The 72,089-nt window shown below is 39.5% G+C and overlaps 2 protein-coding genes across 2 annotated transcripts; one reads left to right on the top strand and one right to left on the bottom strand.

Moving 5' to 3' along the window:
• The first annotated feature begins 33,744 nt into the window (after positions 1-33,744).
• LOC113893733 (olfactory receptor 6C2-like) lies at positions 33,745-34,683 on the top strand. Its single transcript, XM_027543602.1, has one exon. It carries the CDS (start codon positions 33,745-33,747, stop codon positions 34,681-34,683), a length of 939 nt encoding a protein of 312 aa, XP_027399403.1.
• An 18,801-nt stretch (positions 34,684-53,484) lies between these two features.
• On the bottom strand, positions 53,485-54,597 carry LOC113893732 (olfactory receptor 6C2-like). Its single transcript, XM_027543601.1, has one exon. It carries the CDS (start codon positions 54,595-54,597, stop codon positions 53,662-53,664), a length of 936 nt encoding a protein of 311 aa, XP_027399402.1. The 3' UTR covers positions 53,485-53,661.
• Between the last annotated feature and the right edge of the window lie 17,492 nt (positions 54,598-72,089).

Below are 72,089 nucleotides of genomic sequence, written 5' to 3'. Positions count from 1 at the left end.
CATCACTTTAAGTATGTCTTGCCATTCCCTCCTGGCCTGAAGAGTTTCTATTGAAAGATCAGCTGTTATCCTTATGGGAATTCCCTTGTGTGTTATTTTCTGTTTTTCCCTTGCTGCTTTTAATATTTGTTCTTTGTGTTTGATCTTTGTTAATTTGGTTAATATGTGTCTTGGGGTGTTTCACCTTGGGTTTATCCTGTTTGGGACTCTCTGGGTTTCTTGGACTTGGGTGATTATTTCCTTCCCCATTTTAGGGAAGTTTTCAACTATTATCTCCTCAAGTATTTTCTCATGGTCTTTCTTTTTGTCTTCTTCTGGGACTCCTACGATTTGAATGTTGGGGCATTTAATATTGTCCTGGAGGTGTCTGAGATTGTCCTCATTTCTTTTAATTCGTTTTTCTTTTTTCCTCTCTGATTCATTTATTTCTATCATTCTATCTTCTACTTCACTAATCCTGTCTTCTGCCTCTCTTATTCTACTATTTGTTGCCTCCAGAGTATTTTTGATCTCATTTATTGCATTATTTATTATATATTGACTCTTTTTTATTTCTTCTAGGCCCTTGTTAAACTTTTCTTGCATCTTCTCAATCCTTGTCTCCAGGCTATTTATCTGTGATTCCATTTTGATTTCAAGATTTTGGATCAATTTCACTATCATTATTCGGAATTCTTTATCAGGTACATTCCCCATCTCTTCCTCTTTTGTTTGGTTTGGTGGGCATTTATCCTGTTCCTTTACCTGCTGGGTATTCCTCTGTTTCTTCATCTTATTTATATTGCTGAGTTTGGGGTGTCCTTTCTGTATTCTGGCAGTTTGTGGAGTTCTTTTTATTGTGGAGTTTCCTTTCTGTGTGTGGGGTTGTACAGGTGGCTTGTCAAGTTTTCTTGATTAGGGAGGCTTGTGTCAGTGTTCTGGAGGGTGGAGCTGGATTTCTTCTCTCTGGAGTGCAATGAAGTGTCCAGTAATGAGTTATGAGATGTCAATGGTTTTGTAGTAACTTTGGGCAGCCTGTATATTGGAGCTCAAGGCTGTGTTCCTGTGTTGCTGGAGAATTTGCTTGGTATGTCTTGCTCTGGAACTTGTTGGCCGTTGTGTGGTGCTTGGTTTCAGTGTAGGTATGGAGGTGTTTCATGAGCTCCTGTAAATTAATGTTCCCTGGAGTCAGAAGTTCCCTGGAGTCAGGGTTTGGACTTAAGCCTCCTGCTTCCAGTTATTGGTCTTATTTTTACAGTAGTCTCAAAACTTCTCCTTCTATACAGCACCATTGATAAAACATCTAGGTTAAAGATGAAAAGTTTGTCCACCGTGAGGGTCACCCAGAAAGGTTCACAGTGTTACATGGAGAAGAGAAGAGGGAGGAGGGAGTTAGAGGTGACCCAATGAGATGAGGTGGAATCAATAGAGGAGAGAGCAAGCTAGCCAGTAATCACTTCCTTATGTGCACTCCACAACTGGACCACTCAGAGATGTTCACGGAGTTATACAGTGAAGAGAAGAGGGAGGAAGGATACAGAGGTGGCCAGGAGGTTAAAAGGGGGGAATGAAAAGAACAGAGACAGATCCAGCCAGTAATCAGTTCCCTAAGTGTTCTCCACCGTCTGGAACACACAGAAATTCACAGAATTGGGCAGAGTATAGAGGGGTTAGAGAGGAGACATAGGCGACCTGGTGGAGAAAAAGGAGAGTCCAAAGGGGGAGACAGCAGTCAAGCTAGTAATCTCACTCCCAAGTAAAAAGTGGGTGCTGAAGATTGGGTTCTAAAGGTACAAAATTGGTAACAAATACCTAAAAGCAAAAATTAAAAACCTAGAGTAGAGTTTGGAATTTCAAAAATACAATGTTAAAGAAAAGAAGAAGGAAAAGAGATAGAGAGATAGAGAGAGAGAGAAAAAAAAAGTCACAAAAATTATAAGGAAAATATAGGTACAAAATTGATAACAAATACCAAAAAGCAAAAGTTAAAAATCTAGAGTAGAGTTTGGAATTTCAAAAATACAATGTTGAAGAAAAAAAGAAGAAAAGCAAAGAGAAAAAGAACAAAAACAAAAACAAAGTCACAAAAATTATAAAGAAAATATAGGTACAATATTGATAACAAATACCAAAAAGAATAAATTAAAAATCTAGAGTAGCGTTTGGAATTTCAGAAATACAATGTTGAAGAAAAGAAGAAGAAAAAGAAAGAGAGAGAGAGAAAAAAAAGTCACAGAAATTATATAAAAAAAATAGGTACAAAATTGATAACAAATATGAAAAAGCTAAAATTAAAAATCTAGAGTAAAGTTTCGAATTTCAAAAATACAATGTTAAATAAAAGAAGAAAAAAAAGGAGAAAAAGAAAAAGAAAAAATAAAACAAGGTCACAAAAATTATAAAATATATATATATGAAGTTTGCTTTAAAAAATGTTTTTTTTTTTGCAAAGTAATAGTAGGTTATAAAAGTGAAAAATAAAGGAGTAATAGAGGTCTTAACATTTTTTTAAAAATTAAAAAAAAGAAAGAAAGAATGATCATAAAAATAGTAAAAATATATCTAGGACTTTCTCTGGTGTTATTGTGGGTATTGTGGGGTCAGTTCATTTTCGGCTAGTTCCTTGGTCCGGCTTATATTTCTCAAGATCTATAGGCCCCTTCCTATGTAGTCGGTACTAACGACATGGTTTTAATATATTGCTTGTTGCTTCCAAGGTGGTTCCCTCTGTTATAGCTTCTTCTGTTTGCTGGTCTCTTCAGTGTCTGATTTCCGCCCTGACACAAAGGGGGCGGTGGTGGACACTTTTTTTTTTTTTTTTTAGGCTCACTTGTTCAGTCGCGCTGTGGGGAGGGAGGGGCGCTGCAAACAAATAACACTGGCGTTTGCTCGAAGTGCCTCAGCCACACTGGGCCTGCCCCTGCTCACGGCGCGTATAGCCTTCCTGCCCACACTGCTCAGGCTCTAGGTTGCTCTGCCAGGAACCATCCGCAGCTGGCCCTGGGCTGCTTGCACCTCCCAGGTCTAAGCTGCTCAGGTTCAGGCACTCTGGTGGTTCTCAGAGGCACAGACTCGGTTGGGCCTGCGTTTTGTGCCCTTCCCAGGTCCAGGCAGTTCAGGTGATGAGGTGTTTGGCGATTGCAGCTGCTACGACTTATGGCCTCCCCACCGCTTGGTTTTCTGGGTGTACAACTGGCGCACCTTCTCAGGCGGATGTTGACCATCCAGAGTCCCAAGAAGTCTTAGTTAGCAAAGAATCCTGCTTACGGTTTTGTAGATAATGTCTCTGGGGCTGCGATTGCCCCCTTCCGGCTCTGGCTGTCTGTCACCGGAGGGGGATGGTCTGTAGCCGGCTATCTCTGTTCAGTCTTTTGTTCTGTGCCAGGCCTGGTGGTGTCTTAGGTTAGGGCTAGCTTTCTGCATGGTAGATATCCCACAGTCTGGTTTGCTAGCCCAAATTAGTTTGCTCAGATAGCGCTCGGGGCATTCAGGTCAGATCCTTACTCTCAGCGATGCAGCCCGCGCCTCCCTGCCCAGCCCCTGCTTGCTAGTGGCAGGTGCTGGCGTCTGCACTGCCTCTCCACTGGGGGAGTTACTGTTGGGCTCGTAATCTGTGGGTTTTAATTGTTTATTTATTTTTCCTCCCTGTTATGTTGCCCTCTGTGCTTCCAAGGCTTGGCACAGACTCGGCAGTGAGAGTGTTTCCTGGAGTTTGGAAACTTCTCTCTTTTTAAGACTCCCTTCCCGAGATGGAGCTCCATCCCTCCCTCTTTTGTCTCTATATTTGTCTTTTATATTTTTTCCTACCTCCTTTCGAAGAGTTGGGTTGCTTTTCTGGGTGCCTGATGTCCTCTGCCGGCATTCAGAAGTTGTTTTGTGGAATTTACTCGGCGTTTAAATGTTCTTTTGATGAATTTGTGGGGGAGAAAGAGGTCTCCCCGTCCTATTCCTCTGCCATCTTAGCTCCCTACTGATATAATATTTTTATGGCATTTTTATCTTTGCTATCTAAGTTGTAGCTATCAAAGTCTCTCCATTTTTAATATTATCTATATCCTCCTTATTATTTGTTTATCAATGTTACCAGAACATGAAAACCTTATTAGTTCTGTTTTTTGGGAGAGCACTTTATTAATTTCCCTCATGCTGTATCTTTGTTTTTCACTTCATTAATTTCTGATCCTGTCTTTATATCTGATGTTTATATTTTAATATATTTACTTAGAGTTTTAAAAAATTCCATTAAAGTTGAAAGTTTAACTTTGGTTATCTTATCCAAATATGTGCATTTAAGTTTAAAAACACCCCTCAAATCTGGCTGCTGATACAGGATCTCCAGTGACATTTCAAACAAACAGAAATATTAAAAAAAAAGCCTCAAGATAACACTTTAAGAGCATGACACATGCTTGAATATGTCATATTGGTATTCAGTTTTATGATAGATGTATTCAATATAAACTTATATTTTAAATTGTATGAATTATGAATGAACTTGCATGAATGATGAATATTAATAAAATGTAAATATAATGTTTTAATATTAATGAAATATAAATATATTTTATATAGTATATGTAAGTTCATTTTTCATGGACTATATTGTATAAGTTGTATTTGTATATAGTACTTTTATATATTTACATGATGAATACTCATATTCATTATATGAGTTTTTAAAGCTTTGTAACAGCAGAATGTATAAAAAGATATTCAGTTAAAGCTCATTTTCATCACCTTATCCTTATATGCTTGGTTACCTATGCATATATTTTCACTATTTTTCCATTGTTTTAATGAATTTTTAAGCATATGTATAATTAGATGATAAATTTTCATCTTTTTCTAAACAGAAAGGATGTATGCACTGTTTTGCATCTTTCTTACTTTAAATATATAGCATAATGGAAAATTTTCTATGTTAATACACAAAAAGCTAACTTTATTTTTTAAATAGATGTAAGGTAGTCTACAGAATGGAACTTCTGTTGAATAGATCAGTCTTCTATTGAAAAACATTGCACTTAATGCCTTATGCTATTACAAGCAATGCTGAAAAGAATGACTTTAAATGAATATTACTTCACAGATTTATTCACATACCACAAATTGGGAGAAAACATTTGATTTTCAAATATCAAATATTTGATAAAGGACTTGGATCAAAATATACAAAGAGTTCTTACAACTCAGTAAGAAGACAAGCAACCTGGAAGTTCCTTATCAGTCCAGTGGTTAAAACTTCTGGTTTCTCATGCAGGGGGCATGGGTTCAATATCTGGTGGGGGAACTAAGAACCATGCATGCCATGTGGTGCAATCAAAAATTAAAAAAAAAAAAAAAAAAAGACAAGCAACCCAATTAAAAATGGGCGAATTATTTGAATGGAAATTTCACCAAAGAAGATATACAAACATATGATAAACACAGGAAAAGATGCTCAATATCATTCATCATTAGAGAAATACCAATTAAACCCATAATCAGGTGCCATCACACACTCATGAGAATGGCCATAATAAAAAGAGTCAAAATTCAAGTGTTGGTGAATATGTCATGAAACTGGACCCTTTACACATTGCTGGTGGGACTAACATGTTACAGATTTAGAACACAGCTCTATAGGTACCATACAACTCAACAACTCCATTTTAGGTACAGAGAATGAAAACATATGTCTCACAATGACATGGAAACAACCCAAATGTTCAACTGGTGAAGGAAAAAATGAATGTAATATATCCATGTGATGGAATACTATTTGCTATAAAAAAGAGTAAGCTCCTAATAACTGTTACAACATGAATGAACCTCAAAAACATTATGCCCAATAAAAGAAGTTAGACACAAATACATATATGTTTCCATTTGTATGAAATGTCCAGAAAAAGCAAATTTATAGAGGAGGAAAAGAGATCAGTGTTCGTACTGGAGGTGAGGGGATGAAAGTGGTGACTGACCGCCGATGATCATCAGAAAAATATTTGGGGTGATGGAAATGTTCTAGAATGGATTATAGTGGCGATTGGACAGCTCTATTAACTTACTTGAGTGTATTCAATGGTACAATGAAAACTTGTGAATTTTATAATAGTTAAATTACCTCTCAATAAAACTGTTAAAATTATAGGAAGTTGTTTTACACTTTAATCTTTTAAGTTCACTAATCTTAGTTCTTTGAAATAGATGCAACCCTTTTAATCATATCTTTGAGAGCTTGTACCACTTGCTTGTTCCTCAAAGTATAAATGGAAGGATTCATTATGGGGGCAATTGAAGTTGTTAGCAATGACACAACCTTATTCATAGCAACTGCTTCTTTTGCATGTGGTTTGATGTAGATGAAAATGCAGCTTCCATAAGTGATAGAAACCACAATTATATGGGAAGAACATGTAGAAAAAGCCTTTTACCTTTGCTGGGCAGAAGGGAATCTGAGAATGGTCCTGATGATGTATGTATAGGACATGATTACACACACCAAGGTTGAAAATGAGTCTCAACACAGTCAGGACCAAGAAGAATCACTCTAGGAACTCTGTGTCTGAGCAAGTAATCTTCAGGATGGGAGCAGCATCACAGCCAAAGTGATATTGCTGCTGCTACTGCTAAGTCACTTCAGTCGTGTCCGACTCTGTGCGACCCCATAGACGGCAGCCCATCAGGCTCCACCGTCCCTGGGATTCTCCAGGCAAGAACACTGGAGTGGGTTGCCATTTCCCTCTCCAAGTATGAAAGTGAAAAGTGAAAGTGAAGTCGCTCAGTCTTGTCCGACTTAGCGACCCCACGGACTGCAGCCTACCAGGCTCCTCCGCCCATGGGATCTTCCAGGCAAGAGTACTGGAGTGGGGTGCCATTGTTGGGAGGGATTGGGGGCAGGAGGAGAAGGGGACGACAGAGGATGAGATGGCTGGATGGCATCACTGACTTGATGGACATGAGTCTCAGTGAACTCCGGGAGTTGGTGATGGACAGGGAGGCCTGGCGTGCTGCGATTCATGGGGTTGCAAAGAGTTGGACACGACTGAGTGACTGATCTGATCTGATCTGTTAAGTCTGTGATACAAGGACTCCCAGATTTTAGCCTTCTAGAGAATGAACCTCTTTCAGATGACATCAGTCATGTAGAAAAGGAAAACGTAAAGGCAAAAGCATTATTTATCATGGATGATATAAAGACCCCAGAGAGGCAGCACAACACATTGGCTTGGGGCATGGACTCTGGAGCCTAATTTTCTGGGCTCAAATTATCATTATTTACCACAAGACTTTAGGCAAACTATTAGTCTCTGTACATCATTTTCTTCATATGGGAGAATAATTCCATGGAGATTAACTGAATTTATTGCATAGTGTTGTTAAAGGAATAAATGAGTCAATATGTTTAAACCACTTAGAAAATTATCTGAAATATAATCAACACCATATATGGTTATGTTATTATTATTCTATACAAGACTTCAGAATGAATGCCAATAATCCTTCTGGTCATAAATACTGTGTATCTTCTTTCAGTGGAATGTAAACAGAGTTGACTATAATGAAAGGTGGGATGTTCCTAAAGCTTTTTCTATCACTCCCTGTCTTTTCTGAATTCCACAGCCAAACATGCTCATTTAACAGTTGCAAAGAAAAAAAGATTGCTTTTCAACTCTCTTTACTTTCAAAACTAGATAAAACAAAACGAGGCATCTTCTACATATTAACCAGAATGCTCTTTTAAGCTGATACATTGAACTATGTCATTTCCTGGTTTCAGTTTCTTCCCTGGTTTCCTTCTGAACTTGGAATTAAAGTGAAATTCTCACTTTGGCCTGAAAATTCCCATGTGACCTGGCTCCCTTATCTCTCTCCAACCTCAGTTTTTCTACTCTTTCTCTCACTTGGCAGGTCCCATTTAGTGTGCCCTTTTTTAGTTCGTCCAGCTTCAGAGAGGAGGTCCTATGCTCTCCTAAACAAACCTGTGAACTTGGGGTTTTCAGAACATCACTGTTTATCTTATGGCACACCTTTGCTATTTGCAATTATGTATTTTTCTTTTAAACTTCTTCTCTTTTTTCTCTTACCCCACTGCAAGACACACAAGAACACAGATCATGTTTGTTTTGCTCACTATTCTCAGTGGATTGCCTTGCAACATGCCTGGCACTCAGGAAGAGTTAAATAAATATTTTTCAAGTCAATAAGAAGGACCAAGCATTTTATACATGGAAATAAGTTGGCTGATTTCCCTTTAACTGAAACATCATTCATCTATTTCCATATAGTCTTAATTACCTCCCATAATGTCTTGAAACTTATTGAAGCTATTTTTGGCATCAAGGGTAAAGAGATCACTTTTACCTGAGTCCCTTCAACTGGCATGGGTGCATGCTTGCTCAGTCGCTAAGTCTTGTCTGACCCCCTGGATTGTAGCCCGCCAGGTTCCTCTGTCCACGGGATTTGTCAGGCAAGAATACTGGAGTGGGTTGCCATTTCCTCCCCCAAGGGATCTCCTCAACCCAGGGATTGAACCTCTCCCATGGCTCCTGCATTGGCAGATGGATTCTTTACCACTGAACCACCTGGGAAGCCCCTCTCCTCAACTGACACCAAGTGTCTTTGCCTTGGCCCAGGAGTAAATCAGACAAAAAATTGTACATTATTAAGATTAATGTGCAGAAATATTTTGTGGAAATGAGCTGCTATAGGACTGAATTCTGTTCCAGCCCTTGAGTCTACCCCCATTCCCAATTCTTCTCTAGGAGTTTGGTTGAGACTTCAGGAAAGGTAATTCCTGAATTGGCAGAGTTCAGTTACCTGGGTCATTTTGTAAATGGTGATGGTGAAGGACTGGGGTATTGGAATCAGTCAGATTATGGTAATGGTCTGGGTAATGAACCAAATAATGGATCTGCCGCCCTCTGCTTTCTTTATTTCATCACCCAAAAAGTGCAAATATTAATATCATGTGCCTCATTGAATTATGGTGAGAATTAAGTAAGATTAAACCCAAGGTTCTTAGCATAGTTTTAGGGACATTATTAATACTAAATAAAGGCTGAGTATTTTCACTCTTCTTTTTCCCTTAAAAAGGAGTTGTGTGTGCTAAGTGCTTTCTCTCTTTGGTTTTGTTTGTTTTTGGCTGCGCTGTGTCTTCACTGCAGGCTTCTCTTCTGCAGAACACGGGCTTTGGAATACACAGGCTCACTAGTTGATGGCTTTCAGGCCTTTCTAGTTGTGGCATGCAGGCTTAGTTACCCTGTGGCATGTGGGATCTTGGGCTTCTCTGGTGGGTCAGTGGTAAAGAATCCACCTGCCAGTGCAGGAGACCTGGGTTTGATCCCTGAATTGGGAAGATCCCCTGGAGAAGGAAATGGCAACTCACTCCAGTACAGTCTTCTTGCCTGGGAAGCCCAATGGATAGAGGAGCCTGGCGAGTTGCAAAAGAGTCAGACATGACTTAGCAACTAAACAACAACGACATAGGGGCTCTTTGTTCCCTTACCAGGGGTTGAACCTGCATTCCCTGCATTAGAAGGCAAATTCTCAACCACTGGACCACCAGGGAAGTCTCTTACTTTCCCTCTTTGGTTAAGTGAAGTTTGGTACCCTTTCCATTCTTTCCTTCACTGTGATCATAGTTCTATCCTCCTTAATTTATTTCCCAGACTTCCATAAACTTTTCTATCCACTTTTATTTTGAGGACTTCTGGAGTCTCACAAGTAGTGCCTCCTTGGAAAGTCTAATTATTAATAGAGCTCTTCATATATGTAGCACAGAGTATGATCTCTTCTTTCCAAGAGAGAAAGAAGTACTTGTCATTTACTGTTTGCAGTTTGTGGCATAACATGCTGACCATATTTCTTAATCCATTCACCTCTTTTTGAACTCACTCTACACATGCACATAACTTTAAGTTATCTTCTGGACTTGTCCTGGTACCCTGACCTTTCAAAACCGTCTGCCAAATCAGAAAACCTCATTCAGACTGTGCTGCAAACTTAGCTGTCTCTTCCACACTCTTATTTATTTCCTTTTATCTCTTTGTTTATTAAAAAAGCACTCAAACTTAATGACTACCAGTCCCCTTTATATAAAAATGTTATTTATAAATTATGAACAGATCGATACAATTTTAAATGCAGCTGATACTGTCAACCATTTTGTTCAGTCCTCTAATTTTGATGTTGAGAACAAATTGTTGGAAATATATGTATAACTGTCTCATAATTGGCAAAAAAATAAATTTGTCTCCTGAATCTTAATTATATATTTTCTTTCCTATAAAAGTGTGGGAAAAAAGTTTTAGGAATCTGTTTTGTGATATTCAGATTTTCTAACTCTAAAGTGTTCTCTAGCTTCCAACAATTACTAGTTTGCATATTTCGGTTTCTTGGTCTCTAAAATTCTCTGGAAAACTTAATAAGTGAATTACTTATTATGTGAAAGGTTAACCACTTAGTGAGGGTGTCTTCTTATTCAGAAAGCTTCTTTCTAATAGCTTTCTTGTTGTAAAGTCAGACATGGTTAATATTAAATTTTCAAAAGCTTCATTAAGTTTTTAAAAAACTCAAAATATTTTGAACTATTGATTCCAGAGATATTTTAATTGGAAAGTATATTTCTGATAATAAATTTCAACCATAGAAAAGATGCTTCTGGATAAGGAAGTCCATTTTTCTTCCTTCAAATTAACTTCCAAATTTTATTAGGCTAACAGCTAACATTTCGTAAACTAGGTGCCAGATGTAGTGTTAAACACATTACATAGTTTATCTCAACATACTAGACCACCTGACCTGCCTCTTGAGAAACCTGTATGCAGGTCAGGAAGCAACAGTTAGAACTGGACATGGAACAACAGACTGGTTCCAAATAGGAAAAGGAGTACGTCAAGGCTGTGTATTGTCACCCTGCTTATTTAACTTATATGCAGAGTACATCATGAGAAATGCTGGGCTGGAGGAAGAACAAGCTGGAATCAAGATTGCTGGGAGAAATATAAAAAACCTCAGATGTGCAGATGACACCACTCTTATGGCAGAAAGTGAAGAAGAGACTCTTGATGAAATTGAAAGAGGAGAGTGAAAAAGTTGGCTTAAAGCTCAACATTCAGAAAACTAAGACCATGGCATCCAGTCCCATCACTTCATGGGAAATAGATGGGGAAACAGTGGAAACAGTGTCAGACTTTATTTTTTTGGGCTCCAGAATCACTGCAGATGGTGACTGCAGCCATAAATTAAAAGACACTTACTCCTTGGAAGAAAAGTTATGACCAACCTAGACAGCATATTAAAAAGCAGAGATATTTTGCCAACAAAGGTCCATCTAGTCAAGGCTATGGTTTTTCCAGTGGTCATGTATGGATGTGAGAGTTGGACTGTGAAGAAGGCTGAGTGCTGAAGAATTGATTCTTTTGAACTGTGGTGTTGAAGAAGACTCTTGAGAGTCCCTTGGACTGCAAGGATATCCAACCAGTCCATCCTAAAGGTGACCAGTCCTGGGTGTTCATTGGTAGGACTGATATTGAAGCTGAAACTCCAATACTTTGGCCACCTGATGTGGAGAGCTGACTCATTGGAAAAGACCCTGATGCTGGGAAAGATTGAGGGCAGGAGGAGAAGGGGACGACAGAGGATAAGATGGTTGTATGACATCACCAACTCAATGGACATGGGTTAGGGTGGACTCCGGGAGTTGGTGATGGACAGGGAGGCCTGGCGTGCTGTGGTTCATGGGGTCACAAAGAATCGGACATGACTGAGCGACTGAACTGAACTGAATGTAGCAACTCTCTGCGGGCTGTAATATTGTAATTCACACTTTGAAGATGAGGAGTAAGTATTGTTGTTTAGTTGCTAAGTTGTATCCGACTCTTTGTGACCCCATGAACTGTAGTCTGCCAGGCTCCTCTGTCCATGGAATTTACCAGGCAACAATATTGGAGTGGGTTACCATTTCTTTCTCCAAGGGATCTTCCCATCCCAGGGATTGAACCTGTGTCTCTTGCATTGCAGGTGGATTCTTTACTGGTGAGCCTTGAATGAAGCTCCTCATAAGTATTAGGGAACCTAAATTATCCATCTAGATTACCAATCCATCAAAGGTATGGTAAAGTGGGGATATGAAGACAAATAATTTGATTCCAGAGATTCAGTTCTTAAACATTTAAGAATACTGCCCTTGAAACTTCCTTCCACTTTACCTGTGTTTAGCTTTTCATTATTGGGCAGATGGGAGGACATGGATAACTGACTTCTCCATGTTCTCATTTCCCCTGTTTTTTTTTGAGTCAAGAATCAATCTTTTATATGATGCCACCACTGCCTGTTTGACCAAAGTAAATGTCAGTTAACTAATTGACTCTGAATTAGGACCAGTAGTAGGGAGACAATTGCTCTTTAAAACCTATGATTAATCACACTCTAGCTATTCAAATGTTTCCCATCTGTACTCTGTCTCCAGGGCTCCTGATTTTTCCCTTTTAGAACAGGATCCTCCCAGTAAACACCAACTAGTTTTTTTGCAAGAATGGTTTTCACTTGGTTGTTGTAAAATATTTCCCACAAAGAGCCTTGAGGTGGGTTTCCCCTGAGTCTAAGGAAACATGGCTTTGCCCTCCACAGTGAGGGAATGGACTGTGTTCATTTGCAGAGTTTTCAGATGCACCTGATTTTCAGATGGTATTATGGGGACATGAAATGTTTTTTGTTATCTGCTAGCTGCTTCCATTCTAGGTAATACAGTCACTCAGGGACTGATCATAGGAGACTTCATGTGCAAGGTCAAATCTCTGACCTCCAACTGTCTTTCCATCTTATCTACCTGATTCTATCTCTTATTTTTGATTCTGGCTTCAGGTAGCCTCATATGATACCTTGCCCTGGACTATTCTTTGGTCCCTGAAAACTTTCTTATTTTTTCCCCTGTCAGTAGTTACTTTTTTGATATCTCAACTTCATCTGGGAAATAATTAATAAACTCCTGTGCAGTAGCATAGAAATGTCCTAACTTAATGTATTCATTGACCAATAGCCTAATGTGTTTACATACATGTGGACAAATGTGTTATAAAATATAAAGCTCATTAAAGAAGATTATATTCTCAGCTTGGAGATTTAGATTGTGTAGTGGAGAACAATGAGAGACAATGACGACAATCTGAGACATTGTCATCAGATTGAGAGGAAAGGGCTTTCTTGGAACTTTTCCTATTGACTGTATCCTCTATAAATCATATGTCTTGGTTCTTAACCCTTCTCCCTTTCATGAACATTATTCAAAGATCTTGTGCAAGATCATGTCACATCATAGGACAAGGCAATATCTCAGAACTATCTGTTGATTCTTCTTCTGAAATATTGTCAACGTTATTTAGTACCTAAATTTGAGTCCAGTAGTTTTGAGTGGTGAATATCTGTCAAAATCAACAAACTTACAGAACAAATTTTATTATACTTCACAGTTGTAAAGTTTAATTATTCAAAAACAAATATGTCAACAGAGGAGAGCAATGATACAGGATGAAGGAAACAGAATGCTGTGAAATAAGTTGAAGGAAACTTCATTTAAAATGGAGACAGAAGGCCAGAAGGAAGAACCTTCACAGACTACAACTTGACATCAATCACAGACCCTGACAGGAAGAATTTTCCTTTCCCAGCAACAGGTGCAAATGGAAACTACTGCACTATACTTATTTACTTATTATTTATTTATTTATTGAACTCCTTTCCTTACCAAGGACAGACTTGTGGTTGCTGAAGAGCAGTGGGTAAGGAAGGGAAGGAATGGGATTTGGGGTTACAGAGGCAAACTATTATATATAGGGTAGATAAACAATGGATCTATGGATAAACAAATGGACCAACTCTACAGCACAGAGAACTATACTAAATATCATTTGACAAATCATAATGGAAAAGAATATGTAAAAGAATATATACGTGTATAATGGAGTCACTTTACTGTACAGAAGAAACTACACAACATTGTAAATCAACTATACTTCAATAAAATAAAAAATAAACTCACTTTCCTTACAAGGAATTTCATATGAAACAACCCCTTCCAACTTCCACTCTTTTCTCTACAAAGTAATGTTTCTCTTATTTGCTTGTTAGACTTGCCGATAATTTTTGCTATAGCAGCTTGTCCCAAATTACAGTCTTCTGCTAAACTCATTATGCTGATAAAAATATCAGCTTGATTATACTCACCTCTTTGATGGTCCTTCATGGCTTCTGCGTGTACTTTAATCACAAAAGTCCTTCATGTGACTCAAAGCTAGACAAGAATGGATGACTGAAGGCAAGTAAGTGTAGACTTCACCACATTATTTGTGTGTAGCTCACATTAGTATTTCACAAAAATTCTGTGAGAATGTTCTCATCATAACCAATGCCTATTAATTTCTAGTCACCTCTCCTTTTAAGAAATTAAAAAAAAAATTCAGTTTTATGGTTCCACTCTATCAGTAGGAAAAAATGTTCATGTATTCTGAAAAGACTCTGATGCTGGGAAAGATTGAGGGCAGAAGGAGACGGGGACGACAGAGGATGATGGTCGGATGGCATCATTGACTCGATGCCCATGAGTTTGGGTGAACTCTGGGAATTGGTGATGGACAGGGAGGCCTGGTGTGCTACGGTTCATGGGGTTGCAGAGTCAGATACGACCGAGTGACTGCATTGAACTGAACTGAATTATGGTTAACTGAGGAGATGGAAAGACTGTGGAAACTGATTGCAACTCTCTCCAGTTTGAGAAATTGAGATTTTGGCCTTTTCAAACAGGGAGACAGGTTTCCTCTTAAAATTTACATTTATAAGAACAGGATTAGTTATATCTGCTGAGTCCACCACAGATGTGGAGGGAAAAACAGACTAAACAAACTCAAGGTTCCGTTTGGAGCCCAGGTTCAAAAGTCACTAATTAATCTACAGTGTATTGAATTTGAAGAAATTCTTTGAAATAGTTTTCTTTTTTCTTTTACCTTTATTTTTTTAATTTAATTTAATTTTTAAACTTTACATAATTGTATTAGTTTTGCCAAATATCAAAATGAATCCGCCACAGGTATACCTGTGTTCCCCATCCTGAACCCTCCTCCCTCCTCCCTCCCCATACCATCCCTCTGGGTCGTCCCAGTGCACTAGCCCCAAGCATCCAGTATCGTGCATCGAACCTGGACTGGCAACTCATTTCTTATATGATATTTTACATGTTTCAATGTCATTCTCCCAAATCTTCCCACCCTCTCCCTCTCCCAGAGAGTCCATAAGACTGTTCTATACATCAGTGTCTCTTTTGCTGTCTCGTACACTGGGTTATTGTTACCATCTTTCTAAATTCCATATATATGGGTTAGTATACTTTATTGGTGTTTTTCCTTCTGGCTTACTTCACTCTGTATAATAGTTTTCATCATACATCAGGGGGAGGTGTGTCTTTGGAGAAAGGAAGATGCAACAACAGGTCATCCGCAAAACAAAAAGAATCAGATGAAAAGTCAAAAGACGTGATTCTCTCCACATGGCCTAGAGATAGTTCAGATGAATTTAGGAGAGAAGCTGCTCAAAATTCCCTGAGGGAAGCCAGACTGATTTATTTATGGCTTCCCTCGTGACTCAGATGGTAAACAATCCACCTGTCACTGCAGTAGACACAGGAGACTCTGTGTTCGATCCTTGAGTTGGGAAGATCTCCTGGAGAAAGAAATGCAACCCAGTCTAGAATTCTTGCCTGGGAAAATCCATGGATGGAGGAGCCTGGTGGGCTATAGTCCCTGGGATTGCAAAGAGTCAGATAGGACTGAGTGACTAACACTTTCATAGTTGATTTACAATGTTGTGTTAGTTTCTGCTGTACAGCAAAGTGACTCAGTTATATACATACATATATCCACTCTTTTTTAGATTCTTTCCCCATATATGCCATTATAGAATTTTCAGTAGAGTTTCCTGTGTTATACAGTAGGTCCTTATTAGTTATCTACTTTATGTATATAGTAAGGTATATATGTCAATCACAATCTCCCAATTTAGCCCTACTCCTTTTTCACTCTGCTAGAGCCATAAGCTTGTTTTCTACTTCTGCGATATAGAGTACAAACTAGTGGCTACCAGTAAGGAGAGGGAAAGGAAAAGAAAGATTATTACAGGATTATATGAAAGCATATGTGTGGAATTTTTGAAAATTGTAAAGCATTATAGAATTTAAAGAATCTTTCAATTAAAAAAGGATGAATTTTATAGTTTGTGAATTATATATCAATAAAGCAGTTATTTTTTATTTATTAAAATTCTTTTTATTGAGGTATAGTTCATTTATAATTTTATGTTAGAAGCAATTATTTTTCAAAAATGGATGGATCTTCTAGACAGAAGAAACTGCATTGCAGAAATTCTGCTGCATGATCTCATGTTGACTGTACAGAAGGCCTGAAATATTAGAAGAGGACAGTGAAAAAGAATTTTTACACTGGATGTACTAAAGTCCTAGAGTCCTATCTTAAGATTTGACTAAAATCTGTCCTCAAGGAGGCACTGATGAATTTTTTTGAGGAATGTGAAAAGCTTAAATTCATTTATTGAAGATTATTCTGGAAAAAGTAGGAATGTGGATTTAAGAAGTAAGAATCTTAAAAGAAGATGGAAAGACCAATTTGGAGAAATGATCAAAAAGCACAATGCTGATTCTCCGTGTTTATTGCCTATTTGTGTCAAGAGCAGTATAATTCCAGTCATCCAGACTGAAACTCTGTAAGAAACTTATACTTTGCTTTCATCTAGTATTAATGCCAGCAAATATCATTAATTATTTCTAATTTTTATATTTGCATAAAACATTTTGCCCAGGTGGAACTATTAACCCAAAGAATTTTAAAAGACAGACTCTTATATTTGTTGATCCAGTTTTCTTAAAGAAATGCTCTCTGCTTACTTTTCCACTTTTCTCTGCTTACTTTTCCACTTTTCTAATCTTTTCTGAGTCTAAGGTGGGTTCTGTCCCCTTATTGGTCCTGCCAGAATAGAAAGTAGTATTGTGCTTCCATCATATGCACAGACTGTAGATCCAGACATGCATACTCAGTTGCTCAGTCATGTCTGACTCTTGCGATCCCATGAACTGTAGCCTGCCAGGCTCCTCTGTCTATGGGATTTCCCAGGCAAGAATACTGGAGTGGGTTGCCGTTTCCTGCTCCAGGGGAGCTTCCCATCCAGGAATCAAAGCCGCATCTCTTGTGTCTCCTGCATTGTCAAATGTGTTCTTTACCATTGCACTATCATTAACTTTTTAGAGGTTTTTAAACATCCAAAGTAACATATTTTTTTCTCTCTTCAGATCAGCCACATTGGGATGAATTATGCTGAGAAACAATACATTCCTTAGGGATCCTGGTTCTGAGGGACTAATAAAGACATTTTGTTGCCATCTCCAAGAACAAAGTTAAGTAGATGTTTAAGAGAAGTCATCCCAGAGAGATTGGTAAGAAAGTTGCAATGAGAGCATCAAATACAGGTCATCAGGAGACTAAGGAGAAGGATGAGAGACAGAACAATGGAGTTGGGAGGTATCTTTGCATTGAGTGGCCAGCAAAACACATCTTTATGTCTTCATTCAAATCCATCACTTAAGTAACCATGGATTTTTCTCAGCATGGAGAAATAGTTGCTATTTGACTTGAGGATTTATATTTATTTTTTAATAGATTTTATATTTTTATGAACTTTTTTAAAAAAAGAACATTTTAGATTTACAGAAAAATGGAGAAGGTAGTGGGCTTCCCAGGTGGCACTAGTCATAAAGAACCCACCTGCCAATGCAGGAGATGTAAGAAACATGGGTTCAATCCCTGGGTTGGGAAGATCCCCTGGAGAAGGATGTGGCAGCCAACTCCAGTATTCTTTCCTGGAGAATCCCATGGAGAGAGGAGCTTGGAGGGCTACAGTCCATAGGGTTACCAAGAGTCAGACATGACCGATCTCCCACAGAATAGATACTAAGGGTGATTCCTGTATACCATATACCCAAATTATCCTTTTAAAATCTTACATTAAGATGATGCATTTGTTACCATTAATGAACTAGTGAAAAAGTGAAAGTGAAAGTCTCTCAGTCGTGTCCAACTCTTTGTTATTCCCCATACTGTCCATGGAATTCTCCAGGCCAGAATACTGAAGTGGGCAGCCTTTCTTTTTTCCATGTGATCTTCCCAAACCAGGGATTGAACCCAGGTCTTCCACATTGCAGGCGGATTCTTTCTCAGCTGATCTACAAGGGAAGCCCAAGAATACTGGAGTGGGTAGCCTATCTCTTCTCCAGGAGATCTTCCCAACCCAGGGATCGAACTCAGCTCTCCTGCATTGCAGGTGGATTTTTTACCAGCTGAACCACAAGGGAAGCAGTTTAGGACTATAATGAATAAATTTACTATAATAAAAGTGATAGTCACTCAGTCGTGTCCAGCTCTTTGAGACCCCATGAACTGCAGCCTGCCAGACTCCTCTGTCCTTGGAATTCTTCAGGCAAGAATGGTGGTGTGGGAACCATTCCCTTCTTCAGGGGATATACCCAACTCAGGGATCAAACCTGGGTCTCCTACTTTGCAGGCGGATTCTTTACCAACACTATCAGGGAAGCCCAATGAACTAGTACTGATATATTATTATTAAATAAAGTCCACAGTTTATTTAGATTTCCTTAGCTTACATAGGGTTTTTTTTTTTTTTTTTATTCCATGACCTCATCTAGGACACTATGCTACATTTAGTCGTCAGATCTCCTTAGGCTCCTCTTACCTGTGACAGTTTCTCAGACTTTCTTATATTTGAAGACTTCGGCAGCTTTGAGGATTGCTGGTTAGATATTTTATTAATATAAGATGCTTCACTATTGGAAGTTGCCTGACAATATTGGGAAGAAGACCACAGAGGTAAAGTGGCATTTTTTTTTTTCACTTGCTGTCAAGGATACGTACTATCAACATGATTTATGATGTTGATCTGGATCATCTGACTGATGTAGTGTTTGTTAGTTTCTCCTCTATAAGAGGAGTATCTATGTAAATTATTTGGGATCCTTCTGCACAATATTTTCCCCTCCTTTGTTAATTTATTCCATCACTTATTTGTATCAGTATGGACTCTTGGTGTTTTAGAAACTTTAAATGGAAAAAGAAGAAAGGTCTTGGAGAATAGAGTCCTATTTTCCCTGAATATTTTTGAAGTATAGAAGAAGCTTGCACTCATGCTATGGCCACTATCATGTAAAGAACAATTAAAAATATGATCAAAATAAAAAGTACATTTGAGCAACGAGGTGATGGTTAATAAATATAGACAATATTGTGAAAGCACAAAATTTTATTTTCACAAGTGCAGAATTACAAAGACTATCATTACCATTTAATAGAAAGAATTTTATTCATTTGATCCAAGGTCCTTGTGTAACTGTTACCTGTTTTACTGCTTCTATCTTCTGTAAGTCTATCATTTTTTCACACTATACCTGGATTTTATCTTCAGTAGTCTAGGATAAGCAACAAAACACTCCTTAGAATATCCTTCCCAGGACCCACCTAAGATGACAGAGGAATAGGATGGGGAGACCACTTTCTCCCCCACAAATTCATCAAAAGAACATTTAAACACTGAGTAAATTCCACAAAACAACTTCTGAATGCCGGCAGAGGACATCAGGCACCCAGAAAAGCAGCCCATTGTCTTTGAAAGGAGGTAGGAAAAAATATAAAAGACAAAAAATAGAGACAAAAGAGGTAGGAATGGAGGTCCATCCTAGGAAGGGAGTCTTAAAAAGAGAGAAGTTTCCAAATACCAGGAAACATTTTCACTGCCGAGTCTGTGGCGAGCCTTGGAAGCACAGAGGGCAACATAACAGGGAGGAAAAGTAAATAAATAATTAAAACCCACAGATTATGAGCCCAATGGTAACTCCCCAAGTGGACAAGCAGCACAGACGCCTGCACCCAACACTGGCAAGCGAGGGCTGGGCAGGGAGGCATGGGTTGCATGGCTTAGAGTAAGGACCAGGCCTGAATGCCCCAAGGGCAATCTGAGGGAACTAACTTGGGATAGCAAACCAGACTGTGGGATAGCTACCACCACAAAGCCAGCCCTAACCTAAGACACCGCCAGGCCTGTGCACAGAACAAAGGACTGAACAGAGATAGCAGGCTGCAGACCATCCCCCTCTGGTGACAGGCAGCCAGAGCCAGAAGGGGGCAATCGCAGCCACAGAGAGACAATATTTATCAAACTGCAAGCAGGCTTCTTTGCTAACTAAGACTTCTTGGGGTTCTAGACGGTCAACATCAGCGTGAGAATGTGTGCCAGTTGTACACCCAGAAAACCAAGTGGCAGGGACTGGGGAGGTGATAAGTCACAGCGACTGTGCTCGCCAAACACCTTATCACCTGAGCTGCTCAGACATGGGAAGGGCACAAAATGCAGGCCCAACCGAGTCTGCGCCTCTGAGGACTACCCAAGTGCCTGAACCTGAGCGGCTTAGACCTGGGAGGTGCATGCAGCCCAGGGCCAGCCTCGGACGGTCCCTGGCAGAGCAACCTAGAGCCTGAGCAGGATGGACAGGGAGGGCACACGCACCGTGAGCAGGGGCAGGCCTAGTGTGGCTGAGTCACTGCGAGCACACGCCAGTGTTATTTGCTTGCAGTGTCCCTCCCTCCCCACAGCACGACTGAACAAGTGAGACTAAAAGAAAGTGTCCACCACCGCCCCCTTTGTGTCAGGATGGAAATCAGATACTGAAGAGACCAGCAAACAGAAGAAGCTAAAACAGAAGAAACTGCCTTGGAAGTGACAGGTGCAATAGATTAAAACCCTGTCATTATACCAACTACATGGGAAGGGGCCTATAGATCTTGAGAATATAAGCCAGACCAAGGAACTATACAAAAATGAACTAACCCCACAATACCCACAACAACACCAGAGAAAGTCCTAGATACATTTTTACAATCATTCTTTTATTTTTTTAATTAAAAAAAATTAGGTCCTCTATTACTCCTTTAATTTTCACTTTTATAACCTACTATTACTTTGCAAAAAAAAAAAAAAAAAAAGACCCTATTTCTTTAAAAGAAAACTTCATATATATATATATATATTATAATTTTTGTGACTCCATTAGTTTTTTTTTTCTCTCTCTCTCTCTTTTTTTCTTCCTTTCTTTAATATTATATTTTTGAAATTCCAAACTCTACTTTAGAGTTTTAATCTTTGCTTTTTGGTATTTGTTATCTGGGGAGGCCTTACAAATAGCTGTGAAAAGAAGAGAAGGGAAAAACAAAGGAGAAAAGGAAAGATATAAGCATCTGAATGCAGAGTTCCAAAGAATAGAAAGGAGAGATAAGAAAGCCTTCCTCAGCGATCAATGCAAAGAAATAGAGGAAACCAACAGAATGGGCAGGACTAGAGATCTCTTCAAGAAAATTGGAGATACCAAGGGGACATTTCATGCAAAGATGGGCTCGATAAAGGACAGAAATGGTATGGACCTAACAGAAGCAGAAGATATCAAGAAGAGGTGGCAAGAATACACAGAACTGTACAAAAAAGATCTTCACGACCCAGATAATCACGATGGTGTGATCACTGACCTAGAGCCAGACATCCTGGAATGTGAAGTCAAGTGGGCCTTAGAAAGCATTATTATGAATAAAGCTGGTCGAGGTGATGGAATTCCAGTTGAGCTATTTCAAATCCTGAAAGATGATGCTGTGAAAGTGCTGCACTCAATATGCCAGTAAATTTGGAAAACTCAGCAGTGACCACAGGACTGGAAAAGGTCAGTTTTCATTCCAATCCCAAAGAAAGGCAATGCCAAAGAATGTTCAAACTATCTCACAATTGCACTCATCTCACATGCTAGTAAAGTAATGCTCAAAATTCTCCAAGCCAGGCTTCAGCAATATGTGAACCATGAACTTCCTGATGTGCAAGCTGGTTTTAGAAAAGGCAGAGGAACCAGAGATTAAACTTCCAACATCCGCTGGATCACCGAAAAAGCAAGAGAGTTCCAGAAAAACATCTATTTCTGCATTATTGACTATGCCAAAGCCTTTGACTGTGTGGATCACAATAAACTGTGGGAAATTCTGGAAGAGATGGGAATACCAGACCACCTGACCTGCCTCTTGAGAAATTTGTATGCAGGTCAGGAAGCAACAGTTAGAACTGGACATGGAACAACAGACTGGTTCCAAATAGGAAAAGGAGTACGTCAAGGCTGTGTATTGTCACCCTGCTTATTTAACTTATATGCAGAGTACATCATGAGAAATGCTGGGCTGGAAGAAACACAAGCTGGAATCAAGATTGCCGGGAGAAATATCAATAACCGCAGATATGCAGATGACACCACCCTTATGGCAGAAAGTGAAGAGGAACTAAAAAGCCTCTTGATGAAAGTGAAAGTGGAGAGTGAAAAAGTTGGCTTAAAGCTCAACATTCAGAAAATGAAGATCATGGCATCTGGTCCCGTCACTTCATGGGAAATAGATGGGGAAACAGTGGAAACAGTGTCAGACTTTATTTTTCTGGGCTCCAAAATCACTGCAGATGCTGACTGCAGCCATGAAATTAAGACACTTACTCCTTGGAAGGAAAGTTATGACCAACCTAGATAGCATATTCAAAAGCAGAGACATTACTTTGCCAACAAAGTTTCATCTAGTCAAGGCTATGGTTTTTCCTGTGGTCATGTAGGGATGTGAGAGTTGGACTGTGAAGAAGGCTGAGTGCTGAAGAATTGATGCTTTTGAACTGTGGTGTTGGAGAAGCCTCTTGAGAGTCCCTTGGACTGCAAGGAAATCCAACCAGTCCATTCTTAAGGAGATCAGCCCTGGGATTTCTTTGGAAGGAATGATGCTAAAGCTGAAACTCCAGTACTTTGGTGACCTCATGCAAAGAGTTGACTCATTGGAAAAGACTCTGATGCTGGGAGGGATTGGGGGCAGGAGGAGAAGGGGACGACAGAGGATGAGATGGCTGGATGGCATCACTGACTTGATGGACGTGAGTCTGAGTGAACTCCGGGAGTTGGTGATGGACAGGGAGGCCAGGCATGCTGCAATTCATGGGGTCGCAAAGAATTGGACACGAATGAGCAACTGAACTGAATTTGTACCTTTAAGAACCCAATCTTCAGTACCCATTTTTATTTAGAGCGAGATTACTGGCTTGACTGCTTTCTCCCTCTTTGGACTCTCCTTTTTCTCCACCAGGTCGCGTCTGTCTTCTCCTTACCTCCTCTCTTCTCTACCCAACTCTGTGAATCTCTGTGTGTTCCAGATGGTGGAGAATACTTAGGGAACTGATTACTGGCTGGATCTGTCTCTCTCCTTTTGATTCCCCACTTTTGTCTTCCTGGTCACCTCTGTCTCCTTCCTCCCTCTTCTCTTCTCTGTATAACTCCATGAAGATCTCTGAGTGGTCCAGTTGTGGAGTGCACATAAGGAAGTGATTACTGGCTAGCTTGCTCTCTCCTCTATTGATTCCACCTCCTCTCATTCGGGTCACCTCTAACTCCCTCTTCCCTCTTCTCTTCTCCATGTAGCTCTGTGAGCCTCTCTGGGTGTCCCTCAGTGTGGAGAAACTTTTCATCTTTAACCTAGATGTTTTAACAACGGTGCTGAATAGAAGGAGAAGTCTTGAGACTACTGTAAAAATAAGACTGAAACCAGAAGCAGGAGGCTTAAGTCCAAACCCTGAGAACACCAGAGAACTCCTGACTCCAGGGAACACTAATTGACAGGAGATCATCAAATGCCTCCATACCTACACTGAAACCAAGCACCACCCAAGGGCCAACAAGTTCCAGAGCAAGACATACCACGCAAGTTTTCAAGCAACACGGGAACACAGCCCTGAGCTCCAATATACAGGCTGCCCAAAGTTACTACAAAACCATTGACATCTCATAACTCATTAGTGGACACTTCATTGCACTCCAGAGAGAAGAAATCCAGCTCCACCCACCAGAACACCGACACAAGCTTCCCTAACCAAGAAACCTGACAAGCCACCTATACAACCCCACCCACAGCAAGGAAACTCCACAATAAAGAGAATTCTACAAACTGCCAGAATACAGAAAGGACACCCCAAACTCAGCAATATAAACAAGATGAAGAGACAGAGGAATACCCAGCAGGTAAAGGAACAGGATAAATGCCCACCAAGCCAAACAAAAGAGGAAGAGATAGGGAATCTACCTGATAAAGAATTCTGAATAATGATAGTGAAAATGATCAAAAATCTTGAAATCAAAATGGAATCACAGATAAATAGCCTGGAGACAAGGATTGAGAAGATGCAAGAAAGGTTTAACAAGGACCCAGAAGAAATAAAAAAGAGTCAATATATAATGAATAATGGAATAAATGAGATCAAAAACACTCTGGAGGCAACAAATAGTAGAATAACAGAGGCAGAAGATAGGATTAGTGAATTAGAAGATAAATGGTAGAAATAAATAAATCAGAGAGGAAAAAAGAAAAACGAATTAAAAGAAATGAGGACAATCTCAGAGACCTCCAGGACAATATTAAACGCTACAACATTCAAATCATAGGGGTCCCAGAAGAAGAAGACAAAAAGAAAGACCTAAGAAAAATACTTGAGGAGATAATCATTGAAAACTTCTCTAAAATGGGGAAGGAAATAATCACCCAAGTCCAAGAAACCCAGAGAGTCCCAAACAGGATAAACCCATGGCGAAACACTTCAAGACACATATTAATCAAATTAAGAAAGATCAAACACAAAGAACAAATATTAAAAGCAGCAAGGGAAAAACAACAAATAACACACAAGGGGATTCCCATAAGGATAACAGCTGATCTTTCAATAGAAACTCTTCAGGCCAGGAGGGAATGGCAAGACATAGTTAAAATGATGAAAGAAAATAACCTACAGGCCAGATGAAAAAGGAATCCATATTGGAAAAGAAGAAGTAAAACTCTCACTGTTTGCAGATGGCATGATCCTCTACATAGAAAACCCTAAAGACTGCACCAGAAAATTACTAGAGCTATTCAGTGAATATAGTAAAGTTGCAGGATATAAGATCAACACACAGAAATCCCTTGCATTCCTATACACTAATACTGAGAAAACAGAAAGAGAAATTAAGGGAACAATTCCATTCACCATTGCAACAAAAAGAATAAAATACTTAGGAATATATCTACCTAAAGAAACTAAAGACCTATATATAGAAAAGTATAAAACATTGGTGAAAGAAATCAAAGAGGACAGTAATAGATGGAGAAATATACCATGTTCATGGATCGGAAGAATCAATATAGTGAAAACGAGTATGTTTCCCAAAGCAATCTATAGAGTCAATGCAATCGCTATCAAGCTACCAACGGTGTTTTTCACAGAGGTAGAACAAGAAATCTCACAATTTGTATGGAAATACAAAAAACCTCGAATAGCCAAAGCAATCTTGAGAAAGGAGAATGGAACTGGAGGAATCAACCTGCCTGACTTCAGGCTGTACTACAAAGCCACAGTCATCAAGACAGTATGGTACTGGCACAAAGACAGAAATATAGATCAATGGAGCAAAATAGAAAGCCCAGAGATAAACCCACGTACCTATGGACACCTTATCTTTGACAAAGGAGGCAAGAATATACAATGGATTAAAGACAATCTCTTTAACAAGTGGTGCTGGGAAAACTGGTTAACCACTTGTAAAGGAATGAAACTAGAACAATTTCTAACACCATACACAAAAATAAACTCAAAATGGATTAAAGATCTAAATGTAAGACCAGGAACTATAAAACTCCTAGAGGAGAACATAGGCAAAACACTCTCTGACATACATCACAGCAGGATCCTCTATGACCCACCTCCCAGAACATGGGAAATAAAAGCAAAAATAAGCAAATGGGACCTAATTAACCTGAAAAGCTTCTGCACCACAAAGGAAACTATAAGCAAGGTGAAAAGACAGCCTTCAGAATGGGAGAAAATAATAGCAAATGAAGCAACAGACAAACAACTAATCTCAAAAATATACAAGCAACTCCTGCAGCTCAATTCCAGAAAAATAAACGACCCAATCAAAAAATGGGCCAAAGAACCAAATAGACATTTCTCCAAAGAAGACATGCTACTAAGTCACTTCAGTCGTGTCCAACTCTGTGCGACGCCATAGATGGCAGCCCACCAGGCTCCCCCGTCCCTGGGATTCTCCAGGCAAGAACACTGGAGTGGGTTGCCATTATCTTCTCCAATGCATGACAGTGAAAAGTGAAAGTGAAGTCGTTCCGTTGTGTCCGACTCTTAGCGACCCCATGGACTGCAGCACACCAGGCTCCTCCGCCCATGGGATTTTCCAGGCAAGAGTACTGGAGTGGGGCGTCATTGCCTTCTCCAAAGAAGACAAACAGGTGGCTAACAAGCACATGAAAAGATGCTCAACATCACTCATTATCAGAGAAATGCAAATCTAAACCACAGAGGTACCATTTCATGCCAGTCAGAATGGCTGCGATCCAAAAGTCTACAAGCAATAAATGCTGGAGAGGGTGTGGGGAAAAGGGAACCCTCTTACACTTTTGGTGGGCATGCAAACTAGTACAGCCACTATGGAGAACAGTGTGGAGATTCCTTAAAAAACTGGAAATAGAACTGCCTTATGACCCAGCAATCCCAGTGCTGGGTATACACACCGAGGAAACCAGAATTGAAAGAGACACATGTACCCCACTGTTCATCGCAGCACTGTTTATAATAGCCAGAACATGGAAGCAACCTAGATGTCTATCAGCAGAGGAATGGATAAGAAAGCTGTGGTACATATACACAATGGAGTATTACTCAGCCATTAAAAAAAATACATTTGTATCAGTTCTAATGAGGTGGATGAAACTGGAGTCTATTATACAGAGTGAAGGAAGCCAGAAAGAAAATCACCAATACACTATCAGTTCAGTTCAGTCTCTCAGTCGTGTCCGACTCTTGCAACCCCATGAATCGCAGCATGCCAGGCCTCCCTGTCCATCACCAATTCCCAGAGTTCACTCAGACTCACGTCCATCTAATCAGTGATGCCATCCAGCCATCTCACCCTCTGTCGTCCCCTTCTCCTCCTGCCTCCAATCCCTCCCGGCATCAGAGTCTTTTCCAATGAGTCAACCCTTTGCATGAGGTGGCCAAAGTACTGGAGTTTCAGCTTTAGCATCATTCCTTCCAAAGAAATCCCAGGGCTGATCTCCTTAAGAATGGACTGGTTGGATCTCCTTGCTGGCCAAGGGGCTCTCAAGAATCTTCTCCAACACTACAGTTCAGAAGCATGGATTCTTCAGCACTCAGCCTTCTTCACAGTCCAACTCTCACATCCCTACATGACCACAGGCAAAACCATAGCCTTGAGTAGATGGATACTAACGCATATATATCGAATTTAGAAAAATGGTAACGATAACCCTGTATGCGAGACAGATAAAGAGACACAGATGTATTGAACAGTCTTCTGGACTCTGTGGGAGAGGGAGAGGGTGAGATGATTTGGGAGAATGGCATTGAAACATTTGTAATATCACATATGCAACTAATTGCCAGTCCAGCTTCGATGCATGATACTGGATGCTTGGGGCTGGTTCACTGAGATGACCCAGATGGGTGGTATGGGGAGGGAGGAGGGAGGGGGATTCCGGATGGGGAACTCGTGGTTCCCCATGAGTTGGGGAACCTGTGATGGATTCATGTTGATGTGTGGCAAAACTAATACAATATTGTAAAGGAATTAACCTCCAATTAAAGTAAATAAATTTATATTAAAAATAAAAAAAAATAAATATTACAGAAGAAAAATTTTGTTAATTGGAAAAAGCAGCAATAAAAGTTCTCTACATAAAACATGCAAAGAAATAGATCCTTAAACAGAATTAACAGAGCATCAGGGAACTGTGAGATAAATTCAAGAGGCCTTATACGTTGTGTAGTTTGAGTCTCCTTTTAAAAATAGAAAGGATGAAAAAGTTTTTGAAGAAATGAGCAGGTGATGTCAGCAACATAGTGGAGTGAAAATAACTTTGTCTCTTCCCTTCAATTTACAACCAGTAAAACATCCACAATGCAACCCAAGAATATTCTATACAGCAAACTTATCATTCAGATATGAAGGAAAAATAAAGACTTTTCTAGACAAATAAAAGCTTAGGAGGTTCATCAACACTAGATTTACCTTATCCTTGCATGCTAAGTCACTTCAATCGGGTTTTAATCTGTGCAACACTATGGACAGTAGCTCACCAGGCTCCCCTGTCCATGGGATTCTCCAGGAAAGAATACTGGAGTGGTTTGCCATGCCCTTCTCCAGCGGGTCTTTCAGACTCAGGGATGGAACCCATGACTCTTGTATCTCCTGCTTTGGCAGACGGGTTCTTTACCACTAGCACCACCTGGGAAGCCCATTGTACACCTGCCTTGTAAGAAATGATAAAAAGAGCTCTTCTACCAGAAACAAAAAGGCAAAAGCACACAAAACTTTTAGCAAGGTGATAAATAGAAAGACAGAATCAGAAAATTGAAACTCTTTATCAGAATAGATTTTTAACCACTTGTTATAGCATAAGGGAAATTAGAAAAAATAGCTATTGCTACTTCAATTTGGTAACAACCCCACCATATAAAAAGGGATAATTTAAGACATCAAAACACAAAAAGGGAAGAAGAAAGGATGGAATCCGTATAGGTTAAATAATGATAAGGTGCTATCAGTAGAGAAATGAGCTATTTTATCTCCAAGACATTTTATACAAACCCCATAGTAACAATAAAACATAAATATAGAGCAGAGATGCAAAACATAAAAAAGAGAAACATCATAGAAAAACTACCAAGCCCAAATGGCAGACAGAAACACAAGGGAAAAGAAATAAATGGAGACATAGAGCAACCAGAAAATAAAAGACAAAATGGCAGCACCAAGTACTCATCTATCAATGATCATCCTAAAGGTAAATGGATTGAATTCACCAATCAAAAGACATGGGGTGACTGGATGGATTAAAAAACAAGACCCAACTACATGCTGCCTCCAAGAGACACAGTTCAGCTTTAAAAACAAACACAAGGCTCAAAGTGAAATGATAGAGAATGAATGGTCCAGGCAAATGACAGCCAAAAGAAAGTTGTCAAGCCATACTCATATCAGACAAAAATAGACTTTAAGCCAAAAAAAGTAACAAGAGACAAAAATGGGCAGTATTTAATGATCACTGGGATAATTCATCAGGAAGTCCATCTCTGCCATAGTCCATCAGGATGTTTTTCAAAAACGTACTATAAGTACAGAGAGAGAGAGAGAGAGATATCTTGTTTCTCCCCAGCTCATTCCTCTGCCAAGGAACATTTTCAATCACTCTCTCCCAATAGTGGGAGAAGTATGATGTGTCATGTCTATTCAGTGTGAGAAAACTCCATAGAGCAGTAGTGAGTGGCCTGAGGAGAGAAAATACCTGCCCCAGTAAAGGCAGCAAGACCACTCCTCTGCTGCATCATCTGACATGAGCCTCAAGAATGAAAATGTCCAGAAATGACAGCAGAGACAGTCAAACAGAAAGCTTTGCTCAAGGTCACTGGACAGTAATTTGTTGTTCATTGTTCAGTCATGTCCAACTCTTTGCAACCCTATGGACTGCAGCACACCAGGCTTTCCTGTCCTTCACTATCTCCCAGAGTTTGCTCAAACTCGTATCCATTGGGTCAGTGATACCACCCAACGATCTCATCCCCTGTCACCCCATTTTCCCCCTGCCCTCAACATTTCCCCATATCTGGACAATAATAAGCCAAAGCAAAACAAATAACATATGCTGGAAAGAGGCAATTTTTTGTCCAATAGTTGGAATGAAAAACTTTCCATTGCTTCAAATACCAAAGATCGTTTCATTGCCTACCAGAAAAATCATAAGTAGAAGATGAAAAAATGAAAATACAGGTCAAGTAGCCCTAGAATATCAAGTCTGACATTTAAATGCTAGTGAGTCTTCAATATCAGAACAAGCAACTAGGGTAGCATGGAGGAAGAAGCAGGATCTTTGTACTCAGATAAACTTTTGTTCTAAACTTGCATCACCACTATAGGGCATCCTGATTATTCATTTCTCTTCTCTTTAATTTCCTCATCTGTAAAAAGAGGGTAAGAGTGGTTTTTTTTTTTCACTTTACTTTATCTGAGATTTATGTCAAAGATTAATATATGTGTGTGTGTATGCGTGTATATATATATATATATATATATATATATATATATATATAAAGTTCTAAATCAATTTTCAAATTCTAGGAATAATCTTAAGATTCAGCAAAGAAATCAAAACAGAATGCAGATGACATCAGACCACCCTCAGTGTCTCTGAGGACACTGTCTCCATTGCTACGTGTGTTTTTGCACTGTTGATTAAGCCTCCACCAATTCACTAGTACTTTGGAAACGAGGTCACCAAGGACTATTTTGTTGTTCACTCAAATGTTCCCTGTGCACTGGTAGCATACTAAACATATAAAAGAAATGTTCCTATTAGAGAATTTGCAGAGAAGATTGTCTCCCTACCCAGGAAGATCAAATATGCCCTAACAAAACTCAAGAGAAGTCTTCCTCTTCTCTGCACTATCTCTTTTCCCTTTGAACTAACAGAAGAACTTGGAATTCTAGGATCAGATGTCATTTTAGAGTTGGCAAGGGAAATGGAGACTGAGACAGGGATCTTTGTATCAGGAGCCATGAAAATCTAGGAAAGTTCTGTTGATTGTCAGATTTGCCTGTGAGAAGATGTGTGTGTGTGTGTGTGTGTGTGTGTGTGTGTGTCCATCCATGCAGGTCTCTATGGAGAATGAGATTGGGAGCTGAGGCAGGTGAAATGTGAGATTAGGAAAAGAAGTGAATAAAAGCTCCTCACTAACTCAGTGCTCCTCAGACTGTGGTTTCCTCAAAGGCTGCTACTTATAAAAATTGTCAGAAAATTGTCAGTGTTTAATTTGTTATGAAAGTCTTTTTTTCCATATTCCCTAACTATATGCAAAGGGTGAGTTCAGTCAATTTTTAAATGTGGATTTTTAGCTCATTATAATTATGCAAAAGGTAATCAGCACTCATTTCTACTATGTTGTGACCATGGCAGGAAAATTCTAACTTCATGTTCCTTCAGAATAACAACATACTATCTCTCCAGTAAACCATTTGCCCCATGTGCTAAGGGAGGGATTTCTGTTTCAAAAGCATGTTTGTTAACCCTGAGCAGTGCACCTCGATAACTCACCTAAGATAAGTGATAATGCTGACAATTTTAGTAGAAAGAAAAGAACCTAAAGAAACTGAATGAGCATAGAAAAATATGAATAGTTACATAGTATAACTGAGGGCTAAGGAACAAACTTGAAGCAGTTATTATCCCAAATCTAAAGTGTGTTTTCACTTTTATCTGTGTTACCACATCCCTGAGTATGCACTACAGTGAAATGTTATCTCCCACTGGTAGCCTGAAAACTCCTAGAGGGAAGAGATCCAGTTAATGGTTGGATTGCCAGTCTCTGATATTATGCTCTTTATGTAATAGATGCTTATTAAGTATTTCTTTGTATGAGTAAGTGTAGATTATCTGAATAAACTGTGGACTTTATTTAATAATACTGTATCAGTACTAGTTCATTCTGCTTCCCTGGTAGCTCAGTTGGTAAAGAATCCACCTGCAAAGTAGGAGACCCGGGTTTGATCCCTGGGTTGGGAAGATACCCTGGAAAAGGGAATAGTTACCCACTCTAGCATTCTTGCCTGAAGAATTCCATGGACAGAGGAGCCTGGCGGGTTGCAATTCATGGGGTCTCAAAGAGCTGGACACTACTGAGTGACTATCACTTTTATTATAGTAACTTTATTCATTATAGTTCCAGACTGCAAATAACCCAAAAGTTCACCATGACTGAGCGGATTGAAAGGGAATATATATGCCAAACATATAGATGATTCTCAAAAACATCCTGAGTGAAAGCCAGATTTAAAAGCTGGTTCCAATCATACAAAATTCTTGAAAACTAATTTATACTGACAAAAAGCAAATTAATGATTATTTGGGGTGGCCAGAGTAAAGGAATGGATTGAATTGCAAAGGGAAATAAGGGAGATATTTTACGATGGAAATGTAATGTATCTTGCATTGCATCTTGAGATATCTTGGTTGTGGTGGTGGTTTCACAGATATATACATTTTTTTCCAAACTCACTGAACTGCAAATCTTTTAATTATTGCAGTTTATTGTACATAGAAGAAAGAAAGAAAGATAGCACTAAGTCGTGTCCAACTCTAGTGACCCTAAGGACTGTAGCCTGTCACGCTCCTCTGTCCTTGGAATTTTCCAAGCAAGAATACTGGAGCGGGTTGCCACTTCCTTCTCCAAGTATACCTTAATAAAAATGAAAAAAAAAATTGAATTAACAATCCCAAATCCTAAATACCAGCAAATCTTATGGAGCATTTCTCATATAGTTAACACTGCTTACCCACCAACTCAGATGTATGTTCTTTGAGTTGTTTTTTCAAAAGAATGATGCAATAAGAACTAGCACTTTTAACTGAATGTGCTGCTGTTAAAATTTGGCATAACAAATAAGATGATCAACATAAAATACCAATTAAATATTTGTCCAAGCCCATGGACATTGAACACCAAGGATGAACCATAAAGTAAACAGACTCTGAGTGATTGTGACGTGTCAAGTTCATCAGTTATAACAAATGTACAGCTCTGGTGGGGGTGGTTGATAATGGAGCAGGGGAAGCTGTGCATATGTGGAGGTAAGAGGTATATGGGACATCTCTCTACCTTCCCCTTAAATTTGCTGTGAACACAAAATTGCCCTAAAGACATGTTTTGATTTAAAACACACATCAAAAAAGTACTAATAAATTTTTCTTGGTTTTGAAAATGGAGCATTTTGGTGTAGGGTGGAGAAGCAAAGAAAGAAGAGGATGGGCAAAAAAACTTCAAAAATGACATCTTGGTCCTCCAGGATGAAGGCAAATAAAATCTAGGCCACAAGGCAATATTGTTAAGAAGCTGCATATCAGATTTATGGCTTTTTAACTTGATATCTTTTAAAATATACTTTGTTTTTCTAATGTTTATTTGTTTGTTTATTAATTTTTCTGGCTGCCCTGGTCTTAGTTGCAGCGTGTGGGCTCTTCATTGTGGCATGTGGGATGCTGGCATCCCTAACTAGGGATCAAACCCAGGACCACTGCATGCACAGAGTCTTAACCACTGGACCACCAGAAAGAAAGAAAGAAAGAAACGCGAAGTCACTCAGTTGTGTCTGACTCTTTGCCATCTCAAAGACTGTAGCCCACTAGGCTCCTTGGCCCATGGAATTTTTCAGGCATGCATACTGGAGTGTGTTGCCATTTCCTTCTCTAGGGGACCTTCCTGACCCAGGGATCGAACCCGGGTCTCCGAATTGTAGGCAGACATTTTACCATCTGAGCTACGTCCTAAATATACTTCCTATTTGGAGAATTAGAGGTGTAAGATTCACAATAGGTATTTCTTATAAATGTCCCAGTAGGATGTCAAAGTCACTGTTAACAAACTGATTATTAAGTAGAAGAAAAAAAGTGCATGTGAACAGGCTTGCTGGGATATTTCATTCATATTCTAATACTAGGTTCTTACAACATTTGTTTCTTCAGGTGGATTCACTCTTGGCAGGAGGCAGTGATGAGAAATCATACAGCAATAACAAGATTCATCTTCCTGGGACTGACAGATGACCCAAAACTACAAGTTCTACTTTTTGTATTTTTGTTTCTCACCTACATGTTGAGTGTGGCTGGGAACCTCATCATTATCACCCTCACACTTTTGGATTCCCATCTTAAAACGCCCATGTATTATTTCCTCCGAAATTTCTCTTTCTTAGAAGTCTCATTCACCACGGTCTGTATTCCCAGATTCCTGTATTCTATGGCAACTGGAGATAATACTGTTACCTACAATGCTTGTGCCACTCAATTATTTTTTGTTGTCCTCTTTGCAGCAACTGAATTTTTTCTCCTTGCAGCCATGTCTTATGACCGCTACATGGCCATTTGTGAACCCCTGCACTACACCACTACCATGAACAACAGAGTCTGCACTGCCCTCATTCTCTGCTGTTGGTTGGCTGGCCTGTTGATCATCCTCCCACCTCTTGGCATGGGCCTCCAGCTGGAATTCTGTGACTCGAATGTGATTGATCATTTTGTCTGTGATACATCTCCTATTTTACAGATAACTTGCTCAGACACAGTGTTAATAGAGACAATTTCTTTGAGTTTTGCTCTGCTGACACTCATTTTTACCTTACTGTGTGTGGTCCTCTCCTATACATACATCATCAAGACCATTCTAAGATTCCCTTCTGCCCAACAAAGGCAAAAGGCTTTTTCCACCTGTTCATCCCATATTATTGTGGTTTCCATCACCTATGGCAGCTGCATGTTCATCTACATCAAGCCTTCAGCAAAGGAAGGAGTAGGCATCAACAAAATGGTGTCTGTGCTCACAACTTCGGTTGCCCCTTTGCTTAACCCATTCATCTACACACTTCGAAACAAACAAGTGAAAGAGGCCTTTAAAGACACAATAAAACAAGTTGTATTTCTCACAAAGAAGTAAGAGACTATTAGTGTTTTTGAGACCAAGGTAAATTAAATTAAAATCTTAATAACTCAGAAGTAACAATTGTGAATTTGCCAAATAAATGGTTTCTTTATATTCTGCAGATTCATCAAGCTAATCCAACCCCAGGAAGATTTTTCTCTTATAATACAAAAGCCAAAATAAAGCTTTTTCTTCTTTCCTTCAAGTTTATTTCATTCAGTATGGTTTCTTCAATTAATGCATGTTCCAGAGACAAGATTCTCCAAAATAACCCATGTCATAAAAAAGAAATTTAAACAAATAAAATTATATTTCTGATCATATAACCATCTCATGACACAGAATATAAATGCCCAGAGAGCATTTCTCACTCATTGGGAAAACTTCAGTATCTAAGACTCATTGGGAAGATACTTCCAGTATCTAGTGTTCAATTGTACAAAAGTCATTAGTCATTAAAGATTCTTTACCAAAGCTTTAAAAATGATCTTTAAAATAGTAAAGCTCTTTCTCATTTTAAAATGTTTATTTTTCAGAAAGGAGTAGATGGTATTAATAGAGCAAATTCAAAATCAGTGAAGATAATTATATTCTTACTTTTAAGTCAATTTATATACAAAAATATTTCTGCTGGACTTTCTGAAAAGTATTTGGCTAGACTACATCCTGAAATATATGATTACAGAAGAGAAAGAAAAAGACTTCCAAATGCTGAAGACTTCTACTGACATTACCATCAATGGTGCTTAGACATAGACTCAAGAAGAACAAGCCCTGAATTTAGGAATAAGATAAGTAAATCTTAGTTAACTAAGTTCTCCAGTATCCAAACTTTTACTATCCCTTGATTTAAGGAGAAAGTTAGAAATTAGGAGGGTTGATCAAAACATCAGAAAGTCCATGATTTGGGAAGGATATTCTTTTTTTATTATAAATTTATTTATTTTAATTGGAGGTTAATTACTTTACAATATTGTATTGGTTCTGCCATACATCAACATGAATCCGCCACAGGTATACACGTGTTCCCCATCTCGAGCCCCCCTCCCTACTCCCTTCCCATACCATCCGACTGGGTCATCCCAGTGCACCAGTCCCAAGCAACCAGTATCATGCATCTAACCTGGACTGGCGATTCATTTCACATATGATATTACACATGTTTCAATGCCATTCTCCCAAATCATCCCACCCTCTCCCTCTCCCACAGAGTCCAAAAGACTCTTCTATACATCTGTGTCTCTTTTGATGTCTCACATACAGGGTTATCATTACCATCTTTCTAAATTCCATATATATATGCATTAGTATACTGTACTGGTGTTTTTCTTTCTGCTTTCCTTCACTCTGTATAATAGGCTCCATTTTCATCCATCTCATTAGAACTGATTCAAATGCATTCTTTTTAATGGCTGAGTAATACTCCATTGTGTATATGTACCACAGCTTTCTTATCCATTCCTCTGCTGATGGACATCTAGGTTGCTTTCATGTCCTGGCGGTTATAAACAGTGCTGCGATGAACATTGGGGTACACTTGTCTCTTTCAATTCTGGATTCCTCGCTGTGTATGCCCAGCACTGGGATTGCTGGGTCATAAGGCAGTTCTATTTCCAGTTTTTTAAGGAATCTCCACACTGTTCTCCATAGTGGCTGTACTAGTTTGCATGCCCACCAAAAGTGTAAGAGGGTTCCCTTTTCCCCACACCCTCTCCAGCATTTATTGCTTGTAGACTTTTGGATCGCAGCCATTCTGACTGGCATGAAATGGTACCTCTGTGGTTTAGATTTGCATTTCTCTGATAATGAGTGATGTTGAGCATCTTTTCATGTGTTTGTTGGCCATCTGTATGTCTTCTTTGGAGAAATGTCTATTTAGTTCTTTGGCCCATTTTTTGATTGGGTCATTTATTTTTCTGGAGTTGAGCTGTAGGAGTTGCTTGTATATTTTTGAGATTAGTTGTTTGTCCGTTGCTTCATTTGCTATTATTTTCTCCCATTCTGAAGGCTGCCTTTTCACCTTGTATGGAAATACAAAAAACCTCGAATAGCCAAAGCTATCTTGAGAAAGAAGAATGGAACTGGAGGAATCAACCTACCTGACTTCAGGCTCTATTACAAAGCCACAGTTATCAAGACAGTATGGTACTGGCACAAAGACAGAAATATTGATCAATGGAACAAAATAGAAAGCCCAGAGATAAATCCACACACCTATGGACACCTTATCTTTGACAAAGGAGGCAAGAATATACAATGGATTAAAGACAATCTCTTTAACAAGTGGTGCTGGGAAAACTGGTCAACCACTTGTAAAAGAATGAAACTAGAACACTTTCTAACACCTTACACAAAAATAAACTCAAAATGGATTAAAGATCTAAATGTAAGACCAGGAACTATAAAACTCCTAGAGGAGAACATAGGCAAAACACTCTCCAACATACATCACAGCAGGATCCTCTATGACCCACCTCCCAGAATATTGGAAATAAAAGCAAAAATAAACAAATGGGACCTAATTAAACTTAAAAGCTTCTGTACAACAAAGGAAACTATTAGCAAGGTGAAAAGGCAGCCCTGTTATGTTTTATTTGAAATTTTATACAAAATTTTTGGCATCTGAAATAGGGAACTATTTGTATCTAACAGGGAAAATAACTGGGTGTCTAGATATAAAATTTAACAGAACATTGGAGGGTAAATGATGTAAAAATTTGACCAAAATAGTTTCCTATAGCAATCTGTCAATTTTCATCAATCATTAGAAGACCATCAAGTTGTTCTTTATTATATGGAATTACAATTTCTGATGGCTCTTTACCAAATAACTTAATGTTCCGCTTTTTTCCTTTAATACCAAAGTAGCTATCAATCCTGGATAAGAAGCCGCTACTTTTTTAGTTTGAGTAGGAAGATGGACCCACTCTAGGGGGCCGTTTTGCCATAAAACCAATTTTTTGTCTGGCTACCCCAATTACACCTATGGGGGTTTTATGGCAAAGGAATTGTCAAGCAGTTGTCAATTTAATTTTTAAAAATTTTAAAATTTACATTTTAACAACATAAATTTAGGGATATGTTAATTTAGGTCTAATGTTTAGTTTAGGTCTCTGTATAAATTTAAATAATAAATGTATAACCTCCTTATCTCATTTTGGTATACAGATATACCTAAATGCAAAATGTATATATGTATTTATATATGGCAACAAGTATAAACTTATTGACATAATATATATTACAGCAATACAACACGTACACAGCTAATACCAACCAACACAAACCAATGTACTGTAATAATACATGTCACACATATATAATATAATTATACAGTATATAGAACATATATCATCACAGCACATCAATCCATACCAATTAATATCAGCCACACATACATTATATTACTGCAATATACATTTAATTATACAGTATATATATAATATGCATATACAGTATACATACTAATTTATATACAGATTAATTAAGTATAGATCCATAAATAGAATTAGGTATACCTTTATTATATTTTATTTATATCCATATCTAATTAGGCAAACTGTAATTAGGCAAATATATTTATATTATGTATTTATAACAATATATAAAGTATTGTTAATTGTACCACCTGTTGATAACTAAGAAATTGAGAAAACCCTTCTCTGAGTATCTCCTATTTGAGACAGCACGTCCCTGCCCCATAGGGTAAAGGGGAGCGTAGGAACTACATAGGGTTGGAAAGTTCCACAGGTATCCTCAAACTGCCAATCTAACATTTTTGAACTTTTAACTACTGTGGGGGCTTGAGGGCAAATGAAACAAAATTTGACCCCTGAAATCTATCAGGGCAACTTGCCAATCATCACTATTTTGTAAAAGACTTGTAGTTGATCCTTATTGAATGGAATTATTATATTTGCTACTTTTTTTCTAAAAAGTTCCACATTTCTTTTTTCCTCCTTTTATAATTAATTGTGCCACCAAGCTGGGATAAGATAAAACTATTTTTCTTGGGGTCACTGGTAGATGGAACCAATGGGCCTTTTTGTCACAAGCACCCTGTAGGTGTATGTTTTGTGCAAGAATAATTTAATCTCATCTTTTGGTAATATTAATCCTAATTAACTGATCATTTAGAGTCTCATCTACTTTAACAAGAGCCGACTCTGTCTCCTTAGTCAACTTTTTCTTAGAACTGGAATTAGGATTGCTTTTTAAGCAATCAAACAAAGGCTTTAAATCTGCAGTAGTCAGTTTTAAATGTGGGCTTATCCAATTAATGTCTCCTAATAATTTTTGGAAATCATTTAAAGTTAGTAAACAATTTCTCTGCAGCTTTAAAGGGGCATTATCAGTTTTCAAAACTTTTGGCAGACCTAAATATGAGAAGCAAGTAAAGAGGTATTGCACAGCATCTTTATAAGCTTCTCCAGTTATCGTTTTGTAACCTAAATCTGATCTATAGCTTTTTAGATGACAAGCAACCATCTAATCTTTGCTTGAATACCTCCAGCAACGGGGAACTCACTACTCTTCAAGGTTTTAAACTTTCCCTCACCTTTTTCTCTACAGCATTCCCACTCCGCATACCACTTTCTCTAATCTCACCAACTCATTTTCAGTAGTATGCGTGGGACAGGAACTGGGCCAGTCTTTCCCAGCAATGTTAAGAGATGTCTGTTCCTGTGTCTAACAGCCCTGACATTTTACTTTCTTGAATTAAATTTTTTTTTAAGGCCTAGAAGCTGTAATTTCCTGCACCCAAAAGGCTAGATCACTAAATCCAAATGTTCTGTGGCTCCTAGCCTGAGAAGTCAAGGTTTTTCTTGTCTGATAGTAAGGTAAAAAGCAAAAGCTGTGTTACTCTTTGACCTTTATTAATTTGCAGTTTTGGTAGGCGGCGAGGTCAAAACTTTAATTTTTCAATATAATCAGAATCTACTACACCAGGCACCACCGAAATTTTTCTTTTCTCTCTCTCTTTCTTTTTTTTTTTTTTTTTAAGAGAGCAAGCTTTCTTTTTTTAAGAAAGAAAGCCCTAGCACAAGTCCTACAATGCCCTCAGGTAGGGGGCAAGCCACTCCCATTGGAATTGGAGTAACCAGCTCGTCAGGGGTTAATATTGTTGCTAAATCCCCTTACCATTTCGCTTTTGTCTTAGCCTGGGTGAGACCCCCCTGAGGGGGTTTTCTCCAAGGAGCACGCTCTGCATATTGTGCACACAGTCTGTTCTAAAAGCTCCACTGTTCAAAAAACTTTTTATCTTTTTCAGGCTTAGGCAACACTTTGAGAGGCTTTGGGGGCAAAGTGGAGAACTTTTGGGCCCTGGAAGGCATAAACGGAGGCAGCGGCTATCGCCTTAAATCAGAAAGTGGTGGATAAGGTTTTTAAAGGTTTGCGCAGAGGGGGAGGGAGCTCTCCAGGGTGCCTGGCCACAGTGTCCTGTAAGTCCTCTCCTCTCTCTTCTGCTGATTTTTTCTTTCTTCTTCTCTTTCAATCTTTCTCAAGTTTTCTTTCCCACACTCTATCTTCTTTCCTTCCTCTTCTCTTTTACTTTCTATCATTTCCTTCTTGTTTCTCTCTTTCATTCTCCCTTCTTACTTCTTACTATCTCTCTCTCTCTCCTTCTCTTCCTGCCTTTCTCACTTTTCTCTCCCCCTTCCTTTTTCTGCTACCTTCTCTTTCCTTCGTTTCTTTCCCTTTACCCTCTTTCCTCTAACTTTTCTTCCCTCCTCCCTCTCTTTCTCTCTGTATCTCTTTTTCTAACTTTCTTTCTTCCTTTCTCTATCTTGCTGCGTTCCCTGATTCCTTCCTCCTCCATTCCTCTCTCCTTTTCACTCTTTAGTTCTTTTTCTATATTTAGATCTTTCTCTATTTTCTTTCCTTTTTTCTTTTTCACTTTTTTTCTTTTTATTTTTCTCTCTGTTTTTTTTTTCCCCCGCTTGGGTGAGGTCCCCCTGAGAGGGTTTTCTTCAAGGATCAGGCTCTGTATATTGTGTATTTTTTAAAAGCTCCTTTGTTTAAAAGAAAACTTTTTATCTTTTTCAGCCTTAGGCAATGTTCTTGGAGGCTTTGGATGTAAACTGGGGAATTCTTAGGCCCTGGGAGGTGCAAGCGGAGGTGGGGTAGTCGCCATAAATCGAAATTGTTGGATAAATTTTTAAAGGTTTGTGCAGAGGAGGAAGGGGCTCGCCAGGGCACCCAGCCACAGCGTCCTGTAAGCCCTCTCACTCCTCGGGAGGTAGAGCACAGTCTCTCTCCTTTTCTTCATCAATGGCAGAAAATATGATCTGCACAGAAGGTGGAGACCCACTACCATCCACCGCTATAGCCTCTACCATAGGTTATCCCACAGCCTCATGACGGGGGTCCAAAACATTTTTAATCATATTTATAGGATAAGTGTTTAGTTGTTTTTTACCTTCACCCAAGTATCTAAATTAACAGTACCCTCTTTAACAGTTTCAAGATTACTTGTATAAAGAGTTGCCGTTCTTAGTTTCAGTGTTATCCATGTCAGAAAGTTAAATATAATAGAAGATAAAGCTTTTAGCTTTCAAAAGATCAGGCTTTTCTTTGGCCTTTTAACTTCATAAACCGTTTTTTTTTTCTCTAACTCTAACTCTTTAACACTTTCAACACTTCCCACTCCTACTCGCCCTGTCTATCCTACAGAGGGGTCCGTGGCACCCTGAGTGGGGTCCTAGCCATCCCGAACCCTGGGGAACAATAGGGCTGATGACCCTAATCGTTCCGAGGGAGGAGCAGTAGGGCTGATGACCCAAACTGCTCTGAGGGGGAACAACAGGGCTGGTGACCCAGATTGTTTTGGGGAACCTACCTTTGAATTGCCTTCTCGGGCGCCACCTGCCGGGGTCCAGCCCCGGCCGATCCAGGGAGTTCGAAGCGGGGACGGCGTCGGCAAGGATCAGGATACAATAGCTTCAATTAGATATTAATTAGAGATATAAAGAGTAATAGAATGAGGATAGCTCAGTAGGAAAATTCAGTGGAGAAAAGAGGTTGAGTAGCTTGGTTTACGCAGGAGACCAATAAAAGTTCAAGACAAGGAGCTTGCACCACTTACATAGGCCACAGGTGTCCTTCCATTCTCCAGAAGGAGAGGAGACACTGAGGCCTCCCTGGTCAGGTCTTAGAAGCCCAGGCATAATTAGTAAGCATGGCAGGTTCCGCGCTCCAGATGGAGACTCAGCCAGAGTTTGAGAGAGAGAGAGACATGGGGAGACCAGTCTTTCGAGGAACTGATCCCAATTCTTTATTTTCCATGGTCTACTTTTATACACTGAGATGTTATGCAAAAGTCACACGGGGTCAGAAGTCCTGACTTTTATCAAAGTCAGGTGCTTCATACAAATGTATACAGAGGTCTTAGGGGTGTTACATCATCTTCTGGCCAGGGGGCCTGCTAACAATTTATGACCCTCTCCTTGTGACAGCGGTCAGTCAACCAGGACACTTATTTCTCCAGGGGTGATTATTCTTAAAACAGACACCACCCAAATAAAGTTAAAGAATTTACTTAGCCTAAGGTCTAATGTGATTAATATCAAAGGTTAATACTTATTTCTTCTGTATATTCATTAATGTGTGTAAGGGCAGGGGATGTGGAGACTTAGCAACAAACATTGGCTCAACAAATGAAAAACCCTTCATTAATACAATTTCTAATCAGCCCACTATACTTATACTAATAATTTTCTAACTTCTCTAAAGAACCTGTTTTTAGAAGGTTTAAAGCATCTCATGCCTCTCATGGCTGGGAGGCTGTGAGCAATCACATGTGGCCGGACAAGCCTGTCAGGCAGGCTAGAGAACCTTCAGAGGAGTTTGTAGGTTAAAACACTCTTGTCACGCCCAGGAGTTTTTATTAACTGGAGCTCTAAGTTAACCCCTTCTCCGAAAGAGGTGGTGGGGTTCAGCCCCGCATAAAGTCAGAGGAGTAGGTGAGAGCACACAGTAGTAAAGTAGGCAGGCTCTGGTTATGGGGGTAGATGCTCGAGGATTTCCAGGGGGACTCCTGAGGCTCAATTCCGCCTTTGCGTATGTCGAGCCTCCTTCCTCATGACCTTTGCCATGGGCGGAGTGCCTCCCACCGGCTCCCCGCAGGAGGAGACAGAGATGACTTGGTGGAGAAAAAGGAGAGTCCAAAGGGGGAGAGCGCAGTTAAGTCAGTAATCTTGCTACCAAGTGAAAATGGGTACTGAAGATTAGGTTCTTAAAGGTAAAAAATTGATAACAAACACCAAAAAGCAAAAATTAAAAATCTAGAGTAGAGTTTGGAATTTCAAAATTACAATGTTAAAGAAAAGAAGAAGACAAAGAAAGAGAGAAAAAAAAAGTCACAAAAATTATAAAAAAAAGTATAGGTACAAAATTGATAACAGATACCAAAAAGCAGAAATTAAAAATCTAGAGATTTAGAGTAGAGTTTGGAATTTCAAAAATACAAAGTTAAAGAAACGAAGAGAAAAAAAAAGAAAGAAAAAAGGAAAAGGAAAACAAAGTCACAAAAATTATAAAAAAAAATATTTATGAAGTATGCTTTAAAAAAATAGGGTCTTTTTTTTTTTTGCAAAGTAATAGTAGGTTATAAAAGTGAAAATTAAAGGAGTAATAGAGAACTTAAAAATTTTTAAAAATTAAAAAAAAAAAAAGAATGATCATAAAAATAGTAAGAATATATCTAGGACTTTTTCTGGTGTTGTGGGTATTGTGGGGTCAGTTCATTTTCGGCTAGTTCCTTGGTCCAGCTTATGTTTCTCAGGATCTATAGGCCCCTTTTGGTGTAGTCGGTACTAACAACACGGTTTTAATCTATTGCACCTGTCGCTTCCAAGGTGGTTCCCTCTGTTTTAGCTTCTGTTTGCTCGTCTCTTCAGTGTCTGATTTCCGCCCTGACACAAATGGGGCGGTGGTGGACACTTTTTTTTTTTTTTTTAGGCTCACTTGTTCAGTCACACTGTGGGAAGGGAGGGATGCTGTGAACAAAGAACACTGGCGTGTGCTCGCAGTGCCTCAGCCACAATAGGCCTGCCCCCGCTCACGGCGCGTATACCCTCCCTGCCCACACTGCTCAGGCTCTAGGTTGCTCTGCCAGGAACCATCCGAGGCCAGCCCTGGGCTGCTTGCACCTCCCAGGTCTAAGCCACTCAGGTTCAGGCACTGGGGTAGTCCTCAGAGGCACAGACTCGGTTGCACCTCCGTTTTGTGCCCTTCCCACGTCTGAGGAGCTCAGGTGATGAGGTGTTTGGCGAGCGTGGTCGCTGTGACTTATCGCCTCCCCTGTCCCTGCTGCTTGGTTTTCTGGGTGTACAACCAGCGCACCTTCTTAGGCGGATGTTGAGCATCCAGAACCCCAAGAAGTCTTAGTTAGCAAAGAAGTCTGCTTACAGTTTTGTAGATAATGTATCTCTGGGGCTGCAATTGCCCCCTTCCAGCTCTGGCTGCCTGTCACTGGAGGGGGATGGTCTGCAGCTGGCTATCTCTGTTCAGTCCTTTGTTCTGTACGTGGGCCTGGCAGTGTCTTAGGTTAGGGCTGGCTTTTCGCGTGGTAGTTATCCCACAGTCTGGTTTGCTTGCCCAGGGTAGTTCTCTCAGATAGCGCTTGGGGCATTCAGGCCAGATCCTTACTCTAAGCGATGCAGCCTGCACTTCCCTGTCTAGCCCCCGCTTGCTAGTGGCAGGTGCAGGCATTTGCACTGCTTCTCCACTGGGGGAGTTAACCACTGGGCTTGTAATATGTGGGTTTTAATTATTTATTCACTTTTCCTCCCTGTTATGTTGCCCTCTGTGCTTCCAAGGCTCTCCACAGACTTGGCAGTGAGAGCGTTTCCTGGTGTTTGGAAACTTCTCTCTTTTTAAGACTCCCTTCCTGGATGGAGCTCTGTCCCTCCCTCTTTTGTGTCTTTTTTTGTCTTTTATATTTTTTTGTACCTCCTTTTGAAGACAATGGGCTGCTTTTCTGGGTGCCTGATGTCCTCTGCCGGCATTCAGAAGTTGTTTTGTGGAATTTACTCAGCGTTTAAATGTTCTTTTGATGAATTTGTGGGGGGAGAAAGTGGTCTCCCCATCCTATTCCTCCGCCATTTTAGCTCCTCCTTTAGATTTATGTTTTATTGTTACTATGGGGTTTGTATAAAATGTCTTGGAGATAAAATAGCTCATTTCTCTACTGATAGCATCTTATCATCATTTAACCTATATGGATTCCAACTTTTCTTCTTCCCTTTTAGTGTTTTGATGCTTTTTATATGCTGAGTTTGTTACCAAATTGAAGTAGCTATAGCTATTTTTTCCTAATTTCCCTTATGCTATAACAAAGTGGTTAAAAATCTATTCTGATAAAGAGTTTCAATTTTCTGATTCTGTCTTTCTATTTATCACCTTACTAAAAGTTTTCTGTGCTTTTGCCATTTTGTTTCTGGTAGAAGAGCTCTTTTTATCATTTCTTTTAAAAAATATATAAATCTATTTATTTTAATTGGAGACTAATTAATTTACAATATTGCATTGGTTTTGCCATACATCAACATGAATCCACCACAGGTGTACATGTGTTCCCCCTCCTGAACCCCCCTCCCACCTCCCTCCCCATACCATCCCTCTGGGTCATCCCAGTGCACCAGCCCCAAGCATCCTGTATCATGCATAGAACCTGGCGATTCATTTCACATATGATATTATACATGTTTCAATGCCATTCTCCCACATCATCCCATCCTCGCCCTCCCGCAGAGTCCAAAAGACTGTTCTATACATCTTTGTCTCTTTTGCTGTCTCTCATACAGGATTATCATTACCATCTTTCTAAATTCCACATATATATGTGTTAGTATACTGTATTGGTGTTTTTCTTTCTGGCTTACTTCACTCTGTATAATAGGTTGCAGTTTCATCCACCTCATTAGCACCAATCAAATGTATTATTTTAATGGCTGAGTAATACTCCATTGTGTATATGTACCACAGCTTTCTTATCCATTCGTCTGCTGATGGACATCTAGGTTGCTTCCATGCCCTGGCTATTATAAACAGTGCTGTGATGAACATTGGGGTACACATGTCTTTTTCAATTCTGGTTTCCTTGGTGTGCATGCCCAGGAGTGGGATTGCTGGGTCATATGTCAGTTCTATTGCTGTACTAGATTGCATTCCCACCAACAGTGTAAGAGGGTTCCCTTTTCTCCACACCCTCTCTAGCATTTATTGCTTGTTGATTTTGGATTGCAGCCATTCTGACTGGTTTTGTGGTTTTGATTAGCATTTCTCTGATAATAAGTGATGTTGAACATCTTTTCATGTGTTTGTTAGCTATCTGTATGTCTTCTTTGGAGAAATCTCTGTTTAGTTCTTTGGCCCATTTTTTGATTGGGTCGTTTATTTTTCTGGAATTGAGCTACAGGAGTTGCTTGTATATTTTTGAGATTAATTCTTTGTCCGTTGCTTCGTTTGCTATTATTTTCTCCCATTCTGAAGGCTGTCTTTTCACCTTGCTTATAGTTTCCTTTGTTGTGCAGTTCACTTCAGTTCAGTCGCTCAGCCGTGTCCAACTCTTTGCAACCCCATTAATCGCAGCACGCCAGGCCGCCCTGTCCATCACCAACTCCCGGAGTTCACTCATACTCACATCCATCAAGTCAGTCATGCCATCCAGCCATCTCATCCTCTGTCATCCCCTTCTCCTCCTGTGCCCAATCCCTCCCAGCATCAGAGTCTTTTCCAATGAGTCAACTCTTCACGTGAGGTGGCCAAAGTACTGGAGTTTCAGCTTTAGCATCATTCCTTCCAAAGAACACCCAGGGCTGATCTCCTTCAGAATGGACTGGTTGGATTTCCTTGTAGTCCAAGGGACGCTCAAGAGTCTTCTGCAACACAAAGTTCAAAAGCATGAATTCTTTGGCACTCAGCTTTCTTCACAGTCCAACTCCCACATCCATTCATGACCACTGGAAAAACCATAGCCTTGACTAGGGTTGGCAAAGTAATGTCTCTGCTTTTCAATATGCTATCTAGGTTGGTCATAATTTTCCTTCCAAGGAGTAACTGTCTTTTAATTTCATGGGTGCTGTCACCATCTGCAGTGATTTAGGAGCCCCCCAAAATAAATTCTGACACTGCTTGCACTGTTTCCCCATCTAATTCCCATGAAGTTCTGGGACTAGATGCCATGATGTTCATTTTCTGAATGTTGAGCTTTAAGCCAACTTTTTCACTCTCCACTTTCACTTTCATCAAGAGGCTTTTTAGTTCCTCTTCACTTTCTGCCATAAGGGTGGTGTCATCTGCATATCTGAGGTTATTGATATTTCTCCTGGCAATCTTGATTCCAGCTTGTGCTTCTTCCATCCCAGCTTTTCTCATGATGTACTCTGCATATAAGTTAAATAAGCAGGGTGACAATACACAGCCTTGACGTACTCCTTTTCCTATTTGGAACCAGTCTGTTGTTCCATGTCCAGTTCTGACTGTTGCTTCCTGACCTGCATATAGGTTTCTCAACAGGCAGGTCAGGTGGCCTGGTTTTCCCATCTCTTGAAGAATTTTCCAAAGTTTATTGTGAACCACACAAAGGCTTTGGCATAGTCAATAAAGCATAAATAGATGTTTTTCTGGAACTCTCTTGCTTTTTCCATGATCCAGCAGATGTTGCCAGTTATATACCTGGTTCCTGTGCCTTTTCTAAAACCAGCTTGAACATCTGGAAGTTCACCGTGCATGTATTGCTGAAGCCTGGCTTGGAGAATTTTGAGCATTACTTTACTAGCATGTGAGATGAGTGCAATTGTGTGATAGTTTGAGCATTCTTTGGCATTGCCTTTCTTTGGGATATGAATGAAAACTGACCTTTTCCAGTCTTGTGACCACTGTTGAGTTTTCCAAATTTGCTCTCATACTGAGTGCAGCACTTTCATAGCATCATCCTTCAGGATTTGAAATAGCTCAACTGGAATTCCATCACCTCCACTAGCTTTGTTCGTAGTGATGCTTTCTAAGGCCCACTTGACTTCACATTCCAAGATGTCTGGCTCTAGGTCAGTGATGACACCATCGTGATTATCTGGGTTGTGAAGATCTTTTTGGTACAGTTCTTCTGTATATTCTTGCCACAGAGGGATGGTATGGGGAGGGGGGTGTGAAGGGTGTTCAGGATTGGGAACATGTGTACACCTGTGGAGGATTCATGTTGATGTATTGGCAAAACCAATACAATATTGTAAAGTAATTAGCCTCCAATTAAAATAAATAAAAAATTTAAATTAAAAAAATAAAAGAATTTATGGATTACTTGACTAATCTTTACATAAAGCTAAAATTCTCTGCAAAATCGAGAATGCATCTATTTTGCAAGATTTTACCCAAGGATACAATTATGACAATTGACAAATTTTACAAATAAAAACTTTAGAATATAAACAATAAATAAAAGGGAGAAATAATTCTATAAATTCAAAAACAGTCAAACTCTTGCAACCACATTTCCAATACAGGTTTTCAAATCTCTAAACACATTTTAGAAATTAGCTTCATTGTTTTTAAGACATATACTAGTTTTTCATTATCTTCCACTGTCTTCTTTGCCTCCTTGTAGATGAGATGAACTACTTCCATACAAAGTTTTCCATTTACATGATTCCTAACAGACAAGATTACTGTAAAACTTTAAATTGATGGTAATGATTCTTTTTCTCAACATGTTCAAATAGTCAGATTTCTTTTAAAATCTATCATATATTGTATCTAAAATGTCTTACCATTCTATGTTTCATTTCCTTTCCTTAGTTTATATGCAAACAGTGAGAGTTTTACTTCTTCTTTTCCAATTTGGATTCCTTTTATTTCTTTTCCTTCTCTGATTGCTGTGACCAAAACTTCCAAAACTATGTTGAATAGTAGTGGTGAAAATGGGCACCCTTGTCTTGTTCCTGACTTTAGGGGAAATGCTTTCAATTTTTCACCATTGAGGATAATGTTTGCTGTGGGTTTGTCATATATAGCTTTTATTATGTTGAGGTATGTTCCTTCTATTCCTGCTTTCTGGAGAGTTTCTTTTTTTTTTTTAAATCATAAATGGATGTTGAATTTTGTCAAAGGCTTTCTCTGCATCTATTGAGATAATCATATGTTTTTTATTTTTTAATTTGTTAATGTGGTGTATTACATTGATTGATTTGAAGATATTGAAGAATCCTTGTATCCCTGTGATAAAGGCCACGTGGTCATGATGTATGATCTTTTTAATGTGTTATTGGATTCTGATTGCTAGAATTTTGTTAAGGATTTTTGCATCTATGTTTATCAGTGTTATTGGCCTGTAGTTTTCTTTATTTGTGGCATCTTTGTCAGGTTTTGGTATTAGGGTGATGGTGGCCTCGTAGAATGAGTTTGGAAGTTTACCTTCCTCTGCAATTTTCTCGAAGAGTTTGAGTAGGATAGGTGTCAGCTCTTCTCTAAATTTTTGGTAGAATTCAGCTGTGAAGCTGTCTGGACCTGGGCTTTTGTTTGCTGGAAGATTTCTGATTACAGTTTCAATTTCTGTGCTTGTGATGGGTCTGTTAAGATTTTCTATTTCTTCCTGGTTCAGTTTTGGAAAGTTGTATTTTTCAAAGAATTTGTCCATTTCTTTCAAGTTGTCCATTTTATTGGCATATAATTGCTGGTAGTAGTCTCTTATGATTCTTTGTATTTGTGTGTTGTCTGTTATGATCTCTCCATTTTCATTTCTAATTTTAATTATTTGATTTTTCTCCCTTTGTTTCTTGATGAGTCTGGCTAATGGTTTGTCAGTTTTATTTATCCTCTCAAAGAACCAGCTTTTGTCTTAATTGATTTTTTGCTATGGTCTCTTTTGTTTCTTTTGCATTTATTTCTGCCCTAACTTTTAAGATTTCTTTCCTTCTATTACCCCTGGGGTTCTTCATTTATTCATTTTCTAGTTGCTTTAGGTGTAGAGTTAGGTTATTTATTTGACTTTTTTCTTGTTTCTTGAGGTGTGCCTGCATTGCTATGAGCCTTCCCCCTTTATCATTTCTTATAAGGCAGGTCTGGGCTTCCCAGGTGGTGCTAGTGGAAAAGAACCCATCTGCCAATGCAGGAGATGTAAGAGTCATGGGTTCCATCCCTGAGTGTGAAAGGCCCGCTGGAGAAGAGCACGGTAAACCACTCCAGGATTCTTTCCTGGAGAATCCCATGGACAGGGGAGCCTGATGAGCTACACAGTCCAGAGTGTTGCACAGAGTAAGACACGACTGAAGTGACTTAGCAGGCATGCATAACGTAGGTCTAGTGTTGATGAACCTCCTAAACTTTTATTTGTCTAGGAAAGTCTTTATTTTTCCTTCATATCTGAATGATAACTTTGCTGGATAGAATATTCTTGGGTTGCATTGTGGATGTTTTACCGGTTGTAGATTGAAGGGGAGAGACAAAGTTATTTTTCACTCCACTATGTTGCTGACATCACCTGCTCATTTCTTCAAAAACTTTTTCAGTCCTTGCTATTTTTAAAAGGAGACTCTAACTATACAACGTATAAGGCCTCTTGAATTTATCTCACAGTTTCCTGATGCTCTGTTAATCTTGTTTAAGGATCTATTTCTTTGCATGTTTTATGTAGAGAACTTTTATTGCTGCTTCTTCCAGTTAGCAGAATTTTTCTTCTGTAATATTTAATTGATATTAAAACTACTCAATGCTTATTTTTCTCAATGGTGCAGTTTTAATCTCTGTAAGTTTGATTTTAATATTTTAAATAATTTTAATATTTTTACTTAAAATATTCTTTTTCTATAGTCTTCAACCTACTGGATATAGTTATAGTGCTATTTAAGCTATATTCTATTTTAATTATATTATCTGTGCCATTTTGGGGTCTATTTTTATTCATTGTTCTCATTATATGCTGGATTTCCTGCTTCTTTGAATGTCTGGGTATTTTGATTATATCAGACATTATGGATTTTACCTTCTGGAAGCCTCGATGTATCTGTATATTTATGAAGATTCTTTCAGTTTATTCTGGTAATATTTGAATCATTTAGAAACAGTTTTATCCTTTCAAGTTCTGGCCTCTCAAATGTTTGGACAGGACTCAATTTGGCCCAAATGTACAAATTAAATGTGCATTAATGTTTTTAAACATCATCCTTGTAGAGAAGGGGGACAAAAAGAAGCAAATATAGAAAAATATGGGAAACCTATTGAAAATGTGTTCATTTCCCCAGTACCCCTCGACTCCCTACACTGGATGAAGTTGAAATTCCAGAACTTCTTTATGTTGTCGAGAATGCAGCCAAAGACTTAGGGAGACTGGAAAACTGAAGTAGATTTATTATGTAAGACTTCCTTGCCTACTGTATAAGAATGGCCCTGGAAGTTCTAGGGTACATTCCATTCATCAGCCTCTGCGAAATACATTGTTGATGAGGAGACTTGCCTTCCTGAAGTACTTCATAGTGAATATTCTTTGAAGGCAAGGGGTGACAACAGAAAATATTGCTATCAAAAAGAGCTTCCTGAATTCGATGGAATGATGGAAACCTGTAGTGTAGGCATCAGGTGGCATCACTTAAACCTAACAGATAAAATAAGTGTCATTATCATAGTGGCCAGAAAAGTGTGTGTGTGATCTGAAGAGATTTTTGGTGTTGTTTAGGTGACCATACTGTCTGTAGGACTAAAATAGGTGGTCACCCACAATGGGGAAAGAACAGACTCTTCAATAAATGATGGGATAAGCTGTATATCCGCATGCAAAGAGTGAAACTAGACCCTTATCTTACACCATAAACAAAAATCAAAACAAAATTAACTTAAGACTTATATATTAAGACCTGAATGTGTAAAACTCTTAGAATAATGTATAGGGGGAAAGCTCCTTGATATTGGCAATGATTTTTTTGAATATGACACCAAAAGCTCAAGCAACAAAAGCAAAATTAAATGAGAAGTGAAATCAAACTAAAAAGCTTCTGTACTGAAAAGGAAAGAATAAACAAAGTGAAAACACAACCTGTGGAATGGGAGAAAATGTTTGCAAGTTATATATATGAAAAGCAGTTCTTATCCTATATATACAAGGAACTTGTACAACTTAATAGTAAAGGTATCTCAACAACTTAAGCAAAAAATGGGCAGAGAACTTGAATATACATTTTTCCTAAGAAGATATAAAGTAGCCAGCAGGTACATGAAAAGGTGCTTAATATCACTAATCATCAGGGAAAAGCAAATCAAAACTTCAATGAAATTTCACCTTACACCTGTTTGGCTATAATAACAATAAAATAATAATAAAAAGATAAGTATTGGTAAGTATATGGAAAAGGGAACCTTGGCATTCTGTTTAGTACTATAATATATATATTAAATATAAAAATGGCTTTATAATATAGAATAGAAGTATATTATGATCCAGTAGTCCCTCTTCTGGTAATTCAAGGAAATGGCATTACATATTTCATTGAGATATTTGCACTCCCAAGTTTATTGTGACATTATTTAAAATAGCCCCAAACATGTAAACAACCTAAGTATCCATAGATGGTCTATGAATGGATAAAGAAGAGGTGGTATATATAGAAAAGAATATCATTCAGTCATAAAAAGAAGGAAATTCTGCCATTGTGACAACATGGATGGACCTTGAGGGCGTTATGCTAAGGAAAATAAGTAAAACAGAGGAAGGAAGACAAATACTGTATGATATCACCTGTGTGTGGAATCTAAAAAGATCAAATGCATAGGAACAGAGAACAGATTGGTGGTTGGCCAAGGCTGAGGGAAATGCGTAAAGGGTGTCAAGGGTACAAAATTCTGGTCATAAGATAAATATGTCCTGAGGATGTAATGTACACTATGGTGACTTGAGTTAAAAATACTCTGTAGTTTATGTAAAAGTTGCCAAGAAACAACATCTTAAAGTGGTCTCATCACATAGAAACTGTAATTATGTGAGATAATAGATGTTATCAAAACTTATTGTGGTAACCATTTCTCAATATACGTATATCAAATCATAATGTTGTATAACTTAAGCTAATACAATGCTATTTGCTAATTATATACAAATGAAACTGGAAAAAACAAAACGAAGGGCAGTAATGCCCAAAATAAAAAAAATAAAAACATCAAAAAAGTTTAACAGCAAGTATAATGAAATAGTTTCATTTTAGTTTGTAGCAAGGTGGGGTGCATTATAAAAAACAAGATTAGAAAAATTACATCTACCTATTCTTTTATTTATTTATTTTTTGCTGTGCTGGGTCTTTGCTGCTGTGCAGGCTTTTCACTAACAAGTGGGGGCTATTCTTCGTTGTGGTGCACAGGCTTCTCATTGCCTTGACTTCCTTTGTTGCAGAGCACAGGCTCTAGGGCACAGGCTTCAGTAGTTGCAATTTGTAGGCTCAGTAGTTGTAGCTCCCAGGCTCTAGTGCACAGGCTCAATAGTTGTGGCACACAGGCTTAGTTGCTCCACGACATGTGGGTTCTTCCCAGACCAGGGATCTAACCTGTCTCTCCTGCATTGGCAGGCAGATTCTTTACCACTTGAGCCACCAGGGAAGGCCAACTTATTCTTCTTGATAGTGCATGCTAGATCAGGAAGGAATCCTAAGATAAATAATTTTGCTCCCAAAGAGCTGTAAAACTAGAGGAATGAATAGAAAAAAATCCGTCTCATATTTTTGTTACTGTCTTTTTATGGTTCAGCTATCAGGATGGTGAGGGGTTGTATAGATTCTGGAAATCTATATTCATTCCTACTTATGAAAGTAAGCCATAAGGAATGAAGGCCTATTAGAATTAAGGCCATAACACTTCTTTCAGGCCATGGTTCTCAGAGAAATAGAAAAGACATTTCAGTGATTAATCAGACTGTACCTTTAGTTCTGCTCTGTAGATCTGAATCAGAACACATAGTAAAAGATGAAATACTTATGTATATATATATTTACTTTATAAAATATTTTTAGTCACCTAATTTTTGGAAAGAAATGCCATTTTTTTAATAGAGTCCCTGAAGGCTTGTTTGACTTGCTTATTCCGTAGAGTATAAATGAAAGGGTTCATCAAAGGAATAATGGAAGTGTTGAGAAGGGACACCACCTTATTAATGGCCACACCTTCCTTTGCTGGTTTGATATAGATAAAGATGCAACTCCCATAAGTGATGGAAACTACAATCATATGGGAAGAACAGGTAGAGAAAGCCTTTTTTCTTTGCTGAGCCAAAGGGAGTCTTAAAATAGTCTTGATGATGTATGTGTAAGACACAATTACACAGACTAGTGTGAGTATGAGGGTCAGCACCGCCATGATTAAAACAAGTTGCTCTATAAATTGAGTGTCTGAGCACACAATCTTAAGAAGAGGAGATGCATCACAGCCAAAATGGTCAATGAGATTGGAGTTACAGAAATCTAGCTGAACTCCCAGGCTAAGTGGTGGGAGTATGACAATTAACCCAATCAGCCAAGAGCAAAGGACCAGAATGGTGCAGACCTTTTCACTCATGATGGTGCTGTAGTGCAGGGGCTTGCAGATGGCCACGTAGCGGTCATAGGACATGGCAGTTAGAAGAAAAAATTCTGTTGCCCCAATGAGGATGACAAAAAATAACTGGATGGCACAAGCATTATAGGTCACTCGTTTGTCTCCAGTGGTCATGCTGTACAGGAATCGAGGAACACAGACAGTTGTAAAGATTATTTCTAAGATGGAGAAATTACGAAGGAAAAAGTACATGGGTGTTTTAAGGCGAGAGCTCACCAGAGTGACGAGGATAATGACTAGATTTCCAGCAACAGTGGAAGTGTAGGTGAGAAACAGAAACACTGAAAGAAAAACCTGTAGTCTTGGGTCGTCTGTTAATCCTAGTAGGATGAATGTTGTTATTGCAGAGTGATTTTTCATCACTATCTTCAGATACATAAGAAGTCTGTATTAATAGATTATAAGTGTTTAATCTGAGGAATAGAATATAAAAATAAATTTCAACAAGCTATGTAGAATAAAGTAGTGAATCAGGAAGCAGCTGCTGCTGCTGCTAAGTTGCTTCAGTCGTGTCTGACTCTGTGCGACCCCATAGACGGCAGCCCTCCAGGCTCCCGGGTCCCTGGGATTCTCTAGGCAAGAACACTGGAGTGGGTTGCCATTTCCTTCTCCAATGCATGAAAGTGAAAAGTGAAAGTGAAGTCGCTCAGTTGTGTCTGACTCTTAGCGATCCCATAGACTGCAGCCCACCAGGCTCCTCCGTCCATGGGATTTTCCAGGCAAGAGTACTGGAGTGGGGTGCCATTGCCTTCTCTGAATTAGGCAGCAGATGCACATTTTAAAGCTTTTACTTGATCATCAATAATCATGATGTAGAAAAGTGATTGAATCATACTTCATTTCCCTGGACTCTACATTAAATTCATCTTCAGAATGTTCATGAAAAGCATTCATCTGAAATTTTATTTCCACTCTAGTTACAGGATCAATTTTAACATCTATGTCACAGTCCTCTGAAATTTTGGCAGCCACTGTGGTATCCCTAATCCTCAGTGTAGAATAGGATACTCACAAATGTTGAGTAATAGAAACAGATGCATACAAATTTTATCATCCTAATTGTTAGCACAACATGTCAATAAGTCATTATTTTACCTTATGGTAATAAAAAAGCCACCAGTGCCTTAGTTGTACTATTGTTCATGCTTTGCAAAAATTATCCTTTTCAAATAATTTCTTAATCTTGTTTTTACTATTTGAGTGACCTAGGAACAGTCTTGATGCTGAATCTGAAGCTCCAATACTTTGGCCACTTGATGTGAAGAACTGACTCATTGGAAAAGACCCTGATGCTGGGAACGATTGAGGCAGGAGGAAAAGGGGATGACAGAGGATGAGATGATTGGATGGCATCACTGACTTGATGGACATGTGTTTGAGCAATCTCCAGGAGTTGGTGATGGATAGGGAAGCCTGACGTGCTGCAGTCCATGGGATCATGGAGTCGGACATGACTGAGCTACTGAACTGACTGAACTGAGGAACAGTATGAGAGTTATCATTAAATTTCCTAAGTCCCATCCCCCTCTAGAATTTCTTCTTTGAGCCCCTTTCATAATAGATAATGTGCTGAAAGATTAGTTTGTGTCTCTCTTGTGTACCAGTTTTAACAGCATGCCTTTCCCCCCCTGAATTCCTGTTTCAACAGGAATTCTATCTGTTGTCTAACATTCCACCCATCCTAAGCCTTCACAGATCACTGACCAATGGGATGTTCTGATGATTTTCCAGAGAAACGGAATCCTGACCTTAGGCTTCCATGATCCTTATTGGGGTTCTATAGTTTATGCACAGATATTTAAGCTCCCCAAATCCTTCTGAGGCTATATCCTCCAAGATGCAGAAGAGTGAGAATATATCTTAGGGAAATAACTGCCTTCTTTGCCATGATTTCTTTCTCTGAGGACACATCTCATCCTTGAAATGTTACTTATCATTGCTACTACTCTCATGGCTTCAGGAAACCTCTTTGTTCTTAGTAGTCTGGCCCAAGGATAGACTCAGGCTCTGCAGCTATTCCCACAAAGAACAGGTATCATCAGGCATTAATATTAACAAAGACTAAACATGACACAGAGAATAAACAAAACCTGGCTATTAAGCGTGCATGTTCTTAAAAGCGGATAAAGAATCACAATCCATCCTTTTGTGTTTCCCTACGTGATGGCCTCCTGTGTTGTTTCATGTTAGAGAAGCCATCGTTTCACTGCCTACCAGGAAGCCCTTGTGCACTTTTCATTTCTCACATTTCCTATCTGTTCACCCACCGTGCCCAGTGAGGAGAGTGATAATGGACTTTTAAGAAGTGTCAGAGCTAGAATTTGGGCCAGTTCACATCAGATCCAAAGCTTAATTGTTTCTAGGAAATTGTAATTTTAGGATTTTTAGTGTCAATTCTAATAATAACACATTAATTAAAATATCAGCTTTTCAAATGTCTTGGTTGCAAACAGTATTTCCAGGGCATCTGGTTTACTTTAGTAAGTGAATAGAAGAAATCTCCCCATAAGACACCATTTTTTTTTTTTTTTTGTAACATGAATGTTTTTTTCATGTGATGTTTTAAGATATTACTCAGAAAATACCTTAAGTGTTGTTTCCCTCTAAGTTTAGAGAAGGCATTATGTCTTTTCTATTGAGGAGGATTGCTACAGCATGATAGGATTTTTAGACACCTTCACAGGAAAAGTCAGCTCACCTACTGTCATGGGATAAAGGGTTTGCCAGAGTGTTGGAAACCTTTGAATAATGTGAGCCCATCAGATGGCTCTCTAAGGCTAAGACATGATGCTTTACCGAGTCACATATCTTCCCACTCATACTGCTAATGTTCATCTCCTCAGCTCCTTCTGCCTGCACAACCCAGGGCCTACATCCTTGTCAACACACTGACTCCCAGTTAATACCATATTACGTATTGTGAAAATGTATAATTTAGTGTTCACAGTTCAGAGGAAATGGCGGAGTGAGATTTTTAGATAACTTCACATCATTGTTTGAATCATTGCTTGAAGAGGAAAATCATTAACATAAAGAAATTACATTTAATACTGGACTTTTAGGCTATGACTGTTTCACATCTTGCTATGAAGAATTATATAAAATTGATATTTTTCATTTTTCTCTTTAAAGATAACATTGCTTTTGTCCTTCACAATAAGATACACACATATTTATCTTCTACATTCCTCTAGAGGGCTTCCCAGGTGGCACTAGTGGTAAAGAGCCTGCCTACCAATGCAGGATATGAGAGAGATATGGGTTCGATCCTTGGATGGGGAAGATCCCCTAGAGAAGGGCATGGCAACCCACTCCAGTATTCTTGCCTGGAGAATCCCATGGACAGAGGAGTCTGGTGAGCAACAGTCCATGGTATTGCAAAGAGTTGTATATGATTGAAGCAACTTAGCAGCAACAGCAGCATTCCTCTAGAACTCATAGAATAGTATATGAAAGAAAGGAAGATTCCCTAGAAACACATCAGAGTCCAGCATTATTAATGTGTCTCCATTTGGTCTTACCCTTCTTACCTTAATTCTAATCACTTCCCAGAAAAATGCTCAAGAATTGTGTTCAGGTTTATTACCATGTTATACAGAAGAAAGTGGCAGCTCAGACTGCTTTTCAAATCCTCTCTGAACGTGAAGATACTTCCTGGACTCAGGTTATTCCATCAGAAAGATCTCACTGCCTTACCCAGGGACTTCTTTTAGAAAAACTTCCATGGTCCCATTTTTCAAACTTTTAGGTACGTAAACAACAAACATTTCATACTTACTTTCTGGTAGTTCCCCATAACTTTTCAGAAAATTTAATGCAAAACTTCTTTTTGAGTCTGAGAAACACTAGATGCTAGTGGCTATAATTTTGAGTTAACTTTGACTTCCCCTTGAGCCCAACATTTTATTCCAGGTAAGAGTGTCTGCAAATGCAAGGCAATATGCAGTGACCTAGAGACCAGGACCTCTGCTTTTACCATCACCACGTGGAAAATGGAATCTGATGAGAGTTCTTATCTCTCATTAAAATGCTATTAAAACTTCTCTGAAGTCTGTGACTGAAAGAATGGACAAACAATGGCAAACAATTGCTAGCAACTCTCCCTGGCTGTAGAAGTGAAGATAGTCTGAGGTCTCTGTGCAAAGAAATGAATTACTGTATAAGTATTCATGAATAGAAATAGCATGTGCTTTACTGGTTTTATTTGTGTAAGTGCACAGGGAGCCATTAAGGGAACAAGCAGAAATGTCCTTGGTGACCTTACCTAAACTACTAATTAATCTACAGTGAAATTAACTTTAGCAAAAAGAAAAAAAATTACCCAGATCTTGTGGGGCAGTGTCCACAGAGATAAGAAATGCAACCATAACAGTCATCAGTTGCTGGAAAAAAGTCAGATGGTAATTTGACAATCTGATTCTCATCATGTTTGTTTTACATGGTCTAAATGCTGGGGATCCATGATGCTTTTTGTTACTGGATGTGTGTAATATATATTATATATATATAATATATATATAATCTACTCAAGGAAGTCCTCCCTAGATTATTAGTTTTTAAGATGTCTTATTTCAGCAGTTAGGAGAATTAATATTTGCTTATTTCATTCTACTGATCATATAGTTCATCCACTGGTCCTATTTAAGGGTGAAGTGAAATGAAGTGAAAGTCACGCAGTTATGTCTGACTCTTTGTGACCCCATGGACTATATATATATAGGCCATGGAATTCTCTAGGCTAGAATATTGGAGTGGGTTGCCTTTCCATTCTCTAGGGGATCTTCCAAACTCAGGGATCAAACCCAGGTCTTCCACCTTGCAGGTGGATTCTTTACCAGCTGAGCCACAGGGAAGCCTAAGAATACTGGAGCGGGTAGCCTATCCCTTGTCCAGCAGACTTCCCAACCCAGGAATCAAACTGGGGTCTCCTGCATTGCAGGCAGCTTCTTTACCAACTGAGCTACTGGGGAAGTCCAGAATAAACATTTAAAATTGATAGTACTATCACCTCCCTATGGACTGTAGCCCACCAGGCTCCTCAGTCCATGGGTTTCTCCATGCAAGAATACTGGAGTGGGTTGCCATAGCATTCTCTAGGGGATCTTCCACATCCAAGGATTGAACCCATGTCTCTTGCGTATCCTGCATTGGTAGGCGGGCTCTTTACCACTAGTGCCACTTGGGAAGCCAGTTAAATTAGTAGTCATATACTGAATAATCACACTCTAAACATGCTGGTACCTTGCTAAACCCAAAGGTGTCATTCTTCTTATCAAGAATGCAGGGTTTGGGTGTATGATGCTCAGTGTACACCACTGACCAAAGTCCAGAGATTGCTCACACTCTTCCACAGTGCTCAGCAGTGCCAGCTTTTCACAAAGTTCAGGAGTTGAGAACTGAAATGTCTGAGCTGGAGTCACATGTCACAGCCTGTGCTGGCTTAGAGGCTTCTCCTCATTCAAGATAAACAGTAAAAATCCCATCCACCCTCATAGAATCATAGCCAACACTTCCAATGTGGAAATATCTTCAGATCTTTTATGAATGTGAATCAGTTATTGAGAGAGGAGGGCAGGCCCTCAAAAGTAGCAATACTGGAGATTTTACTGAGCAGAGGGAAATGGGGACTGAGGTAGGAAAGGAGAGACCTAGGGAAGCAGGGATTTATAGACAGACAGGCTTGGAGAAATGGGATCAGGGGCACATTGACATGAGTCTCTGTCTGCACTTCCTGTTTTTTTAAATTGATCTATTTTTCTCTACTATTGCCAGTATAATTTTGTTATTTTTATCAGGAGTGTTTTTATTTATTTATTTTTAGTCTGGGTCCTCTGTATTTCCATTTAAATTTTAAAACAAGAAGTCAATTTGTAGAAAAATGATTTGCTAGGATTTTGATGGAGCTTGTTTTAAATCAATGGATCAACTTGAAAACAATTTACATTTTAGAGTATTGTCTTTCAACAATATACCTGTTCATTTAATTTCTCTTAATATTTTTCAGGTTTTTCTTTCAGGTACCTATGTGTCTGAGTGTTGGGCTGTGGGTTGTGATGGACTGGTCACCATGAGAGATCAGGAAGGCCTATTTAAGTGCTAGTCATGACTGCTCCTTCTCTGCTCAGATGCCACTTCATGTCTGGGCCACCTCTAGTCTCAAGGGAGCTGGTCCGTTGGTAGTGGCAGCCTACACTCTCCTGTGGAGCTGCACTGTGATGTAAGGGCGGGTGTGGAGAGCTCTCTTGGCTCAGGCTAGGGTGGGTGAAGGGTGGATGTGAGAAACCTGCCAGCCTCTGGTGGGTTCTCTCTGCTCTGCCTTGGTAGCAAGCAAGCACTGTGCACTTCTCCCAAGCTGAGTCCAGGCTTCCCACAGCCTTCCTATTTGTCTCATGGGCCCTCCTACTAGGCAAGGGGCTTGTCTTCCCTTGTCAGACCCCAGGGATAGGGAGCACAATGTGTGGCTCAAACTACTCACTTGCCAAGGAGGATCGCCGCCCATGTAATCTCCCCTCAGTTCCATCCCAGGGACCCAGATCCCAACCCGATGGTCATTTATCTTCCCTTCCCTCTGGATTCCTTGTGGCTCTTTCTTACAGCCTTGGTTGTCCAGGAATCTTTCCTCCTGTCTCTAGTTTTCAGTGAGGATTTCTCCACATGTATGTGTGATGTATTCATGAGAGAAGATGATTGCTGCATCCTCTTATTCTGCCACTGGATCCAATCCCCTGCAGCAAGTAAATTTTCTGAGTGCAAGGAGAGAGAGTAGAGAAATAAGGAATAGTTAATAAATAATAAGAGTTGATCCATTAAAAATGGATCCATAAATTTTAATACCCATACAGTGTATTATACAGAGAAACGAGAAGAGGTGGAAAGAAAAACTTGATGAAATTATAGAGAAAAAATTTTCCTTGTGGTCAATAAGCTTTTAATCACCAAGTGAAAATCAAGATTGAAAAAAAAGGAAATATGGACAGTTTCCTTCACTGGAAATTCCTCTGGTGTGCCACATGAGTCACCCCTCACTGACTTGGAGAGGCAAGGATGAATCCAGCCAATGGGAATTCCACAGCATGGCCCAGGACCCATCCATACTGTCCAGGGAGGACTGGACAGTTCCTGATAATTACAATTCCATTACTGGGCTTCAGGACTTGCCTCTGCTGACCTGGAAGGGCTGGTGGGTTAGAGGACTTTCCCCCTCTGACCTGGAAAGGTGCAGACAGATCTGGTCACTAGCAATTCTGCAAGGGGGTCCCAGAACCCCCCTGCTGACCTGGAAGGGTGTGGACAGATTCAGCTACTGAGAATTCTGCCAGTGGGACCCAGAGCTGATTCTTGCTGTTCTGGGATGGTTCAGATAGCTTCCACAACTGGGAAATCCATCAGTGGGTGTTGGAACCCACTGGACTGTCCCAGAACAGTGTGGATGGCTCTCCCTACTAGGAAATTCACTAGGGGGGTGCTGGGACTTGTCCCATTGTCCTGAGAGGGTGTGGATATCTCCTTCTGCCCCCACTAATAAATCTGTCAGCAGGAGCCAGGAGTTGCCCAACTATCCAGAGAGTGGGCAGAAACCTCTCATTACCAGGATATTTGTGAGTGGGTACCAGGACCCACCACATGTTCTGAGAGGGCACAGATAAACCCCCCAAGTAGGAAATTTGCCTAAAGCAGCGGCTGAAACCAGAGCTGAGCCCCAGGGGCTCTGTGACTGATGAAGAAGAGCCAAAATCTCTCCTTGTGGCTGCATGAACTGCCAACTTACACCTCTACAGATAGCTTTCTAAATTCAGCACCTGTGGAACATTAAAAAAGACAGCAAGTGCTCTTGTAGCAGAAATGGGTCTGGCTTTAGTAGCTGTTTGGTCTGTGGGTACGTACACATAAGATTAGGGATGGACTCGATAGATTTCATAGAGAAGGCAATGGCAACCCACTCCAGTACTCTTGGCTGGAGAGTCTCATGGGCGGAGGAGCCTGGTGGGCTGCAGTCCATGGGGTTTCTAAGAGTTGGACATGACTGAGCAACTTCATTTTCCCTTTTCACTTTCATGCATTGGAGAAGGAAATGGCAACCCGATCCAGTGTTCTTGCCTGGAGAATCCCAGGGACAGGGTAGTCTGGTGGGCTGCTGTCTATGGGGTTGCACAGTCGGACACAACTGAAGCGACTTAGCAGCAGCAGCAGCAGCAGCAGCAGATAGAGTTCGAGCTGACTCCATATCTCCCACAGTAGGTCTAGGCACATGACTACTGCAGTGCTGGGATCTGACATCAGTGGACCTGTACTGGTGGCCCGGTGAAAACAATGCCTGAGAATTATGAGGCCAGTTCCTGGCACATCCACAGTAAAGGCAGGACCAAGAGCAGTGCCAACAGCTGTATACTTTGTGAGCCCATACAATTGGTAAAAGGGACTACAACAGAACACATTCACATGAAAATAGCTCTGAATGAGAAAACTCAGTGTTTATACTCCCAGTATGAGTGCTCTAATTCCACCTACCTCACAGCACAGATCAGAATCACAGCTGAGAAATAGATCTGAGAATTTCTACTCCAAAAACTAGGAAGCAGACCTGCTTCTGACAGGGCAACGAAATCCGCAGAGCAAAGGGGAGGTCCTATTAAATATGCAGGGCAGGCCCTGATCACCAATCCAACTCTCTCTCAAGGGGATACTGGCACAAACCTCTAGACCAACCTTACCCACCAGATGGCAGACTCCAGAAGCAAGAGAACTGAAGATCCTACAGCCTACAGAAAGGAGACCTCATAGACAGTAAGTTTGACAAAATGAGATGACAAAGATATATGTTGCAGATAAAGGAGAAAGGTAAAAACCTATAAGAACAACTAAATGAAGAGGAGATAAGCAATCTATCTGAAAAAGAATTCACAGTCAAATTCAGACTTAAATTGAAGAAAGTAGGGAAAACCACTAGACCATTCAGCTATGATCTAAATCAAATCCCTTATGATTATGCAGTGGAAGTGAGAAATAGATTTGAGGGCCTAGATCTGATAGATAGAGTGCCTGATGAACTATGGAATGAGGTTCATGACATTGTACAGGAGACGGGGATCAAGACCATCCCCATGGAAAAGAAATGGAGAAAAGCAAAAAGGCTGTCTGGGGAGGCCTTACTAATAGCTGTGAAAAGAAGAGAAGCGAAAAGCAAAGGAGAAAAAGAAAGATATAAGCATCTGAATGCAGAGTTCCAAAGAATAGCAAGAAGAGATAAGAAAGACTTCTTCAGCGATCAATGCAAAGAAATAGAGGAAAACAACAGAATGGGAAAGACTAGAGATCTCTTCAAGAAAATTGGAGATACCAAGGGAACATTTCATGCAAAGATGGGCTCGATAAAGGACAAAAATGGTATGGACCTAACAGAAACAGAAGATATTAAGAAGAGGTGGCAAGAATATCCAGAAGAACTGTACAAAAAAACTTCACGACCCAGATAATCACGATGGTGTGATCACTCACCTAGAGCCAGACATCCTGAAATGTGAAGTCAAGTGGGTCTTAGAAAGCATCACTACGAACAAAGCTAGTGGAGGTGATGGAATTCCAGTTGAGCCATTTCAAATCCTGAAAGATGATGCTGTGAAAGTGCTGCACTCAATATGCCAGCACATTTGGAAAACTCAGCAGTAACCACAGGACTGGAAAAGGTCAGTTTTCATTCCAATCCCAAAGAAAGGAAATGCCAAAGAATGCTCAAACTACCGCACAATTGCACTCATCTCACACACTAGTAAAGTAATGCTCAAAATTCTCCAAGCCAGGCTTCAGCAATATGTGAACCGTGAAATTCCTGATGTTCAAGCTGGTTTGAGAAAAGGCAGAGGAACCAGAGATCAATTTGCCCACATCCTCTGGATCATGGAAAAAGCAAGAGAGTTCCAGAAAAATATATATTTCTGCTTTATTGACTATGCCAAAGCCTTTGACTGTGTGGATCACAATAAATTGTGGAAAATTCTTCAAGAATACCAAAATTCTTCAAGAATTCTTCTGGAATACCAGACCCCCTGAACTGCCTCTTGAGAAATTTGTATTCAGGTTAGGAAGCAACAGTTAGAACTGGACATGGGACAACAGACTAGTTCCAAATAGGAAAAGGAGTAGGTCAAGGCTGTATATTGTCACCCTGCTTATTTAACTTATATGCAGAGTATATCATGAGAAATGCTGGGCTGGAAGAAGCACAAGCTGGAATCAAGATTGCTGAGAGAAATGTCAATAACCTCAGATATGCAGATGACGCCACCTTATGGCAGAAAGTGAAGAGCAACAAAAAAGCCTCTTGATGAAAGTGAAAGAGGAGAGTGAAAAAGTTGGCTTAGAGCTCAACTTTCAGAAAACGAAGATCATGGCATCTGGTCCCATCACTTCATGGGGAATAGACGAGGAAACACTGGAAACTGTCAGACTTCATTTTCTTGTGCTCCAAAACCAGTTCAAATGGTGATTACAGCCATGAAATAAAAGACACTTACTCCTTGGAAGGAAAGTTATGACCAACCTAGATAGCATTTCAAAAGCAGAGACATTACTTTGCCTACTAAGGTCCGTCTAGTCAAGGCTATGGTTTTTCCAGTTGTCATGGATGCGAGAGTTGGACTGTGATGAAAGCTGAGCACTGAAGAATTGAATCTTTTGACCTGTGGTGTTGAAGAAGACTCTTGAGAGTCCCTTGAACTGCAAGGAAATCCATCCAGTTCATTCTGAAGGAGATCAGTCCTGGGTGTTCATTGGAAGGACTGAGGCTAAAGCTGAAACTCCAATACTTTGGCTACCTCATGCGAAGAGTTGACTCACTGGAAAAGACCCCTGATGCTGGGAGGGATTGGGGGCAGGAGGAGAAGGGGACGACAGAGGATGAGATGGCTGGATGGCATCAGCGACTCGATGGACATGGGTTTGGGTGAACTGCGGGAGTTGGTGATGGACAGGGAGGCCTGGTGTGCTGCAATTCATGGGGTTACAAAGATTCAGCCACGATTGAGTGACTGAACTGAACTGTTGTCATCCAGGAGTTCAAGTCTTCAGAGCATGAGCTGCCTGTTTTTGTTGCTTGGCCTTGCACTAACACTGTAGTCTCCTTCACCACAAGCTTGTGTCAGTAAACTGACTTTGCTGTGTGACAGGCCAGGGGTCCCAGTCTTGTTTTGGTAACAGAACCACCTACTTGATCCTAGTCAACCTCTAGAGCCAGAAATAGTAACAATCTGATGTTCTAAGACACTAAGATATGGGCTGATTTGTTGCATAGCAATTGATGAGTTGGGATTCCCTGGTGGCTCAGACGGTAAAGCATCTGCCCGCAATGTGGGAGACCGGGGTTTGATCCCTGGGTTGGGAAGAACCCCTGGAGAAGAAAATGGCAACCCACTCCAGTACTCTTGCCTAGAAAATTCCATGGATGGAGGAGCCTGGTGGGCTACAGTCTATGCAGTCGCAAAGAGTTGGACCCGACTAAACAACTTCACTTCACTTCAATTGATGACTGAAATGAGTGCAGAGAAAGAATCAGAATTTAGAAAGTGCAGAGAAAGAACCACCAAAAATTAGAATTTAGAGAGTGCAAAAATTAGAATTTAGAGAGTGCAGAGAAAGAACCACCAAAAATTAGAATTTTGGTGGTTTCCAGGGCTCAGGAAACCTATTGGACTCTGAGGAGCCTGAATCCCATGCAAATTCTTTAAGCTGTATACTCTCGACTTTGCTCCTTTTAGAACATATATTTAATCTTGAAAAACACCAAAATTTAGATATATAAATATTGGAGAGAAAAATGAACCCAGTCCCATTGAAAATATATTTCATTTTCAAAGAACATGTTAAAATGATTGGAGCCCATAGGGAATATCTATTATGGTGAGATTCTAAAGTGGTTTTGAAGCTATTTGTTTCAGTCAGACCATTAGGAGTTTGCCATCTTGTATATTATTATGAATCCTTAAAATTACATTGTATGTGATAATTTTAAAATCCCATTTAAAGTGTAAAGAAAATGAGGCTCATGGAATTAACAAGTTTTATGAGTGACAGATCAATGGATGGACTCCACTTTTATTTTTTATTTTTATTTTATTTTTTATTTTTTTTAAAATTTTATTTTATTAAAATATAGTTGGTTTACAATGTCGTGTTAATTTCTGGCATACAGCAAAGTGATTCAGCTGTATGCGTATGTATAATATATAGTCCTTTTCATATTCTTTTTTTTTTCTCTTCTTTTTTTTTTAATTCAATTTTAATTAAAAAAAAATTATACATGTATTCCCCATCCTGAACCCTCCTCCCTCCTCCCTCCCCATACCATCCCTCTGGGTCGTCCCAGTGCACCAGCCCCAAGCATCCAGCATCGTGCATTGAACCTGGACTGGCATCTCGTTTCATACATGACATTTCACATGTTTCAATGCCATTCTCCCAAATCTTCCCACCCTCTCCCTCTCCCACAGAGTCCATAAGACTGTTCTATACATCAGTGTCTCTTTTGCTGTCTCGTATACAGGGTTATCGTTACCATCTTTCTAAATTCCATATATATGCATTAGTATACTGTATTGGTGTTTGTCCTTCTGGCTTACTTCACTCTGTATAATAGGCTCCAGTTTCATCCACCTCATTAGAACTGATTCAAAAGTATTCTTTTTAATGGCTGAGTAATACTCCATTGTGTATATGTACCACAGCTTTCTTATCCATTCATCTGCTGATGGACATCTAGGTTGTTTCCATGTCCTGGCTATTATAAACAGTGCTGCGATGAACATTGGGGTACACGTGTCTCTTTCCCTTCTGGTTTCCTCAGTGTGTATGCCCAGCAGTGGGATTGCTGGATCATAAGGCAGTTCTATTTCCAGTTTTTTAAGGAATCTCCACACTGTTCTCCACAGTGGCTGTACTAGTTTGCATTCCCACCAACAGTGTAAGAGGGTTCCCTTTTCTCCACACCCTCTCCAGCATTTATTATTTGTCGACTTTTGGATCGCAGCCATTCTGACTGGTGTGAAATGGTATCTCATAGTGGTTTTGATTTGCATTTCTCTGATAATGAGTGATGTTGAGCATCTTTTCATGTGTTTGTTAGCCATCTGTATGTCTTCTTTGGAGAAACGTCTATTTAGATCTTTGGCCCATTTTTTGATTGGGTCATTTATTTTTCTAGAGTTGAGCTGTAGGAGTTGCTTGTATATTTTTGAGATTAGTTGTTTGTCTGTTGCTTCATTTGCTATTATTTTCTCCCATTCTGAAGGCTGTCTTTTCACCTTGCTAATAGTTTCCTTTGATGTACAGAAGCTTTTAAGTTTAATTAGATCCCATTTGTTTATTTTTGCTTTTATTTCCAATATTCTGGGAGGTGGGTCATAGAGGATCCTGCTGTGATGTATGTCAGAGAGAGTTTTGCCTATGTTCTCCTCTAGGAGTTTTATAGTTTCTGGTCTTATGTTTAGATCTTTAATCCATTTTGAGTTTATTTTTGTGTATGGTGTTAGAAAGTGTTCTAGTTTCATTCTTTTACAAGTGGTTGACCAGTTTTCCCAGCACCACTTGTTAAAGAGATTGTCTTTAGTCCATTGTATATTCTTGCCTCCTTTGTCAAAGATAAGGTGTCCATAGCAAATGAAGCAATTTTAATTAAAAAAAAATTATACATGTGTTCCCCATCCTGAACCCTCCTCCCTCCTCCCTCCCCCCTCCCAAAACCTGTGGGACACAGTAAAAGCAGTCCTAAGGGGAAAGTTCATAGCAATACAGGCACACCTCAAGAAACAAGAAAAAAGTCAAATAAATAACCTAACTCTACACCTAAGCAACTAGAAAAGGAAGAAATGAAGAACCCCAGGGTTAGTAGAAGGAAAGAAATCTTAAAAATTAGAGCAGAAATAAATGCAAAAGAAACAAAAGAGACCATAGCAAAAATCAACAAAGCCAAAAGCTGGCTCTTTGAGAGGATAAATAAAATTGATAAACCATTAGCCAGACTCATCAAGAAACAAAGGGAGAAAAATCAAATCAATAAAATTAGAAACGAAAATGGAGATATCACAACAGACAACACAGAAATACAAAGGATCATAAGAGACTATTATCAACAATTATATGCCAATAAAATGGACAACGAGGAAGAAATGGACAAATTCTTAGAAAAGTACAACTTTCCAAAACTGGACCAGGAAGAAATAGAAAACCTTAACAGACCCATCACAAGCACGGAAATTGAAACTGTAATCAAAAGTCTTCCAGCAAACAAAAGCCCAGGTCCAGACGGCTTCACAGCTGAATTCTACCAAAAATTTAGAGAAGAGCTAACACCTATCCTGCTCAAACTCTTCCAGAAAATTGCAGAGGAAGGTAAACTTCCAAACTCATTCTATGAGGCCACCATCACCCTAATACCAAAACCTGACAAAGATCCCACAAAAAAAGAAAACTACAGGCCAATATCACTGATGAACATACATGCAAAAATCCTAAACAAAATTCTAGCAATCAGAATCCAACAACACAGTAAAAAGATCATACACCATGACCAAGTGGGCTTTATCCCAGGGATGCAAGGATTCTTCAATATCTGCAAATCAATCAATGTAATACACCACATTAACAAATTGAAAAACAAAAACCATATGATTATCTCAATAGATGCAGAGAAAGCCTTTGACAAAATTCAACACCCATTTATGATAAAAACTCTCCAGAAAGCAGGAATAGAAGGAACATACCTCAACATAATAAAAGCTATATATGACAAACCCACAGCAAACATTATCCTCAATGGTGAAAAATTGAAAGCATTTCCTCTAAAGTCAGGAACAAGACAAGGGTGCCCACTTTCACCATTACTATTCAACATAGTTTTGGAAGTTTTGGCCACAGCAATCAGAGCAGAAAAAGAAATAAAAGGAATCCAAATTGGAAAAGAAGAAGTAAAACTCTCACTATTTGCAGATGGACTCCACTTTTATGCAACACCAAAGCAGTATTAATTACAGTATGTGGTGGTAGCTCAGAGAAACACATTTCCTTCAGCAGATGATACAGTGAAGAGCTCACCTATTGAAAGCTACACTAATCGCAACAAACAGAGTAGAAATCATGACAATGTCACAACATTTCAGAGCACTTTTCCATGGAGAAGTCCAGGACGTTCATCCACCCACACCTGCTCTGTGGTTTGGTCTTGGCCTCTATAGCTCCTGTGGTCCTGGGAGAGGTGGGTGAAGGGCAAGGAGGCACAGGAGGCACAGCTGTCCTTGTCTGGAGCTTATGTGTTTCCCCTACCCGCAAGGCTAGAGCAGGCGAATCCCTGCAGGACAGGAGGAGGAGCAAAATCTCCACAAGGAAAAACTCTACAATGAAAATGAAGGAGAGCTGAAAGCAGGGAAAGACTGAAGATGAAGGAAAGTCAGATGAGGCAGCCGAGGAAGGGAAACCAATACATAAGGCGGGGAGCAGGGTGAGGGGAAGGCAGTTGATGAGCGGCAGCCAGATGAGGGAAAGTAAGGAAAGCACGGAGGATCTGAAGGTGAGGGAACTTCACCAGGTGAGGGCTGGTGGGAATCTGAGGCCAGCAGGGACACAGTGTGGGCTGCCAGATGGCAGCAGGCTGAGAGTTGTGTGGCAGGAGAGCAAACAAAAAAACAGGCAGGGAAATGGGGAGTGGAGGATTCTTTAGAGCTCTCTTTAGGACTTCCAGGGGAGGCCTTTGTGCACTGAAGAGACAGTGAGAGAATATGGAGCCAAAGATTCAGGAAGAGCTAAGGACCTTCTGTTTCTGTTTTGCATATAGGGTCAATTGTATGGCTTTATTTTTATTTATTTATTTATTTTTTTAGATTTCATATATGAGTGATATCACATGAAATTTGTCTTTCTCGGTCTGGCTTACTTCACTTAGTATGATAATCTCTAGGTCCATCCATGTTGCTATAAATGGCAGTATTTCATTCTTTTTTTGTGGCTGAGTAACATTCCATTGGTCTTCCCCAGTGGCTCATCGGTAAGGAATCCACCTGCAGTTCAGGAGCTGCAGGAGATGCAGGTTGGATACCTGGATCTCGAAGATCCCCTGGAGGAGGGCATGGCAACCCACAACAGTATTCTTGCCTGGAGAATCAATGGGGAGAGAAGCCTAGTGGGCTACAGTCCATAGGGTCACACAGGGTCAGACATGAGTGAAGCAGCTTAGTGTGCATGCATGCGTATATATACAAATAACTTTGCTATACTCCTGAAACAACATTTTAAATCAACTACACTTGAAAAAATAAAAAACCTAAGGAAAACAGTTTTTGTTGAATAGAGATGTACGAGCTCCATTCTGCTCAATGGGCTGACGGATGTCAGGGGAGTGAGGGGTAGAGATGGGGCCGAAGGGGTTTCAGTTCTGATTTCTCTGGTGAGAATACTGCTGACTCTGCTTTCCCTGGTAGCCAATTGCTGGGCCCTGTGCTCTAATCTAAGAAGATACTTTGCTTTATATGTCGCTGTTGTTACCAGCGTAGTACACAGTTAACTTCTTCCACTGGGTGGGAGTGTCAGTATCTGGAAAACAGCTCAAGGATATCCTTTAAAATGTTATCTATAGTCCTTGAGGAGGAACTAAAAGTCCTTGACTTTTTAAATGGCTGAACTATTATTTTGCCTTGCTTGACTGCTTTCCTTTGTTTCGGCATTTTCTCTCTTCTCTAGTTAAATTTGCTCTTGGAACTTGGGGAAGGCCGAGGAGGCTATAGTTTTTCTACAAAGAAGAGGCAAGCAGAGGACATGGAGGGGTGTGTGTGTGTGTGTGTGTGTGTGTGTGTGTGTGATGTGTTCCAAAAAGGCCCCATAGGGTCTTGCTTGGTTACAATACTGCTAAATGTATTGTGGGACTACAAATTTTAAGTACATGGGATATTTCTCCTGACTGTAAGGAATATTCCAATACAGAATTAGCAAAAATAGGACAATGATAGTGGGTCACATGTACAAATGCATGTCCACAGGCTTCCCCAGTCCAGTTATGTAGTTGTCATAAAGCAGTGCAGAACATGAAGTATGAAAGTAATTACTAAACTGATTAGTAAGCTGGCAAAAGCAGTGGTGAACAAGAAAACCACCTGAAAGACTGTACAGTTAATTCTAACGAGACTGGCAGCTGATATCAGTCTTTGGTTCACACACTCTTGGTAAGTTTTGGTTATAATCAATCAATATCCTTGGTGGCTTCATATCTATCCTACTTTTAGGACCAGTATAGTCCATTAACCATTACCATATATCCGGCAGATCAGGTACTCTTTTGAGCATTACTTTCTCTTCTGGTCTTGTTTCTAGTCACAATAATTATGTAACCTTATGTCTGTGACACTGAAGTTCCACCATCTGGTGTCTGTTGTATTGGAATCCTATTGTCTCTATTGTCAACGGGGAGCCCAGTTCTAAAATGGCCTCTACTACTCCTTCATGAGAGTAGAGGACTCTCATGGACAGCCAACATTGAGTATTTCCGTGATGCCAATTCTCCTCTCATCAATGCATGATTTAGTGCTCTAAAGAATGTAGGATCCTTTTGGGAAATAGTCAGTTGATGCCTTCCCTAGTTTTGGATAATAAATTCTTTTATTTCTGCATCCCATCTTTTGGTTTCCTTGAATCTTTATTCCTTATTCTGACATGGCAGTTTCAGCATCTCTACCTTTAAAACCTAAGTTCATTATTTGACACATTCAGAGAGTCATGCCAGCAATATCTTAACATGTCCAGGTGTCAAAGTCAAAATATTAGATCCTGAATTCCTCTTCGATATCAAAAAAGTTATCCTTATGCAGCCTTAAAATGTG

Source organism: Bos indicus x Bos taurus, chromosome 5 (genome assembly GCF_003369695.1).
Source record: "Bos indicus x Bos taurus breed Angus x Brahman F1 hybrid chromosome 5, Bos_hybrid_MaternalHap_v2.0, whole genome shotgun sequence".
NCBI lineage: Eukaryota > Metazoa > Chordata > Mammalia > Artiodactyla > Bovidae > Bos > Bos indicus x Bos taurus.
Note: the sequence above shows the minus strand (reverse complement) of the source record. Positions and strands in the feature narration are given on the sequence as shown.

Excerpts from the sequence above, each read along its gene's own strand:
- LOC113893733 (XM_027543602.1), top strand. The coding sequence starts at position 33,745 with ATGAGAAATCATACAGCAATAACAAGATTCATCTTCCTGGGACTGACA.
- LOC113893732 (XM_027543601.1), bottom strand. The coding sequence starts at position 54,597 with ATGAAAAATCACTCTGCAATAACAACATTCATCCTACTAGGATTAACA.